Source organism: Azolla caroliniana, unplaced genomic scaffold (assembly GCF_043228905.1).
Source record: "Azolla caroliniana isolate FFs.n. ecotype wild unplaced genomic scaffold, voAzoCaro1.0.p SCAF_7, whole genome shotgun sequence".
NCBI lineage: Eukaryota > Viridiplantae > Streptophyta > Polypodiopsida > Salviniales > Salviniaceae > Azolla > Azolla caroliniana.
This window is the reverse complement of record NW_028230442.1, coordinates 4,378,187-4,449,294: the sequence shown is the minus strand read 5'-3', so window position 1 is coordinate 4,449,294 and position 71,108 is coordinate 4,378,187. Positions and strand designations below refer to the sequence as shown.

The following is a 71,108-nucleotide window of genomic DNA, read 5'->3' as shown; positions in this document are numbered from 1 at the left end:
TTTTACCACCTACCTCTATTGATGGCATTGTGACAGAAACATGCAAGTCCCGCCCTTCATTTGTTGACTCCATCATAGTGATACACTGAGAACTCTCCACATTTTGAGCAGGGTCTTGACCCGTTGCAATGAATATCGCAGAAACAATATTTGAAGCATGGGCATTAAAACCACCCACAGAACCCGCAAGAGCTGAGCCACCAAGATTCTTTACAGTATTAAGTTCTATTAGCTCAGATACAGATGTCTTGAGTACATTTTCAACAATCTCTTTGGAAATGACAGCCTCACAAACCACCGATTTCCCACGTCCATTGATCCAGTTTATAGCTGTTGCTTTCTTATCCGCACATAAATTGCCTGTGCTATACATCAAGAAAGTACCTATTACTTAATCAGGGAAAAAGAAAAGATAGTGTCCTGTTCATGTACATCAGTGTTCATGCCTTGACTATTTTACCAGAGATGCTCAAAGTTTCCATGTCAGGAAACTCATTCTGAAGATAATCAAGAACACTCTGAACGCCTTTCGAAACCATGTTCATTCCCATAGCATCCCCAGTTGAGGAACAGAACCGAATGTAGAGATTCCGACCAGCTAACGTGCACTGTATACTCTGTAGACGTGCAAACCTGCTTGTTCTGATTAAATGCACATAAACAATATGAATATGAAATCTTTATTCTGCAAAGTGAAGTTTCAGTTATGCAAATAGATTTGTTCTGACTGAATGCACATAAATGACCAAATAGAAATCTCTGTTACAGTCATAGAAGACATCATCTATTGTGTAATGCGAAAGTTGCATGCAAATCTATTTGTTTTGATTGAATGCATAAATGATAAAATAGAAACCTCTATTGTGATTATGAAATATCTATTGCATGAACCGCAAGAACAAAAGTGTTTGATCCATTAAATGCATGAACTGATAAATAGGTGATGCTCTATTATGAAGAATAGATGTACCTGTTAAAAAGCGTACTGAGAGTCTCATATTTACTAGAATCCTCAATATACAATTTTAACTCGGATGCACGTTTTGCTCGGTTGAAACGGACTACAGGTGCCCTTGTCATGCCATCTTTAAGGAGAATACTTGTACAACCTCCAGATAAAAAAATTGCTTTGCACCCCCGATTAGTACTTGCTACAAGACAACCTTCTGTAGTAGCCATAGGCACCATGTATTGACAACCATCAAGTAAGAGTGGTCCAGCTACACCCACAGGTAATTGAACATGTCCGATCACCATTTCACAACACTGCCCAACTACAGATGCATAATCAAAGCCACTAAGAGGAAGACATTCAAGCGATCGTCCAGTGATAATCTCCATTGCTCTTTTCCTTATAGAAGCTGCTCTATATGCATCTCCGAAACTTGCCTTCAATGAATATGAGGCTATAGAACCACAATTAACTGCTGATGCAATGTCTTCGTCATTGTTCTCACCCAAATTTGGAGCTTTCAGTTCTAATTGTGGCTGATATTTTGGTTTAGAACCAGGAGGTTTTAAGATTGCTTTAGTATCAGATGCCATTCTAACATTGTCTTCGTTTTCCTCACTGAATTCCCATAGCCCATCTGAGGTTTTACCGATGAAATTTTGAACATAGTCAATCCCGAAAAATCCGAGGAGATAAATAAGTGACCCAATAAGACCAACAAATGCAATAATATCTCCAAAACTTAAGATATGAAGTGGTGTAGGGTTCCTGAATTTCTTATCTCCCCATCTCTGGAGGAGGTAGTATGAAGCAGTAAAGAAGGTCAGGATGAAAATCCTATTGGTGAGCCACACTGGAAGAGGCAGGGCATCAGAAGCAAGCAGCTTGGAATTTTTGTTCCCTTTTTCAAGTTTTTCATCGAAAGAAACATGATCATACAGCTGAGTTCTCATTCCGTCACATAAGCAACACAAAACAGACGAACTCAAAAACTGTTACAGGAAAAATAAAGCCTGTTAATTTAAATTGTACCAGAAGAAAATTCAGGGTGATAAAAATACATGCAAGAATATGCAATAAGTATAAAAGAGCACTAACACCGTTAAGCTTCCTTCTTCCAAATTACATAACGAGAAAAGATAAAGATTATTTCCAGTCATGCATACTTTTCTAACTTCAAAATGTCAAAGAATTTCAGGAATCATAGGCCAACAAACATTCTATGATTGAACACACAATGGAAAGTAAATTGCATGCATGTCCATGCCTATGAATGTAATATGATTAAAAATAACCCAGTTCCTCTATAAAAAAATGGAAAGGAGACTTTATTTAGAATAGACATGTATTTTATGAGAATATCCAATCATCGGCTAATGAAGAATGATTCATTAACTCACGCTAAATAATGTGATCTTCATCATCCCGATGGAAAAACTAGGACCAATTAAAATTCTATAAAAATTGTAGTGTTCACAACATCCTAACCATCCCTTTATCTGACTCATCAACTCACGCTTAATAATGTGATCTTTGTCATCCCAATGTAAAAACTAGGTCCAATTATAATTCTATAAAAATCGTAGTGTTCAGAACATCCTAACCATCCATTTATCTACATCAGCCTCGGAGTTGGTTAGATAAACCCCACAATGTCTAAAATGTGTCAAATAATAGAGCAAACCATCAAACCTTAAAAGCACCATTTACATCAAACAAAGGTATAAAATAATTGATAGCTAGGCATAGCAGATAACAGGAACTACTTTCTGCCATTAATCTAGCAATCATCCTTTCAAATGGTTGCTGCATCAAAAACAACTTGATATACAAGCACATGCAGATAGAATACGCATCAATGGTTTCAAATTTACACAAATCATAAAGAAATTTTCTACTGTATAACATTTCAAAGTAATAAATCTTATAAACCAAGTAAAGGAATAATACCAATAAAAATCGTAATTTAGTGTTCTTGAGTTCAGAAAAGATGCTGCAAAAAATTGGAGCACAGGTTTTATTTGACAATATGTAACCAACTTCAAATCACTGGTGATCCAATTAGAACAACAATATTTCCTTTAACGTAAATATAAATAATCAACACAACCAAAGCATATATCAGCCACGTGCATGGCACGAGCGATATGCTGCCATCATATTTATCTTCCTGTCATTACATATACCTTCGTAAATAAAAGTTGCACCTTCATGAGTACATTCCCACTCACAACATCTATCTCTTTCTCTCATGATAGATCTCTATGTAGGCACCAAGGCAACCTTTAATAATATCTTGAGAAGGACACAATGGGTGAGAAATCATATAAGAATTTCAATGGCCTCCATTTTGTCTATCATTGCATACTACAAAGTGATGAGATTCATACTAATCAACTAAGCCAAAAGCAATGAACATGGATTTACCCGAGGTCCTAGATAACTTAGAAACGAGTTCCTCTAAGTGACAAAATCAAAGTTGATCTCCGGGTCTGAGATCTCATTACTACCACGTGATTCAAATCTAAACTCACATGTTGAGCAATTGAACATGCAAAATTCAAATGACTTCTTATTAGCAAGTTCCCTTCAAGTTTATTGCTCTGGTTAACCCCCTGGTTTGGTTTCATATCTATCCTTACTCTTCCATATATATAATTCCCCCTGTATCTATTCATATATGGTTCAATTCCACATTCTAGAAAAAAAGTGAAATGTACCTTAATATGGGAAGCACCACTACTCACTCACTTAACATGGAAGTTGGTTTGCATGTCCATGTCTCACTACAGATAATGCCACAATGGGAATAAAAATACACGCCAAGAAAGTGTTCCATTGGCAACATTTTGTTTCCATTTTATGCAGAATAATTGTGAATAAAATACCACAAGAAATAAATATTAATATCGACGTCTTGATATTATTCAATCATTTTGTGAATGAAAAAACTACAAAAAGTACATTATTTGCCAAAATTTTGATCATTCTACACACAAATGATGGGAGAAAAGACGCTAACAAGGAAACAATCCTACTCAACAACCTGATTACATTTGATGCACGAAAAGAACACGACAAGAAAGGCATTCTCGAAAACAATTTGATCTCATTCCATGCGCAAGAATAAGAAGAAAACATAATGACTACAATAAGCTTCTCGCCAGCATTCTAATCAGACAAATGCAAGGCGGAGCATCATATCCGGCTTGTTTCTTTCATAATTTTCTCCAGAAGCAGAAGAAAGACATATGTAAAAGTTTCATGAATGAATGCGTAAAATCCTAATCCTGCTCAAAAAAAAAACAGTTTGCACATACGTTAAGGGACGTGGAATTTCAGCAGGAGAAACGAAGAGATGAAAAGGAAGAAGAAGATAGAAGAAGACACGAGAAGGAAGAGAGTACCTGTGCAAAGCAAAAGCCCTAAAACAGGTTCTTTTTCAGCGCTTTCTCTTCGATCGAAAACGATACGATTGCAGAGACAGACAGACAGACAATTCCTTCACGAAATAAAACTGCTTCTAATCAAAACTCCATTCCATGCAATACATACATACTTTCATTGCTTCTTACTTTCTTTCTGTTTGCAGAGAGATCTCCGAAATAGCCCCCATATTTGCAGAAACCCCAAAAATAGCCTCCTCAAATCCATCTCATTCAAATTCTCAAGCAAAAAAAACAAAAAAAAAACCATTCATTCTTTTTGGTCCTACTCTATCAAGCATAGTATGAACCATACGTACCATACGTGTATTCGCGAATGTTTCAATCATTTTGAGTATGGTAAATACCATACTTTTGTATTCATTATTTATTATAAGATAATTTTCTTTTAAGGTACTAAGAAAGTTAAGGTAAAATGTGTAATAAAAAAAAACATAATAATGTTTTGATAACATACGCATTCGTTTTCATTCGTATGGGAACATAATGTTTTGCCAATGCATTCGAGTATATTACGTACTACGCTTTCAAGACAAAAATAATAATACCATTCCTTCATATGTAAAATGAGTCTCTGGTTTGGCCACACATGCCCCCATCTCAATTCTTAAGAACACTTTCAGTGCATTGTATTAGTTAGCAGCCTGTAATCCACACATGCGTTTTCCTCTCTTCTTGAGTACACAAATGGATCAAGGATATCCACTTTGAATCTTCTACATGATCAATGAATGGCACATTCGATAATTACGTTTGACTTATTTTCTGAGGGCTAACCTTTGGACAAATCCAATGCACCACCTAGAGTATGTCCTTTCTTAAGGTTTATGTCCCATACCATCGAGGGTTGAAAGAGTCATACCTTTGGGTTCTACAATGAACCGCACGTGTGTAGCTAACAAGAGCCATAACCGCATTGTCATAGTCTCAACATAAGTCAAGCCTCCCTCAAAAGAAGGTAGGTAGTCTCCTTATAATATAGGTTGAAACCCTAGGCCCTTGGGTTCAAAATCAACTACCTTATTTGAAGTGGTCAAGTGATAACATGCTTAATAGTTAATCCCACACTGTGGATTGAATATTACAATTCATGCCCTAGTTCCTTTCAAAATTTACCCACGCATACTCATCATAAGATTAGGGGAAACTATGAAAAACCTATCTCTTAATGAGTTATGGTTATGCACGTAAGAAACCTACTTCACCTTCTCTTGAACACCTCGAAGAATGCCTTCAGTTCACTAGCATTGCATCATGTACCACTCTATTCTCCATGAAATTCAAAAGGTTGAGTCTTCTTGGCACATGCATTGGTAACACTGATCATTTGCAAATCACATCACAAATCATGGGTGAAGTATACCCTATTGCATAGGGTACACACCTCCAAACTCGTTGGTTTGCATCATCTTTATGGCATCTAATAGCAATGTGTCATGATTCTTCATAATCATGCCACACAATGTCTCTTTTATCCCTTCTTGGTTTCAATGTGACTACGACTTGCAAATTCCACGTCTCTCTTACCAAATTCTCTACTCGTGATGCTACCACTGGTTGTGTAATAATGGGATATAACTCTAACATGAAAACTTAGTAGAGAAGAGAGACCATGACAATGGAGTCTTATCATTGTTTAGAAGCCAACAACATGAGCTGTGAAACTCAACCAACGAATAAATCTTACATGAAAGAATTCTCCTCCAACATATCAAAGGGCCCATTTGCTCAATGTTACAGAATACAAAGATGAGTTTCCTCTTATTGACCACGAAGAGAGAGGAGGCATTTATGGAATCCACACTCTGTATACTAAATAAAGGTGTGCATGTGTATAACTTTTGAAGAGGGAGACGTAGGTTTTGGATAGTGCTTGAGGTGCAATCATTAGCTTTTGAGACTTTGATGTATTTAAATTCCAACACCCTGAGGTGTTTTCTTTATGATGGTATTGGCCAAACATAATAAACTTAACACCCTAACATTCATGAAACAAAATCTCCCTTTGTGGGGACATATTTAAAAAAGAGCCAAATAGTGTGAGAAAATTGAAATGGAAAGGCCCATGTGGGCACATTCATGAATGAAGTAAAATTGTTAACTCTTGTTGGAAGTTGGTGGGGTGGTTTTGGATTAATGATATCTCATCATTGGGACTTACCTTATCCCAAAGAATCCAAATTCTCACCCGAAACCTCTCTGCAAGAACTAATTAAAACAATCCACTTTTCCCAATCATGGTAATGTTACAAAGAGATCGGCCACCCCCTTCATTCTTCCATGATTCACCATTCATTCTTCCACGCTCTCTCGTGCATAAAGAATGCACAGAGAAGTCATGGGAAGTTATTTAACTTTTTCTTTTCTTTTTTGAACTATGGCATTAATTTTTTGATTTACAAGACACTCATCGTCCACCTTTTTTCCACATATTAATCATAATCATTTTCCTACTTTATCTACCTATTCTCTTTTCACATTCATTTGATCTCCACACCCAATTCTCACATTTTAAGCATTTGATTGAGGCGACCATTATTAGGATATTCCTTGCTTAATCCCCACACTTGTGAATCTACCCATATTTTTAGATGAAATATCCACCACAAACACCTTGCATGAAAGAGTCTATGTGAAGGTTGACTGCTACTCTTGTGAGAATCACTCATAACTTATTCAACATTGTTATGACCTACAAATCAAGTTTGACTTGAATTAACTATTTGTTTGCAACATTAAATACTAGTGGCACATTCCCAACGAATCATAAGTGTTTTGTGATGATAACATTATCCATTGTGAATGTATTAATACAAAGACGAATCCAATGTTTTAGGAGGAAATTATTGACATTGGGAGTTATTTGGGCCATATTATTGTTGAGAGAGGTGAGTTGAAGCAAATGAAGTCAACTGCTATTTGGCCCATATTATTGTAGTCATGGATGAATGAAACACATAAAGTCAATTGTTTTGAAATTTCATATAACATATGGTTGCATTGTTGGACTTCATGAAGTAAAAGTGGTTTATTAGAGTGGCATGATTAATTTAATATCATGACTTCCCGAGCTTTCTAATAACATAATCATTTACCTTTATATCATCGAGATCTCCATAACATCCTCACACATATATTTCCTTTCTTTATTTTAAATGAATATTAAGTTAACAATAAGCCAACAACATGTTTTTTTTCCAAGTATGCGTTCCTTTATGCATTCATAATAAGTGAACAAGTTTGCGTTCAACAATAAATGAAATATGCACATACAACAAACATGTTGGTATCTTGTGCAATGTGCAATGCATAATAGATGGAATAATGCGAGACACATTAATTGAGGAGAAGGACATAGTCAGTAAGTTGGATTCTCAAACTTTAAGATCTACCATGTGTCTTCTTGAATTTTATCTTGTAACCTTTTCTAATTATATGTGTAACACGGTAAAAAACCTGCGTACTTCGTCCTTTGGATGTATAAAGTCTTGTTGGTCATCTTTAAAACAATGGAGGAGAAGTCTCGTTTTAAATCAAAGAATGAAATTATGATACACAATAAAGTAGCTCCAGTAGTAACTCGGGCTTAACGTTGCTGCATGTGATTGAACATTTGGTTACCTAGTTGGGATATGATGCCCAAATGCTCAACTATGTTGGTGTGCTTTTGCATCAATGACGATGCTCAATCTCAAACCTTAATCTTCATTCCTCGTATTTTGAAACTCGAATTCGATTCCTGCATAAGCTTGATTCTGTATGATACATATAAAAAACAGCAATTGAAGACTTGCATTGCGTGTTGTTTTAGAAAAAGGTTATGCTCGATTCATGTGTAAGCACTAAAAATTCACCATGTGGTTTTTTCCTCACGGTTGTTGTCAAAGTTTCATCTAATCGATAAACACTCAATTTCTATACGTTTAACCCATAAACAATTTATTTAATACCAAACATATATTATATACTAGTTTGCTTATATATACTATAGTTACATGACGTAGCCTATTGTTTTCATTATACACATAAATTATGATTCAAGGACACACATCTTGTCACATTACAATTCTATTGACATTGATTTAAATCTCCTCGTGTTGCCGTTGGTGAGCTGAAATTTGCTTTCCCATTCCATTTAAATAAATTTCTTTTGTGTGCACATCAATGGACATTTTTAAGGCATCGTAGAATTGAACTACAATCAAATCCTAACGTTGCAAGTCATGACTATTTCGATCAAATTTGCCCCACATACTATAGATTCAATGTTTATAAAACAATAAATGATTCCTATGCTAGTGTTGGGATACTTGTACAAGTAACCAACACTTAAACGACAATGGCCATATATATGGGTGTCCTACTAATGAAATGCTCGCATTGATGTCCAATGTCCAAAATAACAGTAACTCGATATTTATATTACACGCCTTACAAACATATACTTTTAAAGATTGTTGGAAGAATTATCACTACATCAAAAAAAACTACCAAAGATTGTGATCTTCAATTGAAAAGGACTTCATTCAGTAGTCAATTTTGATTAATCATCATGCAATGGATTCTGATAAGCCAAAATTATTTGCACGGTATTATGATGTGCGAATAAGACACATGTAGGGTTATCTATTCTACTCATAATTTTGCTCGAAATGAAACACGTCAAAGGTGTGTTCAAGGACTCGTGAGGATCATTAAACTAGTGGCATTACTGGGGAGTCATGATGTGTCACAAGATAATTTATTATTGTACCTTATGAATGCCATGAAGTATCATGGAATGTTGCCCTAGTTTCCATGATAATGGTGGTCCAAAGTTATTTTGGCACGTTGAAGGTATAATACATTTATATAGTGTCAGACCCCTAAGGCCTAAGCTTTTATCTATGTAATAGAGTGACTTTATCTTGACAAGAAGTGGCAAAGTAGACATGGAAGCAAAGGTTGATTTGAACCATCCCTAAAGCAAGGATGTGACACTCATTCCCAAGGAATGGCCACAAGGGGTGGATGTCGAATACTATATCTATACATTATTGAGTTTCAAAATGTGTATACATCTTGATAGCATTTCCATGTAAAAGGAATGGCATTTTGACAAATCTTCCTTCTTGCTACCTTTCCTTTCTATACAGTGCTACCAAAAGGAATTAAGGAATTCAATATATATATATAGGAGAAGTTTGTGAAATTATCCAATGTGGAAAAACTTTTTAAACTACCCCCCCCCCCCCCCCCCCCCCAAAACTTTTTGCAGGTTGTAGTACATTGTTCAATGTAATGAGCTTTTGTAGGCGAGGCAAGACTCCATGTACCCTAACTAGGTGTGCTAAGTTAGGTTATCTTGCACACTTCATAAGATTGATGGTTTCTTATGCTTTATTCTTCTTCTAAATTTTGTGATGCTTTGTCATGAATCTTTGATCGTGTTTTGAACCTTAGCCTTTCCTCTAGTGGGAATAATAAACCACATTCGGTCATGTTTCCTTAAAGTGTTCAAAACATTTTGGTGTGACATGCTTTCTATGAGAAAGGTTGCGTATTTGTAGTGATGTCATTGTTAAAGCACATTATGCATTTTTGAAAGCGAGGAGGAGAGAGTACGTCCCTCGATACAATGCTCAACATGTCATGAGCTCATGTAGGCAAGGCAAAGGATCCATAAGTTTAGGTGCAATGTTCAGCTACAAAGCTTCTTGCGAGCAAGGCTCCATTTACATACATGCAAACATTTTGTGAACCGCTCAACACAGTAGTACGAGCTATCATAGGCAAGGCGGAGTGTCACAGGGTAGCGAACAACAGGAAACGAGATATTTGAGAAAAAGCCAGGTCTACAATGGTTAAGCCTACAAGGGGACCATGTGATGACCCTCACTCGGGTGGGGTAGGGTAGAAGCTCATAAAGTTGTGTCCTTATGTGCGATTTGTGAGGTGAAGGGGACACAATGAGGATAGGTTTGAAAGGCTATGGCGGATTGAAGGACGATCGAGAGGGTTCAGACAAGACAAGCGAACCATAACTCAAGGGGAAGGAAGAAACTAAGGACAAGAGGTAGGTGTATTGAAGGATGACCGAGAGGGCTCGGACAAGACAAGTGAACCATAACTGAAGTCCCCCGAGGGAAAGGAAGAAACGAAGGACAAGGGGTGTCACTCAGACACTAGGAACTCTTGAGTCTCTACCCGAGCTGAAGCTTCGGGATGGATCGATGGATGGATCAATGGTATACACTTAACTATAGTGATGGTGTGAAAGCTGTCGAAGGAAACAAAATAGATTTATTTACATATGTATATGTGTTATATGAATTAAAGCACAACAAAAGATGGGAGAGGTTGTGGGTTCAAATCTGAGTTTTGTCCCATCAAAAGAGTTTTTTCACCATTTCTAGAAAAGAAAAGAAACATAGAAAAGAGAAGAGAAAAAAATACAGAAGAAGAAGAAGAAGAAGAAGAAGAAGAAGAAGAAAAGAACCCAATTCATTCACTCTTAGGAATCAATCCATCCATTACATGGCTATGGCTATGGCTATGGCTATGGCGATCTTCTTCCCCATTTCTTCTTCTTCCTCTTCTCCTCTAGTTCTGCTCTTCACTCTGTCTCTCTTGCTTTCCTCTTCATCATCATCATCATCATCAGCTTCTTCTTCTTCTACTTCTCTATCAGCCTCAGAGCAGAAAGCTCTGTTCGAGCTCAAAGAAATGCTTGAGTATCCCATAGCTCTATCATCATGGACCGAGCAAACGGATTTCTGCAACCTTCCTTCCTCTCCAACGCTCACGCTATCTTGTGATTATGAAGAAGACAACACCGTCTTTTTGACGCACTTAGAGATTATAGGAGACAGAGGATCGAGCTTCAATGAGGGTGCTAATGGCAGCAGCCCATTATCGCAAGACTTCTCTTCCGAGTCCTTGTTCCTTCACTTAACAAATTTCACAAAGATGAAGACCCTACATCTCTCTGCATTAGGGCTATGGGGGCCATTATCGAGCAAACTAGGTCGATTAACCTACTTAGAAACCCTAAACCTAACGTCGAACTTTTTCCAAGGGGTTCTACCTAATAGGCTCACATCCCTACAGAGCTTAAGAGTGCTGTGTCTTGATGGTAACATGCTCAATGGGACTCTTCCTCAGAAGTTGAGCTCTTTAGGAAGTCTTTCTGTCCTAACCCTAGCTAACAACAAGATGTATGGAGCCATCCCTAACTCTGTCTCTGTTCTGACTCACCTGCAAGAGCTTGATTTGTCCTCAAATCTCTTCTCTTCTCTCCCTCCTCCTTCTCTCTTCTCCTTGCCTAACCTCACTTCCCTAAATGTGGCTAAGAACCAGTTCACAGGTGTCTTGCCCAGCAATCTTACATTCTCCCCCACTCTAACCTCTCTGGATCTCTCCTTCAACCTATTCACCGGTGCCTTACCCAGTGCGATCCAGAGCCTCTCCATTCTCCACGCGGCGCAGCCAGCGGTTCAGGTCAATTTCCAGTGGAATTGCTTCTCAACAGATTTGCAGCCCCAGAATCCATTCTCACACTGTGCCGATGCTGCATTAGCATCTGGATTGGGCCCAGATTTGGGTGCCTATCCATCGCCACTGCATGCGAAACATGTGAAGTCACGGATGGTTCTCATGGGCTTGATCGGAGGCGCGATCGCCTTGATGTTGATCTTTGTTTTCATACTGATAGGGTTATTTGTTATGTGGCGCCGGTGCCAGCGCAAGCACCAGCCCCACACAGAGATTCTTAAACCAATTGTCGGAGGCGGTGGTGGCAGTAATCGGCCCTGTATGGGCCAAAAATCGGTGGCTATCTCCTCAGAGATTTTGTCTAGTGCAAGTAAGCCTTCTGCATTCTTTTCTTTTCTTTCCTTTCTTTCTTTTTGGATGGGGTATGAAAGTTTTTGGTATGTTTTTTGGTGTATATGTGGCCATTATGCTCAATGTGTCTTTTTATACCATTTCCTGTTAAAATAATAGTTCGATGTCATCTTCCACTGTGTATATGTTCAAAAAGAAATTTCAGCTAATCGGATTGCTGTAAAACAATTAGCAAAGCAACTTGTTCATTAGTTAGTGAACATGATCTCTCAAAACTAAAACTGTTGTATGTGATTTCTTTTGTAAAGAGCATAAGCATCAAATCTCCATTGCTCGAGACATTCGAGTCCACCTATACCGAATGGTATTGCAAGGTCAAGCTTTGTCTTGTGTATGTATGTATAGATTATATAAGTGATAATGAGAATAAGTGGGAATGGTCTAAAATCTGCGGTTGGAAGAAAAAACAATGCTTTTGCACTGTGATTACTGCAGAAATGTGTGTAAATGTGCTTATTATATGTATGTGGGTGGTGATTATAGGGTACATTTCTCGGAACATGAAGCTCGGAGGCATGGGTTTTCCTCAATTCCGAGTCTTCTCCATGGATGAGCTTTACAAGGCAACTGATTACTTCCATGATTCCACTCTTATTGGTGAAGGTAGCCATGGGAAGGTATGAAGTTTCAATTGCCAATTGCCATAATTTCTTACAATGGATCATAATCCAATCAACATTCTTATCCAAACTAGAGAACCTTGTTGTGCACTATCAAAAGCAAAGTTACAACAGCTCCCTTGCATTTGCTCAAGTTTCAAACCTGTCTTCTTGGAATTAGGTTTACAAAGGGCAGTTGGATGATGGTACTTTGGTTGCTATCAAGAGACTGAAGAAGGAGCCAGAGTCCCGAGCAAAGATGTTAAAGATGCGCGTCGAGCATGTTGGCAAGTTTCGGCATAAACATCTTGTTACACTGCTTGGTTACAACATGGTGGAAGAAGGTGATGGGCCGAGCCAAGGAATCCAAATGTGCTTGGTCTACGAGTATGTGAGCAGTAGGACATTACGGACGGGGCTTTCCGGTATGCCCCTACTCTATGATGCACATTTGTTAATGTTATTTTGCTAGCCATGCCCCTACTCTAACAAAGTAAGAATGCATGTCTTGATTAACTAGTTCCATGTTGGAAGGTCCAACCTTTATCTTTTTGATGGTGAAATGAAATCAGGTAAAGGATTGGAAGGATTTGGGTGGCTCCACCGTCTTGTGATTATCATTGGAACAGCCAAAGGCATTCACTTCCTTCACTTTGGCTTAGTCCCCGGTATCTTCGACAACAATATCTCAACGACCAATGTTCTCTTGGATCAAAATCTGGTTCCTAAGCTGAGTGACTTTGGGCTCTCTATTCAATATGGCAAGGGCCAAATTGAAGTAAGTTATCATGATTATATTTGGTGTTTTAATTGAAGTTGGATTCCATGATTGGCTAACCCAAGAAGTAACGAGGTATATGTTCTGATACAATTACTTCCAGGGAAAATCTCAAGCTTCTAAAGGGTTGTCTCAAGTGGAGAAGAAGAATAGGTTTGTGTGATTTGGAAGATGGGTCCTTCTTTTTGGGCTTTAAATGCATTATAAAAATATCAATCTGGGGCCCATTTCCTTTTAACTTTTCTTTCAGGAAAGAGAGTGAAGATAAAAGTGATGTGTACAACTTTGGCCTTATATTACTGGAGGTTTTGATGGGTAAAATGCCCTCCATGGGGCCTCACGGACCCAAGGAACTGGTAACTAAAACTATGCATATAATGCTCACATATACAAATTACTCTCTTTTTGTCCTAAGTTTACAAGCATGTTTTTCTTTTCTTTTTGTGTGTGCTATGGAGGTATAAATTTCTTGCTTTTCTTTGTTTTGTTTTTGGTGTGTGCACGTGGTTGGATCCTTTTTAACGAGCAGGAATCTCTGTTGGGAGAACAAGGGTCGAGATTGGAGTGCATAGATCCGAGGATTTTGGGTACATGCACGATGGAATCATTGGAGACGGTGATGGACATAACGATAAAGTGTTTATGCGAGGAGCCCATGGGAAGACCATCCATGGAAGACGTGGTTTGGAATCTTCAGTATGCATTGCAAGTCCAAAAGTCATCGATCGGAGGAGGTTGTTCACAAGATGATTTCGTCGATGGGTCCTCTCTCTACTATGGTGATCACCCATCTAAAGGAGAACCTCTCTTTACGAGAGGGAGAAGGAAAAGCATGGGCAATGTCGGAAATATGTCTTACCAAGAGATGGGCAAACCTTCCTCCGCCAATTCGGAGTTCTTTAGGTAGATTGATGGAAGAAAAACTTTAGTTAAGGTTCACAAACATATGTTAGTCTTTTTTTGCCCTCTTTGCTTCTTCGTTCTCTCTTTACAACCAAAACAGTGGAAGTGAATTGAAAAATGGAAGACAACAAAGCAAAGGAGGCTATGTAAACTAAGAAACCCACTTTTCTAACATATCTTGTGTCACCATTGAATGTCCGAGCATGAATTATCTCAAAAAGTGAAAAAAAATGGTAGCACAATACGAAGAGGCGACATTGTAAAACATTCACTTTTCTAAAGTTTCTCAAATTGCCGGTGGTTGTCGTAGCATTAACTCTATTAGGCACTCGTGACACCAACGATTTGATTGATACTCGAGTGACCTGCTCCATAGAACCTTTGGTTCATGTGAATTGGGCCGATTGGGGATACTTACAAATGTTTTGTTACTCAAATTGTGATAGTTCTTCAATTGGGACATGTGATCAAGTGTATGACATAGGATAGAATAGCTATGCAATGTTAAATATTCAAACACATGCACTTCTATCTATATCTTAGTTCGGTTTGAATGCATTTAGAATAATAATTGGTGCATTTGTGGATTGGGCATACTAGACTTGCACAATAGAACCTTTGGCAAGTTAATTGACACATGTTTAAATGTTGGAGAAACTTTAGTAAGAGGAATTGGATGTAGAATATTATGTGTGGAGCTAATTGTTGGGAACACTTGGGATAGGTATAGATCAAGCGTGAGAGATTGTACATGATAGAATCTTAAGTGCACATGAATGAGGCTTAAGAGACATTATAGAATCTTTGGCGATTGTAAGGTTGGGTCAAATAGACACATACTTTATAATTGGGTCCTATTGGGTGGTTAGAACTTCTAACCAATCACAACAAAAAACAACACAAGCAACATGTTATAGCCTATAAGATTAGGAAGTTTGTTTAAAGCTTTTAAGTAAACTATATTAATGATCACCACAACACTTATTGAGAGTCAATCCAAGTATTTAATGAAGGCTTTAGGACACCACAGTGTAGCAAGGGCTTGTCTTTAAGAGATTTGAGTGAAAAATAAAAGAGGGTGAATGAATGTCAGGTGAAAAGTTGGTGGGTTCCACATGGACTGCATACATATAAATTTAGTGGCATTGATGTTATCACAACTTAAAAGCGTACATTGAGAGAGAGAGAGGGAGAAAGAGAGAGTAGACCAATGTATTTGTAACTCCTATTCAAGTGTGTATGTAAGTTATGTCTCATTACTACGACTAAGCACATCAAGTCAATATAAGATGGACGAGATGAGAAATCTTTATAACTTCATCTTTAATTGTGTCAAAAAAATTCGAGTTCAAGAAATTGCTAGGGGCCTTGATTGACTTTCATTTCTACAATATCTACAAAATAATAGGAAATTAATGCCAACTTTTATAGAGCTTTGCAAGTTTGTACAAATTTCCGATAACGAAATTCAATCATTTCAATAGTCTTTTGGTGAGATGATCATTTACTGTGTGGTTTGTAAGAATTTATAAATTCATGTTGTGCCGAGGGCCAAGTTCTTGAGGACCTTCATTACGATGTGATGTGAGCATTTTGTTTGGAGTTCTGAAATATGAACTTTGAGTTTGAATGTTGAGGGTGCAATAATGATAGAGAGCCCTTTGCTCTTTCGATTTTCTTTGTAGCTACGAAGGCTCATTTCTCCTGATTGATCGTGTCCACACATTAGACCAAATTAACATGGCAAGGACATTGCCATATAAGCTACTTCATTGATGTCGTGAGAGCTAACTTGCATCACATACGCATAAATTTAATACATGAACATGAGGGTAAGGGATGTAACATGGTGGTTGCAATGCAAATGAAAGACTGAGGCTTTATATCTTGGTGCATTCCTCGATGTGCATAAAGTTTTCTCACGCCGTGTGATGAAACTTTTGGAACATACTCATCTCCTTTTATTGGGTTTTCCCTTTCGAATGCGTATGAAGGGGGGAATCCCAAGCCCAATAGTCTACGATAGGACTTTCATCTTAGCAATAAGTATTTGCAAGGTCATATCATGCCAAGTTCAAGTGATGGGATCCTTCAAAAGCATTATTTCTTTCAATCACAATCGCTAAAGAATTTGAAAGTTAACTTAACCTTGAATTTTTTATCAAATGAAAGAATGCAATCCCCCTCACCCTCGGGCCTCATCCCCCCAAAAAAACAAATCATGGCCCAACTACTTAAATGTGATTTGAAATACTCCTAATGAATAAGAAGATGTGGTGTGAAAACATGCTAACCAATTTACTATGGTCAATGTGCCATCATTATATATGTACATTATACATATATACCTTCACTAGATAATAAGTCACTCTTGAATTGATCTGATGTGGTGTGAAAAAGTATAGAAAAATTTAACCAAAAGAATAACACTTGTTGTTGTTCCTCGTATTTTCAACCAATCAATGCCCATTGGAATTAATGTTATAAATCCACTAAAGAGAGACAAAAAAACTATTGTAAACAATTGAATATGATCAATGGGAACATATACATATACATGGGATGGGTTCTATCACATTTCCAAATCCATGTTTTGATCGTTGTACTCATAGTTTGTGGTATTCTTTAGGTGGATGTGTCTATATGCGTAAAGAAATTCTTATTTAAAAGATTGTGATGCCCTACACTCTGGCTAGCCATTGGGAGAACTAGCCAGTTATTGGCTCATCAATTTCAACTTCTTCAAAATACCCTCCACTTCATCACTTCACCAAATGACCTTGATTTTTTGTTGTTTCCCTAGATGTCCTAGATCAATGCCCTTAAGGTGTGGTAGCTCAATAAGTGTGTATGGTGAGTTATAACTTAACTTTTTACTTCTCTCTTTAGTGGCATCAACCAATAACATTTGAATTTTTGGGAAATAAAGAAAATGCATTCGTGGAAATAAAAGGAAAATCTGATGGGCGTTGTCTAGTTTTGAGAGAGAGAGATCTTATTATCATCTTTGAGGTCGAATATGACTTATGAGACAAAAATATAGCATTAGCATGTAATATATGTGAAAGAGATGATAGACAACGAGATAGAGTCTGACATGTATTGATGTGTGCAATTTTCCCCTTTAGTGAAGAATATAGTTTTATAGTTAGTTGGAACGTATGTAGTATTTTTCCAATGTCGTGATTCATTAGCATCGCAAAAATGCCTCATTCATTGAGGAATCTATTGATGCACCATGATGCAAGTGTGTTGCATCCCATCTTTCAAACCATTTTTCACATCTTGCATACAACTAGAACACAAAAGTTTTGCTTTTATGTGTCTTTTGGATATTTTTGCTTGCTTCCCACATGATTCTAGGAAGTTGATGTGAAGGGCTTTTTTGAACCTTAAGCATGTATTTGACAACCCTTTTTGATACCATCTCAAGAAGTAGGAGTGTGTATGGTGTTCGTTTCTTGATTTGAAGAAACTTGATAAGAAAGTGCTTTAACATTTTCAAACTCTTTCTAAGTGAACTTTGCTAGTGTCACTAGAGAGAGAGCCTAGATGTATGTAGCTTAGTTGGTAAGGTTTACACTAAAATGTAGTGTAAATAATCTAACAACTTACTACTAGGTGAGCTAATTATGATAGAGAGAGAGAGAGAGAGAGAGGGTGCGCGCGAATGAGAGTGTCACGTGTGTACTAATATCTTGTACCATTGCTCTATTAAGTGATTGATGGGTGATTACCATCTAAGTCAAATAATTGATGGTGGAAGATCTTACATTCATATTTCTATATAAGTCCATTATTTGGAAAGTGGTGGTTGTAGAAGGTTTAGCGATGCTTTGGTTAAGCTTTAGATTGATAAAAGAAAACTCGTAAATATTTTTGTAGTAGAGCTATTTTGGTTAACCTCTTCAAAATATGTCTTTTGGCACAATGTTTAGTGATGAGCTTTTTCAAAGATTTCGATTGAGATGAGCATACTTATCTTTTTCTAGTCCTTGGGTTGTTTGTTCCATCTTATAATCAAAATTGAGAATCAAATTACCTCTGTGGCAAGTTATGAAACTATGAACATGTCTTGGATCCAAATCCCAATCACGTGTGTTTGTTCCCTCACCCCCTCCTGCCTCATTGATGACAATTATCCTTGGAGACACTATAGACATATTTGTTACAATTTATATTGCTTCCTTTGAATTAAATGCAAACGCATAATCTCCAAAATATTGACACCTTTCTCGTCTCTCATTTTCACCTTTCACCTTTTTTTCCTCTCCAAATAGTTGACACAACCATCTTTATCTCTTTTCACTTTTCACTTTCTTTGCTCTGTTTCAACTCTTTTTTAATCCATAAACCACCCCATGTATATAGGAGTATACAATCTTTAAACAATTCGAATCTAGGATTGTCTTGAAAAAGAGATGTTTCACGGACTTTTATTACTTTGTTTCATAATTATTAATAGTTTCTACCTAGGGAGACTAAAGATATACATATCTTAGCTTCTTTCTTTGAAAACATTGAGAGTTCTACTAGGAACTTGTGTCTACAAGGGTCATGTTGAGTGATATTTATTGACAAAACATCGTTTCCATGTATAACCATTGAATATATGAATATTGTTATTTGACTTGTTACCCACACCTATTAGTCCATTGCGAAAAATGTTGATAGGGCTAATACTTCACCTCTTTGCATAAAGTCTTCTTTGATTAAATTATTAGTTCTTAAATTCATGAAAATCCTTTAGATAATCAGGTTTTGCATTAATATATTTCACATTGTAAAGATTTATCTTTCGCATTCAGTAACTCTACAAAAATATGGCATTTAATAACTCAATATTCATGTGAATGAATCATTCTTGAGTGATCTTATTTAAGACCCCAAAGGGGATATCCTAATTGGTTACGGATGATGCCCATGGATCCAAGATACTGTATTTGAATCATTAGGTGTATGGTGGGGGTCCTCTTGTAGAAAATGAGGATATGCTTGTGTTTGCATGCAAATGAGCTTGTATGCGTAGTCACCCTTTTGGCATCAACACATGACCAAATTGTTCTCTTATGAAGTTTGCACGCTCAAGTTGGTGCCATAAAACTAGTCCACATTTACGATCAAGATTGCAATCTTCAACGCTTAAAATTGATGATCAACTGACAATGAACATGAATTAATGGGGACAAGCCAAGCAAACACCTTATATCGTGTAAAAGCATGTGGTTGTTGTTGGTCCAAGGTAAATATCAATGTTGAAGATAAGATGTGAATGGTTGACCTAGAATAAAGAGGCCAATGGGTGGGAAGGGGATCCAATTTGCCATGCTATGCATTGGAGTTTCTAAATATTCAAGGCAAGGCAATTGTCCCCTAGGACGAAGGAATTATCCACGAGGTTACTAGTGAAAGCAATGTCCACTAAGAAAACAGGTCCTAATGGTTCACCTAGAATTAAGAAGTCATGCCATATACTAGTTGGTTATTTACTCAAATGGGAACCTTTTCAGTAGATAACATAAAGTAATGCACTAAATGAAATCAAGAGGTCATGTAGTAGTGATAAATAATAGGTGAAATTACCTAACTACCCCTATGAATAATTTGGAAATTTGCTAGAATACATGAAAGGATTCAAAATTTACTAGATACTCCTACATAAATATTATGGTAAATAACCAAACCAATTGACATTGCAATGCTATTGTAATAACATTTGATGATTGAAAATTTAGGGACAATTTAAATACTTGGTGTCCAAGTTTTTATGGTCAAAGAAATTGAAATGCCATTTTGAATTGACATAATTGTATGGATGGGCATTGACATATTTTTCTAGTTGAACAAAATGCACTCTTATTATCTCATGAGTGAGTATTGCTTGCATTCAAGCCATCCAAACTAAGAACTTGAAAACAATGAAGTTCCATTTTTGAATTGTAACATCAAAGTTAGCACCTCAAAACCCATCAATTCAATCAAATTTTGTAATGCTTGATAAGAGTGTCAGTCTGCCCTATATTGAATGAGACATGTAGCTTATGTGAAATCTTGGTTATGATCCATCCTGAAAATACTTCAGAAATCAAAATTTTAAATTTATGACCTTGCAATTAAATCCATTCTATACTTCAGTTTTCGCATACTAAAGTAGTAGTAGTTGGCTACTCCACCACATTGCGAAAATACTATGCTTTTCTTGAATTGAGAATGTTCATAGGCTACAACAATGTTCATAAAAGTAATCAACATGCAAAGGCTATGGGAAGCAACATTTTACATTCATTTTCCATCTTCAAGACATGGCAAGTGAAGAGAAAATTTGGTTGGACACGTTTCACATGTATATCATCTTGCATGTGTGAGGATTTCTTCAAGACAACTTTTCGCTTCTCCTACATTAGACACAATAGAACCAATCAAAATAATATTGACTAGAGCAAGGTATATGAATGCAAATGATTATGCCATCATATGTTGATAAGACAAAGGCATAAAATATTGCAATATTCTAATAAAATCTCACAAGATAGATTGTGGTAGAAATCATGATATATGTGAGATATCATCTGATTGTTAGTTAGAAAGAAGGAAACAAGGTACATATGTATTCAAGTGAGTTTCAACAGCAAATATGTGTCGGATTTTTTAGAGCAAAATGAATAGGGGAATGGATTTGTCAAAAAATGCAAGCATCACACACGTGACAAAATATGGGTATTAAATGATTGCTTTTATTTTTATACCTATATACATTTGATCTTTTGCTTTTTTACACTAGATTCATTTGCATTTCTAGCTAGTGCTGTGCTTCAACGTGATCAATGGTGATGACATTGGTATGGCTCACTCCACTGCATTGACTTCTTCAGGATGACAATACAGTTGACACATGTCATAATCACCACTTGGCTAACAAGGCATAACCACCTCCTATTTGATCCACATAATCCCCCTCAATTGTGGTGGTGATGTCATCACCCGCCATTATACTATACTCTCTCCCTATGACCTATTTCTAACAATAGTACTACCCAAATAGAACAATGATTTTTACAAAACCATGCAGTCTATAGTAGTGACTTGAGCCATTATGCACATCAAGTCATCAAGATGGTGGGTGCAATCTTGCAATGAAGTCGAAGAAAAGGTGAGAATAAAATCAGAATTTGAGGAATTTCCACCTTTTCCTCAACTTTTCCTCAACAAGTCCATGGAAGCTGCAGTCAATTGAAGGGTGAGTCACTTCCAAGGCTGTGGACCAACTCTATTTACTTGATAATTAAAACTTGTAATATAGACCTTAGCTCATAACAAAACATATAAGAGTGGGCATCAACTCTTCCAAATATTTGAGGTTGCATTACCATCTCAATGATATTCCTCATCTATAAATTTGCCAACTTGGCTCCAAAATACGCTTAGACATGAGCATAGTGGTATATCTAAGTTTTAACCAAAGCATCGTACCCCAACAAAGAAATTGCGAATGATGGCATGAGCATGAAAGCAGCTGCCTAATGGAACACAAAATGCTTTGCACAATCAAACTCTCATTTAATGCCCCTAATTCTCTCCTTAACATAGAATTGTCAAAATGTTCCCTAAACACCCTATAAGCATGAAGCAGTATAATTGTGTCTTAAAGAAAGCATTGTACCCGAACAAAATGACATGAGCATAAAGAAGCTGACTAACTCCTCACAATGACATGAACAGTCAAACAAACTCAATAGTGTCCCTATTCCTCTCCTTGAAGTAGAATCACCAAACTATTGCCGTCATGCCCACATGAGCATAATTATATAAGCCTATATGCTTGAGCTCCACATCCAATCTATTTTCTGACTTCAGGAAATAGTATAGTATAATGCATTCAACAGCACATACATAGGCCACCTATTAGAACCTAAATTCTAAATGTATTTCTGCAAACATTCTAGTCAAAAGTTAAGATTAGACAGACATGCATCTATCTATCTATATATATATATCTATATATATATGTATGTATGTATGTATGTATGGAAACGAACCAAGTGTATGCACCATCCATGAGTGATAAGCATCAAGATACCATTAATTTATCTATACATTAGTACAAGGAGTTCCTCGCATCACAGAATAACTGTATAGAGGAACGAAAATAAAACCAAGATGTTGCCTAATGGTCAGTTAGCATGCTACTCATTTATGTAATCTTTGCTTTATGACCCCTCTTTGGATGTATTATTACCATCACAACCAAATCCTATTTGGGTCTCACCTGACGCTCCTTTTGTTAGCATATCATCAAGAGAGCGCTTCTTAGGAGCATTTTCTTTATTTCCTTGCCCATTTATAGCACTTGCCACAGATGTAGTAGGAGTAGATCTCTTCACTCCTCGACCAACTATTCCTAGATCGGTTACTTCAGCAGTCATTGATGCTGATCCAGAAGGTGTGTCGAATGATGAAGTCTGACCTGGTAAAGAAACAAACTGTGCGGTTGCATTGAATACTTGCTTGATGCTATCTACAGCTCCAGGATTTGTTTCGTTTAATGATTCCAAAAGAGAAGGACCAGAAGCCATTCCTTCTAGCTCCAAAACCTATATGCCACAAATTATGTGTTAAAAATGTATTTCAGAGTTATTCCCAATTTGTCAAAAGGTACTTTTTATAACCCCCAAATTTGCAGGCATCGAGGACTTTACAATTTCAAAAACATTTCAAAGGTATAATGTAAAGCTCCAAATTACACTAGACTAGAGGTTTTGTTTCTTCAAAATTTGAAACATACCTTCTCTCTTAAATCTTCAAGCAGCTGCTCAATCTCTTTGATCTCATCTTCCTCTTTACTAGTCTGAGATCCTGTTTCTGTTGGTACCGTTTCAACCTTCACTTCTCCCAGAGATTTCTGACTTTGTTTACCATTGTCATCTTCAATTATTGACTTACCTTTAATATCCACAGTCCCATTAGAAATTGCTGCTTGATTTCTTAAACGTTTCAGCCTAGTTTCACATACTCTCACTGCTTGTTGGCAATACCTAAGGGCCTCTCTTGGTTTGTAACCAAGCTGATGAGCCAAGCTAAGTTTAAAATATCTACAAACTGAAAGTCAAGGCAAAACCTATGCATAATGCATTGAATGACCTTTCTAGAGTAACAAACTAAGCCAGAAATTTAGTAGAGAATTGTTTGTAAGGCTTTCAATATGTAGCAGAGTTTCATTTCACTAGAGTGAAAAGACTGAATTCCACTCAACAATAAGGATACATTTCAGCGATTCCTCTATGATCAGATTCAACGAGCCCTTCCATGATTTCCAATGCCTTCATGTAATCCTGAAAGCACATCTCAAAATCCTCTGTATGCAAGGCAAGCAAAAGTTGTACCTTCATGAGACTAAACCATAAACCAAAACCTTGAACTTGTATTTCTAAGAAAAAAAAAGGAGAGCTCACAAAAAGAGGAGGACAAAAGGGAAAAGAATATTTTACAGTAGGGATGGTCAAAAAGAAAATAGTCAAACTAAGTATGCATTAAGAAGAGCTGGATTACATCCTATATCTAGTGATAAAAAAGAATAAACTTAATAGTGTGCCAAAGCTTTACAATTATGTAATGAAAATATAATCAGAAATAGCTGGATAAAATAAATGGTATGAAATTAGGTTTTAAAATATAATCAATACCTCTCTCGAGACTAACGTCAGCCAAAGCAGTGATGACATCGACTTCTTCGATTGAATGGGATTGTTGTTTCTCATATATAACCCTAGCAATATCGAGCATTTTCCATGCCATGTCTAAGTCTGACTCTTCTTCTTCTTCCAGATCTTCCTCTGTGGCTTCATCTTTAGTGGGTTCGCCTAGTGAATGAGGTATGTTTGATTAGCTTTCATAGTTCTCCATATTCATGCACTAATATCAACTGGGAAGATTAATGGATAAAACTAAGATAAATAAAAACAATCACAACACTTTAGAATAAGCACTACACGGAAAACAGAAAGTATATTTGTAGTTCCAATTCCTATATGTTTATTGGCTCTCCATAATCATGTATTAAATATAATAAACAGAGGGAAATAGTGAGCAATATCAAGATAATTAGAATCACATAACTCAATCCCGAGTAAAAGCATTAGAAGAAAAGAAAAAATATGCATATGTCAAGCTTTATTTCCTCCAACAGAAGTGCAACTATCACAACATTCAGATGTTCTCATCACATTATGTTTCAACAAACACATGTTAACATAGAAGAACGGAAAAAACCAACACACCAGGTCTGCCAGATGCAGTAGAAGGTTCACTGACTTCATTTACTTCACCCAATGGATCTGACTCGCTCTGTGCTTTATAAAGAAGAGCACACCCATACTTATAGTAGGTAGATGCACATTCAATTGCAAGTTCTCCATAGTGGAGAGCCCTGAAAACCCAAAGCAGAAGAAATTCCAAACAATAAATAGCAACAAAAACCCTAAATCACATCTACCAGAATCCGTAAAGAAAGCTAAAATTTCAAAGCAACTTCAAAGACTAAACAATAAAGGACTTGAAAACCCTAAATTTCATACATACGAATTGGAGAGAACCCAAAAATAGCATCTACCACAAGCTTCAAAAACCTTAAATTCCAAATATATTGCAAAAAGAGAGATACTAAGAAATGCCATAGATACAGCTTTGAGACACAAAACCACCCTAACTTTGAGCACACAAAACCCTAAAGCTCCCAACAAACAGCTACAGAAGCATGAAAAGTAGAAGTAATAATCAACCTTTCCAAGAAAGACTAGACTTTGAAATCCTAAAAATTGTGTCTATGACTCGACTTTCAAATGGGAGAGAGAGAGAGAGAGAGAGAGAGAACTCAAACAAGAACAACACAAGTTTCCATTGACACACTAAACCTGACGAATATTGCATTATCGTTCACGCACACAACCTCCCAATAATTATAATGGCACGAAAGAAAAAGAGAAAAACACAAAGCACTGACTTAAAGCTTAGCAGAACAGTATGAAGGTAAAAGATGGAATAAGAACAAAATCTTCCAAAAATTAATGTGGAAAGGAGGAAGAAGTTTCAGAAAACAATTGCGTAAGCGAGAACAAGAGCACAGAACAAGAACTTCCAGAACAATATGAAAGCCAAGAAGAGGGTAAAGCACGGACCTGATTTCCAGACAACGACTAAAGAGGTCTGCAGCTCTGTCGAAGTCATGAAGGAGAGCATCACGCCCCTCATCGTACAGCCTCTGCGCATCCTCCAAGGTTCCTCCTTCCACAGGAAATCCTTCCTCGGCTTCGATGGAAGCTTCGACTTCGTCTTCAAATTCATCTGCGTCAGCATAACCATCATTCTCATTCTCATTCTCATCCTCATCTTCATTTTCATTTTCATTTTCATCTCCGTCTTCATCTCCATCATTATCTTCAGCAGGAACTTCCGATGGAGATGGATCAGGAGCCGAGGAAGCTGCTAAGCTGTGGCCTTCATCAGCCACGGATAGGTCCGCAGAAGGAGGAGGCAGATCGTCGACGGAAGGCATGACGATGAATGAAAATGAGCACAGAAACACACAGAGAGGAGGAGGAGAATGAAGACCTGAATGTGTGTGTGTGTGTGTGTGTATGTGCGGAATTAGGGTTTCTGAGAGTAGGCGACTGTGCGTGCGGGTGCGTCTGCGGAATTAGGGTTTCTGAGAGTACGCGACTGTGTGAGTGTGAGTGTGTCTGCGGAATTAGGGTTTCTCAGAGTACGCGACTGTGTGTGTGGGTGGGTGTTCGTTCCACTGTTAATAAATTAATTATGTAATTAGTCAATTAATTAGTAATTAATGAGTTAATGTTCTAGTACACACAATTATGTACTTATGTAAGTGATTAGTAATTGTGTGTAGAATTAAGCAAATTTAGTTCGTTGAATAATTAATTATTGTCCTAGCTTCTTCTTTTTGTGACTTGAGAAGCCGAAGTGTGGGACAAATGTGTAGCCAGGCATGCGCGGTGGCACACAACCTTCACCTAATCTAATTAATTGAAGTAAAAATCCAATGACGGTATTTCCTAGGAATCGGCAACAGCTTGGCTCAAACATGAACCGAACCGTTCAACTGTTTTAAACGGTTTGACGGTTCGGTTCGGGTTAGGCTTGAGCTTGATTTGCGATGGCTCAAGCCGAACCGAAAGAATTTGGGCCAAATCGGTTTCCAAAGTGATCAAGACTTAATCAACTTGGTTATACCGGTTTAGGCTTAAACGGTTTGGCCAAACTGGTTAGCCATGACTAGTTTAGGAACCGGTTCGGGTCCGAACCGGTTAATCTGAAACCAAACCATTGTCGATGTGACCATGGACACCACACAAATCGATGACGGACAACAAGAGAATATAATGACTCGAGACTGAAGAGGGGGAGGTGCACATATTCACGAGCAACCGCTCATTGGCAGGCCCTGTGCTCTAGAGGCAACAATTGCATTCACGAACACATCATCAATCTCCGCAAGTCGAATTGGGATGTAGTTAACCCTACCCATCGATAAATACTTTGGTTCGTTGTTTAGATTCAAAGAAGTATCAGGGTATTGGCTTCTGGGATTTCGATTGATTCAGCTTTAAAAAAAAGAATTGAAGCATTAGTTAACGTTAAAGTGAAGCTTTTGGGAAACAAACGAAGTTTATTGAAGGAAACATGCATATGAAATGAAAGTCAAAATTACATGCATATGGAGGACTAGAGTGATGGGACAACCTAAGGAAAATTGACTTAAGGTGCTCCAATATTGGCCCCCATAACATTGAGGAGCACATAAACGATAGAAGATGAACATAGAGAAGCAAGAACGAATACTTCATCAAATAATTTTCAATGGAACTATTTGGACAAAAGCACATTGTAACCATACATAAGGTTTTTTTATCAAGAGGACCCTGAAGAACATTGTCTCCACGTTCCTTCGCACATGGAATGCAAGTCATTTTATGAAAAGGATTGAAGACTTAGAGAATTACAAGCATCAGAAGTTGAAGAGTTTTTAAGTGTCATTGTTAGGGCAAGTGACAAATTCGGCCTAGACCATTTTGTATCGTTTTTTGGCTGAAGAACGAAAAAACAAACTCTACATTAAAGCAAGTAAAAATATAAGCTAACACAAAACGCAAAGCGTTGACTCCTTAGATGGATGAAAAATGTGAAGATCTACTTTTGTAACATGGTGCATTGTGCTTGCTTCATGATCCCTCAAGAATTTCTAAATAAATGGGCAATATGGGAGAGATCTTGAGGCTCATGCTTCTTCTTACACTATGTTACATATATTGTATTAAACTACCAAAACATCTTATTTTCCAACAATAGAAATCACTCACTTCTAGATTTTATAGGCATAACCTTAGGCACTAGTTGTTCCCTTTATATAGCTCAACACCTAAGGCTCCCAGACCACCATGTGTCACATGAGTCATAGGTCCATATGGGTTAGACTTAGTTCTAAGGTTAACCAAATTCCCGATTGTCTTTCCCTTAGCCATTAAAATTAGCTATATAATTGGTATGTAAGGTTATGCCTACAACATTAGAGCCCTTCACCTTGTCTACAATCTCTCAACCATTGCCTCTATATTGGAAGGCTCACATTCTCTTATATGTGAAATGTGGTGTTGGTGCTCATGCAAGAAGATTCATTGATCATGCATGTTATGCCCCCTACAAGCTTGCAAATCTAAGTATCATGGGACTCTACTGCATGTTTCTCTAGATGACTCTAGGGAGCAGGATGATTGAGCCTAAGACCTTGTATCAAGGATTATTTACCGGTGGGACAAGTAGGACAAGTGGGACAAGCGTGAAACCTAGCAAAAGTAGTTGAGCACTAACAACCGAATAAGGAAGCCGAATATCAAGGAACAAGTGGGTGGGAAACGCCGAGCAGAAGGGAAGCTATATATATTGAGGAGTAAAGAACACACAACAGGGAGGAATTAGAGCAGACTAAGCCTAAGTCTAGACTAGAACAAGTGAGTGAGTGTTTACTGAGTCTACTCGGTACTTGTATCTATAATTGTATGCTATAGTAATCGAATATACATATATACTTTGTGGGCAAATTCTATGTCTGTCTCATCTAGATATATCTTTCTCTACCTAACGTCCGGTCGGTGTAAGACATAATTACGAATCGGTTGTAGCTGATTTCGTAGCATGTCTATCATATTCTCTATAAATGATTTGAGTAGTGCTCGTTAGTACGCAGTGACCCAGTCTCTTACGCACCATGATTCCTTGACCCGATTACTTAGGAGGAGTAATCGAAGGTGTTCTCTAAGAGGGAGTACCAAGGATCATTCTTTATCAACCATATTCTCTCTCTCTCTCTCTCTCTCTCTCTCTCTTATTATCGTAATTACCTTACCCTAGTGTAGTTGTTAGCACTACAAGCACTGCGTTGTGGGTTCGAAACCCAACTTCTTCACCTCTCTATTGTATACTTCTTATATATTCTCTCTCTCTCTCACACACACACACACATGAAATTTCCTCAAATCAAGCTACAATTCCATTCACAATTTACCACATAACATTGGATAATGTCCTATTGAGATCATGGCCATGGAAAGGGTCAATGTAAATCTTCAAATTGACTTCCACAAATTGTATAGGAACTTAGGAAGTAAGTAGAATTACTTGAAAAGCACATAAAACTTAACTTTTAGTTTTTGGATGGATGTCATGTATGAATATTTGGGTTGGAAAATGAGATACATTGCATTTATTTCACAGGGCATCAATAAATTCCTACGTCAATGATGGTTTGTTTCCATTACCCATGTATCACATACATGGAAAGATGTGGACACACATGTTTCACGGATTATATTCCTTATGTTTCACCAACTTCGTCCTTGAGGAACAACAAAACCGCATTCACTGATACATGCTAGGCCCCATCCCTTTGTATATCATCCATACCATTGCTTTCATACAACTTAAGCACACATTGCCTTTGATACAACACTACCTTTCATCACATTCGAGTTTGTTGTTCACACATTGTTATTACAATCCGCTCTCTACATACTCTTTTATACAATGTGCACTCTTCATTGCAATGTTCATAAGTAAAATTCTTGAACATTTGAGAGAAACTACTATGTCAAAATGTTTCATTTTTGGTACATGACATATTTGACTTTTCGAGGATACTCACTCACTCTGTCTGTATCGTTATTTGTGTACACATTTATATTAGAAGTACTACAATGATACCACACCATACTAGGGCGATTCCACGAGTGCCAATAAGCAAGATGCAATATTTCTCAATAGCATGCATACAAATACTTATTTTGTATGTGGTATATGATCACTACATCATGAAAGTTTGTAACTTTCCAAGCTTTTTTTGTCTTGCACAATTCAAGATAAAAGAGTGTGAAATGTGTTCCCATTGAAGCTATCATATATATTTGAAGATTGTCACAAATGATTGAAAAGAATATTATGATTCTTTAATGTCATCCATCACCTATGAGGTATATACTTTCTGACATATTCAATCAAAGCATTGACTATTCTCATAATAAGGATAATGTAAATCCATTGATCTCTACCTACAATTGAAGAAGATTTCTCCAAGATGAGAGAAATCTCATGAAATGAACAAGCGAACATAATTATAGAACTTATGGCATCTCCATTTGAAGAAAAATAGAATAAATTTACGAAAAAAGATGCCCATAAGCAATGTGGCCCACACCCTTATACTTTATGCATGGAATCGGAGACATTTGTACCACATCCAAATACTAGAAACACAATGTTTATGTCTACCAAGTCGCAATACATTACCATTAACTTAGGCATTGATAGAACATGATAAGCTCCACAATACAAAACAATCCAAACTTTTATGAAGAATTTCATGACAGAGATTATCGTACCTTTAGTACTTCTAGCCATTCCTCAACAATCCCAAAATTGTGTTAATAGGTCCATGAAAGCTTCTTGAATATAATCATGATGGTTAGGAGAGTTATGAAGAAGCAACCAACAAAACATGTCCACCATGTCTTGGAGATTTACAAGGGTGTTAATCCCTATTATCATCTCTATCATGGATGTATAGAAATCTACACATGGTTCACGTGAGTAAATCACCACAAGGTCACTCTCTACAAGCCATGATGTCGTCAAATTAGGCGTGCTATCATCACCAATATTGAGATCACAATATTTCCCTTGCATTTTATCTATCTTAACAGTTGGGGATTGTTTATCCCGGGGTAACCGAGAGGTTTCAAAAGTGCCAAAACCATATCCATGGGGTCGATGTCGCCGTTGTTGATCATTTCGAGTTGAAGTAGTTAGAGACGAAGTACTTATATTAGAAGAAATTCCATATGATTCTTGTTGGCTATCTTTAGCGCAATGAGTTTGTCGACAAGCAATAGACACAATGTTAGCCACACATGTACTTGAGACAAATTCTTCACAAGGATAATAACCAACATTAGAAGTTCGATGACTAGTTGACTTAGTTGTACATCGAATTACACTAGAGAGACGTGTCCGGTCATGGAATTTTGCACCTTGACATGAAGAAGACGAGTTGACTTTCTTCAATATGCGGACGGTGCTAGCCACAAGACTCGAAGGGGCCTTGATGAAATCACATGATGAGCTAGCCATTAGATTACAAGAGTTATTCAAAGGTCTATGGTGATGGGATTTACAAGGTTTAGACATCATATGAGTATAGCCATTGACTAATAGGTGTTTCTTTGGACGATTAAGGGGATGACCATCTTGACCATCTTGACTAGATGGACTATTAGCATGACTATGTTGATGATGAGAACTAGATTTAAATGGGTTTTTGGTATTACTACTAACCTTCATGGTGATGGGCGATTTATGGATATGGACATGGTCATCTACACATCGGCAACCATTGAAGAGCATTAATCTAGAGAAAGAAGAAGAAGAAGCTTTCTTAGTGACAATATTGTTATTGTTATTATTGCTATTCCTTTCAGAGTGGAGGACAGCCATGGAAACTCAGAATCAATAAAGAAATTCTATATTTATATGTAATGAAAAAATGATGCAAAGTAGAGATGAGCTTTTATATATATGGGCAGCCTCTCTAAATATAAGCTTGAAAAGAAATGAAGAAGAAAAGGGTTTCTTTGTACTCAATTTCTATGTATATGTGTGTGTGTGTATATATATATATAAATAAGAATAAGAGGTTGATGGAGATTTCAAAGGAACAAATTGCGGCTCCTCTCTCTCTCTCTCTCTCTCTCTCTCTCTCTCACACACACACACACACACACATGGTGTGCCTATTTGGCTACAACATATAGAAACCGAAAGATATATTTGGTCGACACTCGCTCTCCAAGAAAGCCTTGCACCGATGCCAAGGATGGACATAATTGATTTGTGATGATACATAGGGATGAAAATCTATGAGAAGAATCAACACTGCTCGTTCAAATAGACAAATAATGTATCAGAATCCATGCATATCAATTTAACTATGGGCAAGATTGTTCATACATACTTTCTTGAAAATCCTAGACCAATAACATACCTTTAAATAATTCGCTTCGAAAATTTACCACACATATATGAACTATAAGCACACAGGTATTTCTCTAACCCAAAAATACAATTGAGGAAGATAAACAACTATATATGAGCGACGATCTTGAATGTATGAACACATTCCAATCATATTAGTGTTAAAGTTACCATCATCGCATAAAAAACCCTTTTGCCTACCTTTGGCCAACTATGATGTAATGCTTATAATTCTCCACCTAGTTGCCTTCTAACTAAAATGCATCTCATGGTCACGCTTAAAATATAGCTAGTGGGCTCCTCTTCCATGTCTCTGCCACTTTTTATAAGTGCATCCAATGACCTCTTTACCTTATATGAGCATAAATGTATAAACTCCTAACATGAGATGTACCAATACAAGGCTTGCTAGTCGGATTGAGAAACCATGTCCTCTCCCCCAAGTGCTCAACGACCTCATTCCATTTTGCCTCCAATGAAGGTCCCTGTCCTTGAAAACTTTGTTGTAAAATTATTACTCAAAATTTTAAGGCCAATGTATACTTTTTCTAAATGGATTCCATGTTGATCCACTGTACAAGAGTGCCTCCCATTCACTAATTTATTTTATTGGAAACCCAATATCCCTTCTACTACTTGTAAACCTTCTTGCGTAGGTTCTTGCTCAAATTAATGTCATATAATAACAAAATTTAACCAAAGGTAATAAACATATACTTTCTACGGTAGTAGTTCTAATTCTTTCTTTTCAACATAATGGAAACATGAAAATGTTATGCTAAGTTTCTGACAAAACTATGGGTAGCTCGATTGACTCACGTCTAAAGTGAAGATTACTTCGTCCTCTTATGCACGAATACATATATAATGATTAAAGGTCACAAATGTACATTGTGAAATATTTGAACATTCATATGTTTTTGTAGCAATCATCAATCATATACATTCAAATCTTTCCATGTCAATAGTTTCAATTGCTTCCCTTTTACCGATGGCTTGCTTGCAAAGTTGCACACGCTCAAGGATTCACGCCACTACTCAAAAATGAAAACTCCATATCTGAATTTTGATCGACACTCTTTTGATGAGCATAAATATGTACTTGAAGCTCCGATACAAATGCCTAAAGATTATGTGCCTAACATTTCTCAATGATGTAAAGATTTGAAGATTATGTCTTCCTTTCCATATACAAACTTACTAAGTTGATTATTATGTCTGAAGTCTATCAACCACGCACTCATTCCACCATGCACAAACATACATACATGTACCACTCTACTCTCTAGCAACACACATCCATGCAGATAAACCTTTCAAGTAGTGAAGAATAGATATGTTGAATTTGTTGCTTTTATATCATAGCCCTTCATGTGTATATATAGAGAAATGGTGAAGTAAAAATTTGTTCTCTTACACACACAAGCAAATAGAATTCATTAGTTTTAAAATTACATGAATCCAAGTTTACGCATGAGATAAATGATGTGGTAAACTTGTTCTTGAATATGTGTAGGATATGGGATAAAAATTAATGGTTGTTTCTTCAAACTACACAATCAACAATAACATTTTGTTTAACAATTGAATGGTCATCATTTTCATTTTGTCGAGCTAGGAAGTTATCATCATCATTCAATCGAACTATTAAAGGATCATCATAGATTGGATAGTGTTCTTGCATCTTGTGAGAGGGCCCGAATCTCGATATTAAGTACCCAAAAGCCGGAACAGAAGCCACGTAGAGAACACAAATGCAAATGGGAGCAAAAACACACCAACCAATTACCTGAATAATAAGATATTTTCTATTACTAATAATTATAATTAATTAAATTCTTAATTAGTCCGTTATTGGCAAAATATCCTCACCTAGTTTGTCATTTACCAAAGTACCCAAAGTTTCCAAAAAACACTAGACTACCTATATATAGTAGTAAGTTTGGTACTTTGGGTATTCAAGTAAACACTTAAAAACTTCGGGGTATTCTGGTTGATGTTCCACAAGGTAGGGTTTATTTTGACATTTTTTTGCTCAAAACAAGATCAAAGAAGCTAACTTATAGAAACTAAACCTCACTATTCATTTTTCAATGAAACAACTCCAAAACACCCCCAAGTTTTTTTCATATCCCCTAATGCCCTTGGTCAACCCCGAAAGAGTAATTAGTTGGTCAATTTATCCCCTTTTTCTCAATTATATGTCCTATTAGAGCAAATGTATTGTCACTTCACCCCCTTTTCTCTTTTTGGGGTTGACCAAGGGCATCTTGAGAAATAATAGAAAATCAAGGGTATTTACGGAAAAATTAATAATGAAATTAGCTTCTTTAATCGTTTATTTTTTGGAAGCAAAAAAACACCAAAAGTAACTTGTTAACTTGTTGGGTATTTAGCCGGAAGCCTATATCTAGTACAAAACATCTGCTATTCCAGTAGATACCCCCGACAAGTTTTGGCCCTGATCTTCCAGTCAAACAAAATAGCAAAATCTCTCCTTAACCTCATTGGATAGTCACCATACCTCCCTCTCATTAATAAAACATTTCAAAAGCTTAAGAGGGCATTCTGGTAAATATCCAAAACAAGTTTGGGAGTATATTTTGGTAATTTGTTTTCCTTAAGAAAAAGGAAGGAAGATCAAAAGCACCTATATGGCCCAAGATAAAGTCATGATTAAATATATAATAAACTTTGTATGAGTCCTCTTACTGCATGCAATACACCGAACATGAGATCACGCGAGTGACGACCCTTTAAAGCTTCCCAGAGTCCACCGGGAGAGAATTCGAAATGGTTCCCACCCGTCAGCACCTCACCGACACGCACAAACGGCACCAACATCCTTTTAAAATGTATATTTTCATTCTCTAATTCAGCAAAACATTACGTAATTGAGTAACGAAAGACAATTTTCTCACCATCTTTTTGCTTCTATCATGATGCTTTGTCACACTGATCGTATGTTTTAAAATCCTTTAACAAGGAATGCCACACACCCTAGCTCAACTCAAGTCCATTGAAAAAAGTTTAACACCATATCTTCGATGAAATTATGTGATGAGACAATTATGACAAATCCTAGATTCACTTCTATTTATGAGGCATCACTATATCCATGAATCTATATCTCTATATATAGCCTTCCAACTATATTTTTTCAAATCACGAAGCATCATGGCACATTGTTTCTTTTTCAAAATCTATTCATGAACTATCCTTGCACATTACCCATTGAAATGGCATAGCCTCGTTCGAATTTATTGAGATAATACACCTGTATATTTGAATCTATCACAGCATATCATCAAACCTAACAATCTTACCATGAATCAAATCCTCTCACTGCTTGAATCCAAAATCCATTTACACACCATTTAATGCTACCTCAAGTCCAAATATAATGAGACACCCTAGATTCTATTCTATCACAAGATGTCACGAGACACTTATTGCATTTCAAAAATCCATTAAATAGTGACATAATGTAGCCTCTATTCTATCATAAATCATATAGACACGTCATTTAAAAATCCACTAGAAATCACTCACCCGAGCTCACACGGTGCCACCACAAAATTTGCGAGCATAAGTGTCGGAACGTGACAATTTGACTGTAATATCATCGCGGAAATCAGACAGAAAACAAGTGCTGCTCCTGGAGATGATGAGAGAAGAATGCAGTATTAGCATACATGAGATCATTGGCATAAAAAATGATAATGAGATGAAGATACAACACAAAGATAGAGCTTTTAAGATTCCGTCACAGATTAATCCAAAGGAAACTTTGTAAACCATATTTATGTTAGGCTGTAATTCCTATATAATGTTGCATCATATGGCCCACCTCACCACAATATGCCACTTTTGATTAATCTAGCTCTATGCTCTATCAATATTTACGTCTTGTTTCACTTGATCTCATTGTTTATGTTATTGATCAATTTCATTAGTGGGTTATTACTACTCTTTACCATGAATTTCTCGATGGCATAACCCCTGCTGAAGCGAACAGGAATTAATGGCATCGATATTTAGCATTGAATCAAAGGTCAATCAAAAGTAAACATATCCAATGGATCATTACTTCTATAGTTAAAAATTCTCATTTTGGACTCAAATTTGGCCTCATAAAATGTCATGCCATCAATATACTTCCACATCAGGAGATGGTACAGGACCCGATTGTATGGCCTGTCATTATGGAAAGATCTCAGAAAGAGGAATCCAGAACACTAAGGAGTGTTCGATTTGGAATTGTGTGAAAGTTCTGAACTTTTCTCCAAAAAGTAACTACAAAAGTTCCCCAATGTAAGTCTCTTTCTTGTTGGATGAGAGAGAATCATCCGAGAATATTCCAAATGCTTAGAAGGCAAAGATTGAGTCCAAAATTTGCCTCTGAACAATCTGGCTAGTTTATGTTGATGCATTCTACTGAGCATGCCATTTCAGTAGGGTTCTTCATTTGCTTATTAATGCTACATTCATTAATCCTTTGTAGGAAATGTACCAAATATGATGAAGTGCATACCCAAAACAGATATCTCAAAAGAACACTGTAAAATTGTAGTAGCACTATCATCTTTAAACAATAGACTATGAATCCAAGATCGACATTTTTGATGGGATATTACTCTTTTAAGAGTGAATGCAATCCTTTATTTAGTTGTGAGATTCATATTAGAAGAAAATAAGTGCATGTAAGGTCACAGGAGCTCTACCAAAACGGATGAAAATAATCTTGCCCCTATATTCCACATCTACTCTCTCAAAAAATGAAATGAAATACCATTCTTTTATGAGAGAATATAATGATACTTTAAAGCTAATATAAAGATAAATAAGATAAATGGGCTTACCCCATATGGGAAACAACCCAAAAGTGATGCCTAATGCCATTGAGAATGAAAGAAGCTTTGGTTCAAGGCCTCTGTAAAAGAAAAACATTGAAGAATCTATCATTAACAACTTTTATTAAGTTGAAGAGACAAATAGCCACGGAACTAAAATAAAAGCTTATCCTTTGGAAAACTCTGTCATGACCAATTTGCCATTACATTGAAGAGAAAATACTCATGGAATTTAAAAACAATTTAAAGTTTTTCCATTGAAAAACTCTATCGTCACAAAATTTGCCTTAAAAAAACCATGGAACCAATTTGCCTTTAAATTGAGGAAATGACTGTGGAAGTAAGCTTATCCGTCAATAAAATCTATCATCAGCAAGTTTGTCCTTTAAATTGAAGAGAAAGTACTGTAGCCATGGAAGCAAACAAACAATCTTATCCATTGAGAAAACTCTTTATCATTGCCAGTATCTCATCAAATTGAAGAGAAAAAACATGGAATGAAAGTAAAGAAATATATCTTATTTCTTGAAAAAAACTCTACTATCAGTACCATTAATATCACCTGTAAGTCGAAGAAAGTTAAAGAGAAAAATAGCTGTGGAACTAAACATTGAATAGCTCTATACATTATAAAAGTTTCCTATAAAATTAAGAGCTAATATGCATGGAAATCAGTTTTAAAGTAAATCGAAGAAATTAAAACATTGAAATCAAATATTCATTGACTTAAATCTTTAAGAAAAAAACAAAATGAGGAGAGTATCGCCTGCTAAGAATGATGAAGAAAGGATCTACAACTTTCGAATGGCCCCATCTAACAATCCAAGTTTTTTCCCATCCACCTGGGCTTTCTTGCGTTCTCTTTGTCATCGATGTCTTCTTCTTGACAAGGACAATGTCATGTTTGAGCTTCACCGAGAGCTGAGGGAGTAAAAATTTCTCTGTTTCGTTGCTGTTGTTGTGGTTGAAGTTGAAATTGAGGCCGTGTTCGTCATCATCATGATTTCCTGTTAGAAGGGGTTCTGAAGAAGCCATAGCTAAACCTTCTTCATAAAAACTTATCCAATTGATAAAAATCTCACATTCAGATCTTAGCTATCAAATTCGTTGACAGAAATTTGCCATGGAATTGCAGAACAGTTTCTATAAATGATTGGAAGAAAAAGGATGTACAAAAACACATACACATATACATCCAGAGACTTTTGCTCTGTTTACTGGATCAGAGCAGAGTGGTTTTGTGAAATCACAAGAAATACCCTTCCAGATATTTTTCTTAAAATAACAAAACTAACCCCCTCTCTCTCTCTCTCCTTGGTAAAAGCACACAATTATATTTAGCAATGGGCACGGTTTTGGCTCGAACCGTTAAGCCATGGTTTATTGGTTCCAAAAATTTTTAATGGTTTGGTTTGGTTTGGATTTTTGATAAACACTTCGGTTCGGTTCTAAAACTCGGGTTTATAGGTTTTTGGTTAACTTTTTTTTTACCTTAGTAGTTTATTGATTTAATGGTTTAATTAATGGTTATTTATTTAATCAATTAATTTAACTTACAGTTCGGTTCGGTTCTAAAACTTGGGTTTATAGGTTTTTGGTTAACTTTTCTTTACCTTAATAGTTTATTGATTTAATGGTTTAATTAATTAATTAATTAAACTTACAATTCAGTTCGGTTCTAAAACTCGGGTTTATAGGTTTTTGGTTAACTTTTTTTTACCTTAATAGTTTATTGATTTAATGGTTTAATTAATGGTAAAAGCACACAATTATATTTAGCAATGGGCACGGTTTTGGCTCGAACCGTTAAGCCATGGTTTATTGGTTCCAAAAAATTTTAATGGTTTGGTTTGGTTTGGATTTTTGATAAACGCTTCGGTTCGGTTCTAAAACTCGGGTTTATAGGTTTTTGGTTAACTTTTTTTTTACCTTAGTAGTTTATTGATTTAATGGTTTAATTAATGGTTATTTATTTAATTAATTAATTTAACTTACAGTTCGGTTCGGTTCTAAAACTTGGGTTTATAGGTTTTTGGTTAACTTTTCTTTACCTTAATAGTTTATTGATTTAATGGTTTAATTAATGGTTAATTAATTAATTAATTAATTAAACTTACAATTCAGTTCGGTTCTAAAACTCGGGTTTATAGGTTTTTGGTTAACTTTTTTTTACCTTAATAGTTTATTGATTTAATGGTTTAATTAATGGTAAAAGCACACAATTATATTTAGCAATGGGCACGGTTTTGGCTCGAACCGTTAAGCCATGGTTTATTGGTTCCAAAAAATTTTAATGGTTTGGTTTGGTTTGGATTTTTGATAAACGCTTCGGTTCGGTTCTAAAACTCGGGTTTATAGGTTTTTGGTTAACTTTTTTTTTACCTTAGTAGTTTATTGATTTAATGGTTTAATTAATGGTTATTTATTTATTTAATTAATTTAACTTACAGTTCAGTTCGGTTCTAAAACTTGGGTTTATAGGTTTTTGGTTAACTTTTCTTTACCTTAATAGTTTATTGATTTAATGGTTTAATTAATGGTTATTTATTTATTTAATTAATTTAACTTACAGTTCAGTTCGGTTCTAAAACTTGGGTTTATAGGTTTTTGGTTAACTTTTCTTTACCTTAATAGTTTATTGATTTAATGGTTTAATTAATGGTTATTTATTTAATTAATTAATTTAACTTACGGTTCGGTTCAGTTCTAAAACTCGAGTTTATAGCTTTGGTTTGAAAGTTTATAGGTTTTTGGTTAAATTTTTTTTACCTCAATAATTTATTGATTTAATGGTTTAATTAATGGTTATTTATTTATTTATTTAAACTTAAATGTTTGTTTTATTTAATGGTTCAATTAAAGTTTCTTTTATTGATTTAATAAATTTAACTTAAATGCTTATTTAATTTAATGTATTTTTATTTAATTAATTTGATTTAAGTGATTAGGTTTAAATTTTTTATTAAACAGTTTGGTTTGGTTTTAACTTTTCCCTAAACGGTTTGGTTTTAAATGGTTTGGTTTGAATATTGAGAGTTCATAAATGGTTTGGTTTGGTTTTTGTTTTAAATAAACGATTTGGTTTTGGTTTGCTTTGGTTTCTTTGCCTTGAAACCGAACTAAACCGCGCCCATCGCTAATTATATTAATTGTATGTAAAATTTACTTAGTTACGACACTTGTAGTCTCCTCTACTTATCATATGCCTATGTTGTAGGGAGAGGGACGCTCTGTAATGCTATTAAAAAACTGAATATGCATTTGAGGAAATGATCCCCACATGCTCTAACATCCAAAATTTCCACATGAGAATACCTTTCAGCTTCTTCATATAGGCTTTCACCCCATGTCTATTGTCAAACATGAAAGCATTATGCATATTCCAATTGTGTTGTAGACCCCAATAACGTAAAAGTTGGAATAATATCTCCATCTCATCATTTGAACCATTTTGAACATATTGAGAAAAAACCCCATTGCTGAGGTCTCAAACAACAACGGGTTAAAACTTGCCAAATGTCCGATAAGTACTTCCAAATGGTACACGCTATAAAACATTTAATGAACCTATGTGTACTATCCTCCAATGGAACAATTCAAAAGAAAAAAGTGTCGGACCCTAGTCCTTGTCTCTTTAAGGCCGAACCTAATGGGAGACCACCAATCATGACTCTTCATATGAATACCTTTGCACGAAATGGTAGATGGGAATGCCCACCACGTTGTAATATTTTCCACCACCCTGCATCTGACTTACATACATTCCACAACTTCGTTGCTTTAGGAGATCAAGATAATGATGCCATCGCATGATGATACAATATATTTGTAGTGACCTGTAACAAGCGTGTACTATCTTGTAACTGCCAATCCACCCAAGCTGCAAACTTTGTTTTCACTGGCAAAGATCCTTACAACAATGGTATATCTTGTAATTTCTCCCAAATAAATCCATAATTTGGGGGAATACATAACCATCGCTTGGCATCTTCAAAATCCGACAACCTTTGAGATCCATTATCAACCACATCTTCCAAATGTACAATCCCCAATCGAAATAAACGATTGAATTGAGATCTCAACTTCTCTTTCCCATGCCAAAACAACACTCGAAAAGAAACAAGCAATTCATTTTGTAATGAATTACAATATTCTCGATCACTTGATGGTCCCTATTCAAAAAGAGATAATGCATCTTGCCACGATCTTACCAAATGTTGTCCACATACAAAATTTTGAATCTTTAGAGGAATACTTCCTTTGAGTAATGACCACTAGGATGCTTGAATCTTTGTTTTCCCGTGCACCAATCCTTCATGCTCAATAAAATATTGCATCATAGATATCCACGGTTAATCTTGTTGACATATATCTCATAATAGTGCAAATCTATGAGCCATCAAATGCCTTTTTCTTTTTCTTCTTCTTCTTCTTATTGTGCCATCTTGTTAGATGAAGATTGTTGCCAACTTGATGCTTGTTTATTCCTCTAGTGATATCTAGGGAGGTTGTACCCACTTGTAAACTGAGTTATAATGCAAGTTCTGGTACCCTAAGGGTCTCGTGGTTTTTCCCTAATTGGGGTTTTCACGTAAAAAAAAGACTTATGAATTCAGTTGCTAATATTTATTTTTTGTGGCATTGGCTATTACTTCCTATCAACTTGCCCATCCAATCTTGGAGAGTCAAATAAGATTATTCAACAAGCATTGAAACTGTCCAAATCTCTTCAAAATATCCTCATCTCTCTCTCTCTCTCTCTCTCTCTCTCTCTCTCTCTATATATATATATATATATATATTTCAATGTGTCTCTCATACCCTTACAAGTAGCAAGAATGTAGTCCAATAAAAAGCTAACAATAAATTCACTATTTTGTTGGAAGTATCGAGAAACATACCCCTCCTACTATTGCATTATGAAAAAACAATATCAATAAGAACCTCGAGTTAAAGCAAAATTCGGAAGTTGACATCCAGAGAGAGCCTAGATGGATAAAAGTAAGGTAACAACTTACCACTATGGTAAGCTAATTATGATAAAAGTTTAACAATTTACCACTAGGGTAAGGTAATTATGATAAAAAGAGAGAGAGACAATGCTTGTAGAGTAAGGTTGTGCAATGGAGGGCGAAAGGTCGTGGGTTTCAACCCCCTACGATCCATAGTAGCATCTAATGAATTAAGAGATATGTATGAAGTAATAGAGAGGAGACAAAATTAGGGTACATAGTGCTTGTAGTGTAATAAGCTACCACTAGGGTAAGCTAATTACAATTAAAAAAGAGAGACACGGTGCTTGTGGTGCAGCAATTTGCCACTAGGGCAAGCTAATTACGATAGAGAGATAAATAGATAGATTATATTATCATCTTCGGAGGTCAAATATGAGGTGAGAAAATTAGGGTACGTAGTGCTTGTAGTGTAACAAGTTACACTAGGTTACACTAGGGTAAGCTAATTACAATAAAAAGAGAGAGATACAATGCATGTTGTGTAACAATTTATCACTAGATTAAGCTAATTATGAAATAGATATAGATATAGATATAGATATAGATAGATAGATAGATAGATTGAGAGAGAGCTTAGATAGATGTAGCTCAATTGATAAGGTTGCCTAATGGAGACCAAAAGGTTGTTGGTTTAACCCTTACATTCCACAATGGCATCTAGTAAATTAAGAGATATCCCTAGAGTAATAGAGAGGTGAGAAAACTAGGTTTCAAACCCAAGACCTAGTACTATTTATGCAACAACATACCACTAAGGTTTCGATCTTTTTAAACGTTCAAGGGAGAGACCGATTGCGATCTATGGGACATGAGAGAGAGAGAGAGAGAGAGAGAGAGAGAGAGAGAGTGTGTGTGTGTGTGTGTGTGTGTGACTGAGACTTAGTTCTCCAGCTTTTCACCTTGGACAATTGACTCGTTCACCCCGTCGGTGGTCACAGTACATTCGTTACTGTAAAAATCATGAGTTGAATGATCATCAGATAAGTTAAGTTGCTCAACATAAAATCCATTGATTATGGCCTCCGCATTCTAAGATCGAACAATATATCACACCCTGCTCGAAAACCTTGATATGCATTACCGAAACATGGTTCGATAGTGCAATAGTGTTAATAGGGTATTGTATTACATCCCCCCCCCCCCCCCCATTTTAAAAAAAAACAACTTTGTTCGCCCAATGGGTACATTTGATACTTCAAAAATGAGTAAGCACTTTCAAGATTTCAAGTTTTGGAGAGGTATTTTGGAGATTTACCCTAGACAATGTATTTGTTCTACATGTAATGTAACAAACCATATTAATACATAGATCTATATACTTAGATAAACATCCATATTTATGGTTGATTGGAGTACCTCGAACATATAAGCAATATGCGCCACATAGGCTCAAGCCCATAAAGACCAAATCAATTGGCCATATTGGAAGGGATTATTTTTTCCTTTCTTTAAACCCACTAACATACATTGCACGCATATACTTACATAATGTGTCATATGTGGAACAATGATACACGTTATGATCACAACTTACTAGTGTCTAGGCACACCATGGGACATTGCAACAATCGCAATATTCATGAACGAATAGCCAAATTTAAAAATAAATAAATGTACGAACACATCATAGTTTAGTTGTATACCTTGGGCTTTGCAACCTAATATCATGGGTGGTGACTTAATCAATGAGTTCATGTTGCATGTCGTATGAAAAACCACATCATGTTTTCAATTTGGGTCATACACATAAATTGTTTTCTCTTAAAAAGGCTTTACATGTGCACTCGCCAAAACAAAGAATCTTTATGTTTTTTAAGTTTGAGATCGTGCACAGTAACCAATTTCTCCCAACCAAGTGGCTTTACAAATCTACTTTCTAAGGTTGAAAACAATGTGCTTGCTAATAAGAACATGATAGTACGTGTATGAAAGAGACTATAGACAACCCCTGTGGCTTTATCGAACTCCTAAATTTCAATATATCTATATGTATAATATACCATCGCGTATAAATTTAAATCAACAAGCTCCAACCTTTAACATTTTAGAAAGACAGTAGTTGTTAACATGTTGTCGGGATCATTTCATCATGACACATACTAGGTTCCATAAAAGATTTGCTCCTTCAACAACTTGCTTACTATAAAGATGTATATGCTAAATAAGAATATGTAAACTAAACACAATACACATTGAAACTTCATACTTATCGTCACACTTTGGCCATCAATGTTTCGAAAGATTAAACAAGGATGTCTTGCTACAACAAGATGATTTAGATTTTCATAATTCCATAAAACTTTGGTGTTCAATGATTTTAAGGGTGTTGTTGCAAGAATTCCCATGTGCGTGTGAAATGTAGAATGAGACTATTGAGGACCTAAACCAAGGAAGATGGCTTTGTGAATATAACATATAGGGTTACAAGAGTGAATAGATGCATCAACGCTCCTTCATGCTTCGTTAAATCACACTTTTTGTCTTGATTTGAGTTAGATCACTTATAAGCATGCTTCTTGTTTTGATTTGAGTTGGATCACTTATAAACATGCACTCTCTGTGGGGGATAATGTGTTTGTCTTTGATGATTGAGTGTGCTAGATAATGTAACTGTACATAAGTTCTATGAGAGCAATCATACACCTACATCAAATTGAATTGGTGCAATGGTTGTGAATGTGTGCAAATGTCTATGTCCCTTTGATGATTGAGTGTTCTAGATAATGTAACTGTACATAAGTTCTATGACAGCAATCATATACCTACATGAAATTGAAGTGGTGCAATGATTGTGAATGTGTGCAAATGTCTATGTCCCTTTGTTATAAACAGGAATGTGAAGTTGTATATGTGGGCTCTTGTGGATACATAAGTTCTATGAGAGCAATCATATACCTACATGAAATTGAAGTGGTGCAATGGTTGTGAATGTGTGCAAATGTCTATGTCCCTTTGTTATAAACAGGAATGTGAAGTTGTATATGTGGGCTCTTGTGGATATAATTGAGTGTGAGTGCACATGCAAATGTGCATTAACCGTATGTTTCTATGTATGTGTAAATGTGCAAGTATTATCGATGTGCTTATGTGCATGAAACAAGTTGTATATGTGAAGGGGCAACAAAGGTATGTGTGTAATTATTTATTTATTACACTGAATCAGGACAAATCCTAAATATGAACACCTAACTAACAAGATACTTTGGCACTCAATGATTACATACAAGTTTTGACCCTTAACATTTCGAAAATATTCTTCATTTTTAGGAGGCAGCATATCTAGTATTACCTCCACTTTAGCTTCACCCATTCAAATGCCTTCTTTCAAGTTTCAACACTGCATATCCAAGGATCAGATCATGTTTAACCCCCCAAAAAACATTGAAGTGGGTTGAACTAAAGTCTAAGCATTTCATGAAGAAGTTTATACTTGTATATCATTTATTAGAATGGATAGAATAAAGGCTTCAAATTCCTCAACCTTCAACATTTGCAACATTGCTAAAATATGAGCATGTAATAAAGCGTTGATCACTTAGACAGAAGATACTTAGTCCATCAGAATAGATACAATATCAGAATAAATCTGATGGCAAAATATCTTATATGATTTAGATTAGCCATGCTTACAAAGTCTATACAATCTTTAAGCTTCAACATTTTGAATGTCAAAGCTTTCAATCATCCAAACAAAATACTTCAACCATTAGAACTAATGGATTGCCAACTATATTATAGTTTATGATTTAACACATAACTCCAAAGTCACCCTACCCCACATGCTCAAGAGATGAGATTGATGAACGATGGCCATAACATAAACAGGCCCTTAATTCACACTGCTTTTTCTGTTTTTGATTTCGACACCTGAAGTTGTTTTCCATCAGAGCATATTTTCATTGACGATTTGTTCTTTGATAAAGCTTGATAACAATCAAAACACATATCTCAAAGACGAGGTTGCCATTTCAACTCTAGCTCTACTTGACCCCTCTCCACATTCTTTAGTTTGAGACATACTTCTTGCACAACATGGCCATTTTTTACCTTAATCACACTATCTTTCACAAAACCATTTTCCTTTGTTGCAACGATCTTGCGAATGTTCATTCCTTCATGCGACCCTTGCAAGTCTTTCTTTAGCTTCACAGCAGCTATCAACGGACGGAGATCTACTATACCATCTCCCATGTTATCATCGGCTGTGAACATATCCTTGTCAAATACAAACTGCAAGTGTAGAGAAATCCATGAAGTAAGATTCCAAACTACAAAGGATGGAGAAATCAAGACATATTGAGTAATACCCACGTTATAAGTAAGAAACAAGGAGTTGAAACCTATGTTTAAGTTCAAGTGGTACATACATTGTAATAATCAAGCCACTGAAGAATTGTGGACATAAAAAAATGATCCTATTAAACACCTTTGAGACAAAACAAGCGAGAGAGTTGACTGAATAATATAAATTTTGTACATATAAAAAAAAATGCCACTTACAAGCTTTAGAGGCACTGGAGGATCTGGAACAGCTAGAGTGAGCTCTTCATTCCAATTTGGATTCAGATCATTTTTTATCACTCGCGTCTTCACTTCCTACATACAATAAGACACAAGATAAAGAAGACAATACCACCAACATACCATCAACACATCCTCAATCAACATTATGCCCCCCCATTCACAGAGTTTTTCATTGTTCCTTAATCGAGAGCGGAGATCCAAGATGAGATTTACTTTTTGGTGCGTATGAAGACTGTAAATCCACATATGAAGATAGAAACCATATGTCTTGAGAAGTTTCAAGAAAATCACAATTAATTCATTGATCGAAACAAAGTTCGAAGCAATCAATTCAAAACCACCAATCAGGCAAGATTTTGTATGCCAATTCATCCAAGCAAGCAAACAAACAGTGGAGCGAATCAAAACAATTCTTTTTAAGCTGATCTCTTTCATATTTCAAACAGGACACTATATTTAGACGGATCAAATAGTTAGCTAGACAAAACCTCTCAAGAGATCCAAAACCATAGATTCTTAGTAGGACGGACGAAAGAAGAAGGAGACGCGAGAATTTACATGTTCACCGACGTGGAGCTTGACATAGGGATCGCTGGTGAAGAGATCTCGAACGGCAAGATCCACGCCTTTGATCACCCGCACTTTGAGAACGCCTTGGAAATCCATGCCCATGGCCGGTGGTGTCCTTTGGTGCCTTCTCCTCCTCGGCAGATGAAAGCTATGGAGGCGGAGGCGATAGATGCAGGAGGAGGAGGAAATGGCGGCCAGATTCGACAGAGAAAGAAGAAGATGGAGAAGAAGGAGAAGGAGAAGGAGAAGGAATTTCAGCAGGAACTTGGGATCGAGAAAGGAATGAAGAGAAAGCAGAGTTTTTAAAAAAAAACCACAAAAAAAAAGGAGAAGACTGGGATTCGAACCCGCGTCGATGTGACTCTCTCTTCTTTCTTTTTTGACTCCTTCATTTGATTTCCTTTTAGAATTTCGCGGTCTTCAGAGTTCCGAAAGACCACCGAAAAAACAAAGACAAATAAAAAAACAGAAACAAAACAAATAAATTATAAGTTATAACCAAACAAGTAGTACATCATATTTTGTCATTCAATTCAATAAAACCAACACATACACATACACACACATAGCGATTAGCAATGGTTCCGCTTGAGCCCAACCGAACCGCATAAACCTGTGGTTTAAAAACTTCAACAGTTCTGAGTTCGGTTCGGTGTGGTTAGGTTCGGTTCGGTTCATGTTTGAATATTCATAAATGGTTTGGTTTGGGGTTTCAACGGTGGTGTGATTCGATTCGATTCGATTTGGTCCAAGTTTGAATCTTTGTAAACGGTTCGGTTTGGGAGTTTAGCCATTTGAGCCTTTATCGGCTTACCCGTTTGCAGTTTCGATGCTTGTAAACCACGGTTTAAACGATTTAACAATTTAACGCTATGACACTTCACTTTCGTGAATATTAAATTATAATGTCTTGAACATTTTCGTATAAGGATTGTGTGTAGGATTCGATATAGGATACTATATGGAAATTTATTGGCAGATCGATGATTGTATATTAAATTATTCAAAGCTACGTTTTTGTATTAACAAGCACTTAATTCTAGCACTACTGGTTTACACTGAAATCGAAACCAAAGTGCAAAACTATGGCTTAACCTCTTCGTGGTTTGTAAATTTCTAGAATCCTTTAGTTTGACATTGAGAAATTCCTATAATGGACCAGTTTGAACGGTTTCATGGTTTGATTTGATTCACTTTAAGTTTCTAATATTATAATTTATAAGTAGTTTGAGTCTCCCAAACCGAACCAAATTGTTGTTGAGTGTCACACACACAAACACAACCAATGTTGTCATTGTCCAAGAAGTAGGTGTTGTATGGGTCCTACCATTGTGCTTCGTGTTCTTTTCTGTAATCCCATGGGCCTTCCTCTCATGATGATTGTGTGATGCCCAACTAAGCTATGCACTCAATTAGTCTCAATGGAATTGTTTTCCAAACATTAAGCTCTTTGCCTGTTCAAATCGTCACTTGCACACTTCATTTGTTACATCACAAAAGCACATACCCAAACTCATGGGCTATCTCATAGATCACAATCAGTCTCCTATGAAAGAATGTAAAAACATTATCTATTTATGCTCCCCAACTTGATTTCTATCTCAAAAGTATCCCCTATATTTGTTGAATGGCCGTCACTTTATATGTCTCTTTGTTGAATTGTCAACATTCCCTACCATGCCATCACATCACTCAATTTGAAGTTCAATTCATTATCTATATCATTGTGTGAGAAATGCAAGGTTTGATCGAGCCCACATTCCTCCAACATCGTCATGTTCTCATCATTGTGCTTTTACTTTTGTCTCATTTTCAACCATTTTTGTTGTGTGGAAATTGTGTCTTCTTATCAATCTCCAAAAGATTAAAAATTACATTTGGTGACTAGGACTTTCCTTTCAAAATGGACTATTGATGTTGTCAATCTACTCGTTTTGTTAAGGAAATCTTTGAGAAAAAAACTAATCTTCAAAAGGATGCACATTGTTGACATCATTAATATACTATTATTCGGTTGGCATCATTAATGTTATGTTCAAGTGGGATTCATTAATATTGGGAAAATGTCCTAAATGCACAGATGCACTCATTAGCATGACATGGTTTCAAATCTTGTACATTCACACAACTTTGGTACACCATATATCAATTCTTCTAAATCTCATACCATAGTGTTTGTTGTATCAAACTATTGACCTCGTAGTATATAGGCAATAGACATGACCCGATTAACTCTATTTGTCTCAAAAAAAAATTAAATAACAGCTCCCTTGATAGTCTCTCTATAGGTCAAAAATTGACCTCCTCATGGATGATAAAACATGTATTCTATTGCACTCTATCCTCTCTAATGTTGGATGATGCATGTACATTGAAAGGAGCCATTGGATTGATGACGTTAGTTTCCATTATGTATGTTGACTTGCCACTTTGAGGACCCTATGGTTTCCAAGTCATGAACACACAATAACTACATGGCAAAGACAATTATTCTATTCAAGCGATACGATGTTGTTGCTTTAGAGGAAGGTAAAGTTCAGTTGACATCATTCTATCTAAATCTTCATGCTTTGAATTCTTACTCATACTTCTTTGAGCGTTCCCTACACAAGACCAAAACTTGAGTTAATGGTTGTGCTCACTAAGTTACAATCATCTTCTATTACTCAAAAGGAAGTGAAAATAAATTATGATACTCAATTAATTAGATTTGATGGCACATTAATTAAAAATATAGTATGGGCCAAATAGAATAAAATAATGTACAATGATAAGAAGAAGGAAATCATAACAAAATAGAACAACAATGTTTAGAGAAAATCTATGCAGGAAGCTCAACTTAGATTACATATATCTCAACTATTTTGTTGTTACCCAAATGACCACCATTATGACATGCCCATAAGATAATGAATTCTATGCACAAACCCAAGGTAGGTGTTACATGCATGACCATATAATATCTCGTGGTAAGATTGAACCGTAGTATTCTATACATGTGGATTTACAGGTATAACCATATAATATCCCGTGGTAAGATTGTACCGTAGTATTCTATACACATGGATAAAGTATGCTCATGCCCGTAACCATATAACGTAATAAACGTGTTCGTGGAAGCATTCGAACGTTTGGAAACAAACACATTTGAAAAGGGCAAAATGCGTGTTCCTTTTTTTTACTTTAATTTCAAGACTCTCTCCTCATGAATCTTCTTCTGCTCTGCTACTTCTTATCAGTACATGATCAATAACACTACTCATCCCCCATATCTTGGTGGCCATGATTTCTCCAGCCATTCTGTTGTGCTTCTTGATCCTCCTTCTTTCCACTTGGTCTACAGCTATAGTTATGGCGATCTTATTTACCATGATTTTGCCGCCAAACCATGGATGCAATGCTCCATGGCTTTTGCTACATCTCAACCTCCTCATCATAATTCATGGAGAAGACAAAGAAGAAGCATGCATGAATGAATCAAAAGAGAAGTAACGGAGGAACGATGGGAAGCTCTAGGCAATAGGCGTGGCTCATTATTGTGGAAAGGATGAGGGAGGAGATCCTTAGAGCCAGGGACATGCACATAGCCAACATTAATCTCAAGAACACCATGATGATGAGCAAAAAGAGCAGAAGCTTGATCCATCATGTCAACGAGAATCAAATGCCAAAATTAGATGAATCATAGTCATGGTGATCCTCATAATCAGAATCAGAGTCATCACGATGATGGCGATGATTTGAACAACAGGAAGAATATGAGGAGGACGAAGAGAAGGAAGGTGAATGGTCCTGGGAATACTGCCATAGAAGCTGAAGCTTTAGCTCATAACACCTCTCGCCACTCTCTCTCTCTCTCTCTTTCTAATGTTTAGTACTTTAATAATTCATAAGTATTGAAACTTGATGACATGTGATTCAATCAATACCATTCTTATATATCCAATCCAACGTTGAGATGATTTACCATGCACATTTTATTGAATCATTCTCGAATGCAAATGCACGTATGATATATATGGTTCATTATATGCGTGTAACAGTAGGAATGAAGGGGTAGAGCTCAATGATTGAGGGGATGACTATCTTTTGTAGTTGTGTCCAACATTTAGTGGAGTGTTGGTGGGCTAAATGCTAGGTGTAGTATGATGGATTTTAGGGGTAAAAACAAAGATTGTTTCATTGGTCATGGGTGGAATAGGAATGAGTGCAAAAGGGGCATATACTATATATATTTTGGTTCCACCTAGACATAGGATGACAAACTTCATAGGTCATGTCAACCACAAGCTTGTAATGTCCTTTTAAGGGTTGTCCCAATTCCTAGGATTAAAAGTAATCCTCTTTTCTTCACACTCTCGATTAACCCTCACAATTTTATCCTTGTTACTATATATGAAACGCTACATGTGAACAAAAAAAGGAGCATGCAAATATGTTTTGACTATGTTGAACGAGGATAGAAGAAGAGTTGGGTAGGAGATAACATTTGCAATGTCAATCAGTCTTGCAACAAACCTCGCTTATTATTACAAGTCACTTTGTGAACGTGATTTGAGTCCCTGAGCCTCAACAATGAAGTCATTCCTCTTCCCCAAAGCTAGGCTAGATGCCACCAAACCCAAGTTCTATTCCTCTTTCTTTTATCCTCCTTATTCATCTATTAGTGCACACCCCTAAAATGATCATATTCTCAAACTACCCTTCCCTTACAAAAATCAATAAATATCAAAATACCCTCCCCTTATTTCTTTACCCACCCTTGCTTTTCTAAAGTTTTACCCTTTAATTTGTAATGTTTTCTTTGGTGAAGTCTAAACTAATCCATATCCTTAACCTATGAACGTATAATTTGACATAGGGATCGGCAACGGCTCGGCTCAAGCCTAAACCGTTTGGCTTAGCCGGCTTGAAAACGGCTTAGCGGCTCGGCTCGGCTCGGTTTAGGCTTGAACTTGCCTTAACGGTTTGAGCTCGGCTCGGCTTGGCTTGAGCCTCGCCAAACCGGCTCAAGCCGGCTAAGCCGGATAAACCGTTTAAGCCGTTTATAAACTTTAGAGAGGGGGAGAGAGACAACAGACAAGGGGAAAGAGAGAGAGAGAGTAAGGGAGGGAGAACTACATAGACGAGGAGAGAGAGAGAGAGGGAGGGAGACAACATATAAGGAGAGAGAGAGAGAGAGAGAGAGAGAGAGAGAGGAACTACATAGAGGGGAGAGACAAAGAGACTACACAGAGGGGAGAGAGAGAGAGAGAGAGAGAGAGAGAGGAACTACATAGAGGGGAGAGACAGAGAGACTACACAGAGGGGAGAGAGAGAGAGAGAGAGAGAGAGAGAGAGAGGAACTACATAGAGGGGAGAGACAAAGAGACTACACAGAGGGGAGAGAGAGAGAGAGAGAGAGAGAGAGAGGAACTACATAGAGGGGAGAGAGAGAGAGACTACACAGAGGGGAGAGAGAGAGAGAGAGAGAGAGAGAGAGAGAGAGAGGAACTACATAGAGGGGAGAGACAGAGAGACTACACAGAGGGGAGAGAGAGAGAGAGAGAGAGAGAGAGAGGAACTACATAGAGGGGAGAGACAGAGAGACTACACAGAGGGGAGAGAGAGAGAGAGAGAGAGAGAGAGAGAGGAACTACATAGAGGGGAGAGAGAGAGAGACTACACAGAGGGGAGAGAGAGAGAGAGAGAGAGAGAGAGGAACTACATAGAGGGGAGAGAGAGAGAGACTACACAGAGGGGAGAGAGAGAGAGAGAGAGACTACACAGAGGGGAGAGAGAGAGAGAGAGAGGAACTACATAGAGGGGAGAGAGAGAGAGACTACATAGAGGGGAGAGAGAGAGAGAGGGAGGGAGAGTCGAGACCATAGACGTGAGAGAGAGAGAGAGAGAGAGGAACTACATAGAGGGGAGAGAGAGAGGATTTACATAGAGGGGAGAGAGGGAGAGGGAGAGAGAGTCGAGACCACAGAAGTGAGAGAGAGTGGGAGGGATCATCTGAGAGAGAGAGAGGGAGGTAGGGAGAGAGAGAGAGAGAGAGAGACGGAGGTTTCTAAACCGGTTTCCAAGCCGGTTTGGAGACCGGTTTACAAGCCGTTTACCAAGCCGGTTCACAAACCGGTTTAGCATAAACCGGTTTAGCCTAAACCGGTTTGTGAACCGGCTCGGCTCGGCTCGGCTCAGGTTTGAGATCCTGTAAACGGTTTAGGCTTAGCCGGTTTGGCTTGGATCAGGCCAAACCGGCTAAGCCTAAACCGAACCGTTGCCGATCCCTAATTTGACATATACACTTGCACATACATATGCCCAATTTTACGTACATTCATTTGTACTTATACACATACAAGCAATCACAAACTTTACATACAAAATTATGCATATACAAGAGCACATGAACAATCAAATTCACGTATACTTTTTTTTTTAGTAACACTTTTATTATAAAGTGAGGTGAAAACCCACAAAGAATAAAGAAAAAATACAAGTGTCGATTCGACAGTAAAGAGCTTAAAAGCACTGAACGTAAAGATTGTAAATTTGGAGTGTGATGTCTCTACGTTGCAGACAATCAAATAGAGATTGCCTGAGGGATTGCTTAAAGAAACTAACTTCATGCAGTTGGTTTCGATCAAATACCTTATTATTGCGGGCTGTCCAAATTGTCAAGAGTGCCCAAAATCATGTCCATTAGAGAAAATAGGCATTGTTGGATAGGGCGCACGGAATTTGTCCAAATATCCAAAAGTGTTTATCAAACCTTCAGCCAAGAAATCTATGATAAAGAGATGCACTTAGTCTTTGTACAAATGTTGTAGTGAATGAGCAAGTCCATAATAAGTGTGGGACCATTTTCAATCGTCCACCATATCTTGCACAATGCGGCGAGGCTATTTATCTCTTTTGAAGATTCAACACAGTTGCGAGCACACCCAATAGGCATCTCCATAGGAATACCCATTGTTTGAGTGGAAGACTAGAGCTCTATAAGCTTGTAAACCTGTTTTTCCACCAGGACTGCGTTTTGTGTAGGTTCCATAATGCATTTGCATGTTTGTGAAACCATGGGACAAGTTGCAACAACATATACACTGAATGTGTTGTAATGTTATGCATTGGAATATAACAATGTTCCCTTTTTGTAACATCCAATCCTGAATCTTGCGATCTCCATTTAGAGGTGGCATAGGTACTAAAGAAAGTACCAACTCTGTGACTTGATTCCAGATAACGCGATGATGTGGCCCAAGACTATAACTACATGTCATGTCATTGAAGTGTGTAGTAAGTGACCTTTGTCATTTACCACATCTACAAATGATTTCAACCCCTTCTTTGCTAAAAAGTATGCTTTCATAGGCTCTTGTTCAGCTAGTGACTATGGCCATATAACACTCGAGTGTAAACTTTCGAGGTGTAAACCCCTGATTCTGAATTCTACCTCTTCATTTTATGCGGTGCAATACTTCCTTCCAGTACTTTAGAAGCTTTGAGCTAAACAGACAACCTTTGATGCGCCGGTCAAGCTTTCCAAACACTACATCCCAATGGTTAGTATCCCAATGACTTGGTTTTCAAATGATCAAACATATCACATAGCAATCTTGCCCAAGGCAATGGTTTTTCAACAAATTTTGGAAAGTAGCTTTTCTAACTAGCATATGCAAAAAAAATTAAGAATATCTAGCCCTCCACTCAATTGTGGAGTGCATATCTTCTCTAGTGATAGGAGTCATATACCTCTACAAAACTAAAATACTCGTTCACTCATAAAATTTCACACACTCATCTACACAATTATACTTTTACTTTCAAAACACATATGTATACCTTTATGCATACACATACACATTCATTCGCACATCCACACACACATTTACATATAGAAACACTTGCTCACTCACTCATAATTATATACATTCAATTAACACGAATATATTTTTCATACAAACATACATACAAATATAAAAAATCAGGTACCAATTTACTTTCATATATGAGCATATATAATTGCATACATATACATCCACACAATCCAACTAAATAATACTTCACATGTCCACTATCACACATGAGCATAACAACACATGCATTTAGGAACATATTTTTATGTTTCTTGCACAACCAAATTCCGTGCATATTGTGCACTGTAAAACATCAAAACCAACTCCCCTAGTCCAAGACTCCTTGTGGTTTTGCTCAAGCTTTCACACCCTTCTCTTGATTTATTGCAACATTGTGCAAAATGGGCTACTTGCCTCATGAAAGAAACATGTCTAATTGAGCATGTGTTGGAAAGCCACACAATGTGTATCAAAGTGGGTGATCATCAAAGGCAAGCTTGAACCCCTTCAAATATCAACGATATTATAGTGTTGGTTCAAAAGGTTGATGTCCCATAGTAAGAGGAATTTCGTAATGTGGTCCTCGACATTGTTACTTCACAAAACTTGTGATATGACATCTCAAGATCTAATGGGCAAACAAAACAAGGGGAAGTCATGAGGAGTGTGTGGAAGTTGGAGTTGGGCTATTGGGTGAGTTGTTCAAATCAACTAAGGCAAAATCGATGTCAAGAAGTAAGTCCATACTTAAATATTTTCTCTATGTTAGGAGGTAGACTTTGTAGACCATCCTCAAAAGTTGAATTTGAATCATGGACACTATTTGAAACCAAATGGAGTTGTGCAATTACCATTGCCTCAAACATGTTGGAGAACTTAGTGAACATGCCCAATTATTTATAAGAATAATTATTGTATGATACACACATGTTGGAAAATCGAGTGAACATGCCAAGAAGTCATAAGCATCATTATTAGATCACACCCCCACCCATCCACCCATGCACTCGTGGGGTATATACATATTGATAATGTGTTGCTCAATGCATATAGGGGCCAAAACAAGCTTGGGTGATTCCTATTCATGAAGCTAACCTTAGCTAGAAATAATTGTAAGGTTGTGTGTTGGTGTGTATGTGAAGGTTTGTGGGCCATAAGTAATGATCTTGCATTGCTAGATAATATATGGAACCCCATACAAAGTTGGTAAATGCATACACTTGGTGAAATGACTCCAAACCTACTTGCAGATGTTGACATCTCATAGAAATCTCAATAAGGATGCCTTATGATTCTTTTGTAACGAATGATCCAAGAGACAATTAATTATTGAGGGAGCATGGATCCAAGTGACAAGCCACCTATGTTTAAAGTCGTTGATGGGAGCTATGTTTTTAATAAAGGGAAGATTCACAAGGTTCCTGCTACAGATGTAGTAGCATTGAAGTCTCCCCTCATGGGTCTATTTGAGTTTGACTTGGGAGATGCAAGTTATTTAAGATATATGGGATTGCAAGTAGCTTGGAATGTGGCTATAGAATAACTTTTAGATTAGTTGACTAGTTTTCTCTACTTTGGAGTACATAAATTGCTTTCCTCAAACCATCATCTTATAAAGATGAGTTGGGAAAAATATTTTGTATGTTGTTATGACTTTTCTAAAAACTAATGGAAGGATATGTTCTTTTGAAAAAAAATAATAATTATTGAGAGAGAATGGAGCAATATTATTCTAGAAAAAAAACCATGTACAACATGATAATCTAGTAAAATTTGGGTAAAAAGCTTATAAAATTGTTTACGATTTCACTATCATCATGAGTCATGACCATCAACATTGATTCACCATCGCCATGTAAACATCATCAACGTCAATATTAACACCATCATTGACACCATTCAAGAAAGATTTGAACTATGGTTGTGGTTGAGTTAGTAAAAGTGGAATAATATGAATTACTTTTGCCTTATACATATGTTAGATTGTTGTGTTGTGTTGGAGATTATCTTCCAATTGTTAACCTTTCTTCTTCTTTTCAATCTGGAGTTAAGGGGAATACATGCGTATATATTCGATGTAGATCGAGCCCACAACTTTAGGTTAGGACTTAGAAGAGGTGATGCCTAGTTCTCTTAGCCCCCCTAAAAGCCTTGCAACTCGAAAGGTAAAATGCATTTCTCACGAGGGTACCCCATCACTCCATCCTCCAAGGGTAGGTAACACACAACAACCATTGTCCCATGAGAGACAATGGCCTCACTTCAACCTTCCAATGACATAGAGCATGTCAAAAGGTAGCATTATGACACTTGGTTGAGCTGCCTCATGGAGTCCAACAAATTATTGGATGGAGCTTGGTGCCCTCGACCCACGACATAGGCACATTTGCTAACCCTTCGGATTGTATCACTCTATCAAATAAAACCCTTTTGGATTGTGCCACTCTGTAAGACAAAACCCCTTCTGATCGTACCACTCAAACTATTGGATAAATCCCTTTCGGATCATATCGCTCTAACTATGGGATAAAACCTTTTTTCGGATCGTACCACTCTAACTTTCGGTAAAACCTTGTCGGATCATACCGCTCTAGCTATCGGATAAAAACCGTTTTCGGATCGTACCACTCTAACTATCCGACAAAACCTTGTCGGATCTTGTGACTCTTAACAATCGGAGAAAACCCTTTCGGATCGAACGATCGAAGACATAATATACATACATACATATACATACACACACAAACACACCCCAGAAGTAATGTCAAGAGGAAGGAAGAAGACTTTCTTTTCTTGGTAACGGGTTAATTTTGATTGAAGGAGATGATATGATCACACAGTCTTTAATCTAAGCTTTCATGGGGTTCAGAACCAGACCCCCCCCTCCTCCTCCTCTCCATCACCATCTCCTCTGCTCCAGAACGTGCTCCTCTCCTCGGATCAAGCGAGAAGATCATTCTCTCCTTCCTCATCACGACAGCCTCTTCTCGGAGTGGAAGGTTAGTCGTTACTTCTCTTCTTTTTTTATGCGGATTATTCGAATACCACGAGAAATGAAGAAAGGGACAGATACATGTTGTCTGATGACATTGTATATAGAGATGAGATCCTTGTTTACTATCCATTTTTATTTTCATATTCTGTTTTATAGAGATGGATTGAAATGTTTTAGCTACATGTACATCATTTATATTCGATCCACATTTCTTGCCTACATTTTTCTCTTTTGTTTCTGTTTTTTGTTGATCTACTACTCTGATATACTTCTGTTTAGTATCTATTACATGTAATTTTACAAGATCTGAGCTTTTAAGTGCCTCTTTATCTCACACATGTTTGAAGGATATTTTGTATTATAATTGTGAACGTTATTACTCTTTTCTTGGCATTGCTAACAGTTGTTACATTACCCTTTTTTTTATATTAGAACTAATTTTACTACACTAAATCTTTAATTCCATTTTGATATCACCAAATTGAATGTTGTTTTTGATTTCTTGAAGTTGCTGGAGGTTGTCAAATTATATTTGGTTCTCTTTTCTTTTGTTTAATTTTTCTTCTGCTTTTCTTCTTCTCTTTAGATTCTGGTCGGACCCACAGATTGGCAGAAGTATTTTTCTGGCACTGAAGGATCAGAGCGATATCGAACACACAATGTGAAAGGAGCTCCATTTTGCCCAGGTGTCTATGAACTTGCTCTATGCTCAACTGAATTCACAAAAACCAATGGCACAAGATCCTCAGCCCAATTCAAGAAGGACACACTTGTTGTTGTTTATGTCGGGCAAGCTGAAAATTTGTATTCTAGGCTTCAAGAATATGGTCGCACTGGATCTCACTTAGAAACTGGTGGCGGGGGTGATTATAAGTGTGGGAAGTCATGGAAACCTTCTGGGAACACAACTTCAAGTGAGAGAAACTTAAATGATTTCGCATGTCAACAAGTAGCTTGTGATTGTCCACGCTTATTCACGAGGGCATTCACTCATGGATACCCAATTGCATTTCGATGGACTCAGGTATGTTACGTTTAAACATCTCTCTTGCCATTTTACCTTTTTAGACTATTCATCGCATGCCATTCATTTCCTTATTTGCTGTGTTGTGAATCCCGCAGACAACCACAATGCCATTCTTTCATTGATATGTGATGCCATGCTTCAAATCCCTCACACCTTTTTTAACTATTTTAAACTACCATGCTTTAAATCCAAACTCTTTCACATGCTGATTAGCAATGTGTGATTGGTCATACTTGTTCACAAAGCATTCTTAACTGGAAGAGGGTATTAAACTATAAAGTTGTGGGGCACGTTTGTGAATAAAGATTTATGAAGTACCAGGAGTGGAATGTACTGTAAAAGCTGGATACAAAATACACAATAAGAAGCTCAATTGAGCTGTGATCCTGCAATATGAAGCATGTGCATAATCACATGATCCTGCAACTTGCAGCAAAGGAGTTTAAAATTTTTCAATAAAGTTATGGGTAAAACTCAGTGCAAATGCGTAGCAATGGGCAAAATTCACAAGAGAATTTTTTTAAAAGTTCTTATGAAGGTTCGTGTTCACAAGAGAGCTAAGGGACTGCATAGAAGACATGGTCAATGAATACAAGACATGAATAATGAACTTTTGAAATCTCTGTTTTCCAGAAGCGATCAGATGCACAGGGTATCATGTTGATAGGCTCATGAAGATTCTTGTAAAGGTGGTTAAGAGTATTAGTGAAGAGAGGAGTGATTGGAAACGTGATTTTGCATATCATTAGTATCCACAACTTGTTTTGAGCTATCCGCTCGCGTTCATTCATAAGCTCTACTAACTGTCTGATTACAATACCACAAGCATGTAATGAGATCCTAACTTTGCCACTGTAATAGAATCATAACTTTAGATAGTCAATAAAAGGCAATGCACTCTTGCAATTTTTTCAATGTTTGGGCTGTTTATTAATATGGTAACTTCATGGAATTGATGTGATGACGTTTTCTCTCAAAATAAGCTTTAAGAGGGATATTATTAGGCCATTGTGATATTATATGTTAGAATATCCTAGAACTTCGGTGTACTTTTTCCAGTCTCAAAAACCTTAACATCTTTTTCATTCTGATCACATTGGTCTCTCCTTTTCCACATTTATTATCCTCCTCATTGCTTCCCTTGCCATTCACATTTCTCTCCTTATGTTGTCTTCTTGATGTTTGATCTCTATGGTGAGATTTTGGAAATTGGTTTCAGCTTGCCATTTAGAGGAGACAATCTACTCCTTTGTTTGCATTATTTGACCTGTCACAGCAAAGGGAGGATAACTGTACTTAACCAATATATTTCTGATATACCCTTGGTACAATAGTAGCAACCTTTTTTGGATTGATTCCATTACTTCTGCTAGACATATGTGTAACTGTAGACCTGTTCCTCTAAAATCCACAATTTCTTTTTTGACCAAAATCCTCAATTTCATTGTTACCCCATATGTCCTTGATCAGTCTCCTCGAGCAATTATTTTGCTATCTGAGCAATTATTAGGATAATCCCTGCTTTTCTCTCTTCGATATTGTTGAGTCTATGTTGTTAGGGAATATGAGAAAAAGCATACGTGACATATTTCATACTAAAAAACAGCATAGCAATTACTTGGTGTTTGCAAATGCTTTCTGTGTAGAATGAGAGTGGTAATGATATTTGCAAAGACGTTTTTTATAATGCTATGCTGAATAAATATCATAACAAAATCAAATTGGAGAAGATGCATCAAATTGTTAAGCTAAGTGTTTCATAAACAAACTTCTTAAGAAACATTCATGAGATCTAGAGAGCACCAGAATAATGTTTACCTTATAGAAGAACTTACAGCTTGGGATCAAACTATTTTAGCTTATAGTCAATAAGCTGATTCTTCTTTCTTTCAATTCTTCATGTTTCATTGTGCTATTTCATAAATATAAAAGATATTATTATTTAATATAAGGGTTGCCTTCGCACTAGAATAATGTTTAACCTATAGAAGAACTTACAGCTTGGGATCAAATTATTTTAGCTTATAGTCAATAAGCTTATTCTTCTTTCTTTGAATTCTTCACGTTTCATTGTGCTATTTCATAAATATAAAAGATATTATTATTTAATATAAGGGTTGCCTTCGCAAATTCAGTGTGGTAAAGTCATACACTGAGACTTCTTGATGATGGTGGATAATGAAAGCAGTGAGACAAATACAATTACATCTCTAAGTGAATTTTCCCATTTTGAAAGCCAACAATACCGTAATTACCCATTTCAGGTTTTGAGACAAGTATGATTACAAATATGGGGGACATCAGGTTATCCATACTGAAACAAAAATAAAAGGTCAAGGTTTCTGAAAGATCCATGACAATAATCTTAATGCACTAGCTGGCTTTACAATTGGTGATGCTTCTGGTGAATGATCTCCATGGTCTGGTGCTGATATGGCCCATGTGCCTTGTATCCTGGTTCCCGTTGTTGCCATTCCTTTACTTTCTCAGTCATGACTCCACATACCTATGCATCCGAATCTCAAGCAAGCCATACCTAAAGTGATGCAGGTCAGCCTTCTTCATCATTTATCGAAGAGTGTACTCCGCAAAGAGTGTATACTGCTTCAGTTGGCCCCAGGTGTGCAAAATGCTTGTCTTGCTTCAATCTCTAGCTTGTGGAGAGTTGGCCTATTACTTTGTGAGCACTATGGGGCATGTAGGCATCCATTGAGAGAGAGTGTGTGTGTTATGAAAAGAGGAAGAGAGAGTGTGCTAATCATCTTCTCTATTTCAGACTAAGTGTAGGACTGATGCACTGGTTATAGAAGCAGGACTACTAAAATGTTTCGACTATGCTTGGAATAGAGGAAGCAATAAAGAAAGGAGGCCCAATGACGCTTTTATGAAGCTTCAGCAGAAGACTGGGAAGTTGAAAATGAAGTCTGTTATTAAAGCTTTCAGCAAAAAGCTCTGGAAGTCAAATAAGGTTAATAAGGACTTTCCAGGTGATGAGAGGAGCAACTTGTTAGATGCATTACCCTGGCAATTCCATGCAATGAAGAAGGAAACAATATCATGTACTTTGGAGTGCGCAAATTCTAAATCCAACAAGAAGACAAATCCATCTGAACCTACTGGAACAGCTACCTATAGATCATCGAATGGAGCAAAAATAGTAATTACATCTCTCCCTTGGGAACCACCTGAGAAGGGTGATATATGTGGAGTAATTGATGGTAATGGTATGGTCTGCAAAGAAGCGCCCGTTTATGGGAGAAAAAGATGTAGTAAACATAAAGGGATGAGAATTCAGTCAACTTCAAGAGTTTCATTTATGCAATGGAAATATGGAATGCAGAAAGAAGAATCATTTGTTAAATCTATGGCATCTGAGGAATACTCACAATCTAAGGCAGGGGTCATGATTTGTGGAGTACTTGATGCTAATGGCATTGTTTGCAATGAAGCACCTGTCCTTGGAAGAAAGAGGTGTGATGCTCATAAAGGAATGAGAACAAAGTTGGGTTCAACTAAGTCTTTGCAAAATATATGTGGCATTATTGATGCTAATAATGGATTTCCTTGCAAAGAAAGGCCGCTTTCTGGTAGAAAGAGATGTGAAGTGCACAAAGGCATGAAATTATGCTCTAATTTAAGCTTGTGATATATTTATAAGCATTCAATGATTGCGGGAATTTACCTATTTCTATTGTGTATGATTCATCTGCAAGCGAAGACAAATCATATTGTAGCAAATTCACCAGCAGAGACCAATCATACTGTAGCAGCGTACCGACCATTCTATGAATGAACTAGTAGTGAATAGTAGATTAAGGGGTTCTTGTTAATTCAATTGTCCCAAATGGGCATTTGTTCTGTACAATCCAAAAACGATAAAAACATCAAAGATTTACCCAGCTATCAGTGCTAATAGTGATTTTAGCTTTTGGATTCCTCTATTATCAGCACATACCTCAAAATTGTCATGTTCATTTTCTCTTGTGGCAACTTATATGGCATGACTAAGTGTAAGCATAAGTGTCATTGGTTAAATTAAAAGGATCAGATAAATGATAGTTAGAAATTTACATCATCAATGAACATTGTCATATTATATTTAATAACTTGGTTTCAACTTTCAACCAATATCTTGACAAGACCAGCTTAACCAGTTAATTGGTGTCATGTATTATTTTAATTCACTTGAGAAGACTTAAGTCAAAAACAGAATGGGATTGATTTTTCAAGAATTGACTTGCATGGTAGTTGCACTCACTAATTCAAGAAATATATGAAATCAGAACTCTTGAAGGAGAGAAACTGAACTCAAATAAAAGATAAACTAAATAAAATGGAGTGCAGTGAATTGTCTAAACCGATACATTTCCTTTTTCAGCAACTAAAGAGAACAATGGATTGTATAAAGCAGAATATATCATGAATAAAAATTAGGCTGGGGGGATGACAATGGTATCAAGTAACCATATTTGTGGTGTGCGTTGTTTTAGTATGGATCTGCTAACTAGATTCAGGCACATATTTATCCATTTCTTGTATGTGTCCAATTCTTATATTATACAATCTTCAGTAATGCCTGTATTAGAATTGACAGTATATTCCATTGATAGATTAAAAATTGTTCCAGAAAAATATGGATCATATTAGTCATCATTTGCTTCCTCTCAGCTTCAAATATCTTCTATGAGTTACTTTCTTCAAGTCTCTTTTGATGAGCTAGTTTCTGTTCAGTCTCGTTAAGCCCCATTTGCCCCCTGCAACAAGGAAACACACAAATAAGTGACCAAAGAAATGGAATTGTGTGAACTTCTGAAATCTTCAACCAATAAAGTTAGCAAATAATACACCAAACATTATATTGATTTTTACATATGAAACACATGATCATGTTGGTAGTCAATTCACCCTATAGATATTTAATTATAAGGAAATAAGTTTCTTTCGTCGCTACAAAAAATTCTTGATTCAAATCGTTCCTTAAATCTTCAAGCATAATCTTGTCTTATATTCTTCATATACTGTATGAAATGTCATGGCATTCATAAAAGAAGAGGAATGGATATCAACCTCCAAAGCTTCTCAATTATTTTCCTTTTTCCAATATGCTCATCCAATAGCACAGCGACATCATTAGGAGTGACATAACCATACCTAATACAAATTACTGATAAAAAAATTAATACAAGGCTAGCACAATAAAATCCATTCCATCAATTAGAAGAAAAACTACCACTACCAAAACATGTATGACCTCTTTAAGGATTCTGCAAAGTTTTAAAAATCTACTGCATAGACTCACAAAAATTTAAGTAACCTCACCAATGGCCTGAGATTTCACCGGAAGCATCAGGGCTGAAGATGATCACATTTCCCGCATACTTATGGCCACCAACATGTGAGCAAGACTGAACAAAAATATCATTTGCCAGTGATCGTTCCCTGATTTCTTTATTGAAGGTTTCAACTAGGGGGGGTCCACATGTACCACAACGGCGATCACGAGTACCATGGGCACATACAAAGACATAAGATCCCATGAGCTTTTCTGGACTCATCTGTGACCAATCCTTCTCCTTTACCACAACCTCTTCCACAAACTGTTCAATGTTGGAAACTGCGAGGCCCCTGTACAAGATGGAATCATTTTCTTTTTTCAATCTTGGTACACCTGCATCTATATGATAATCACGTCATTCGTTTATGGAAATCATGTTTTTCATGTATACATATATAACTCCTTGTATAATATAATCGTGCTCGTTGTGCATACATGTCATGTATAACAATAATCATGCTAGTTGAATATATATATATATATATATATATATATATATATATATATATATATATATATATATATATATTGTGTATGTCATCATAATGTTACTTGTGATCAGTCTTAATTTGTTGTGCATACACTAATGGTACTAGCTGTGGAAGTATGTAAAACTAAGTCAACAAATAGATTGGAAAGAAAAACACTTGCTTGTATTTGAGCATGTCAGGAAATATGAGGAGATCACCATCCGAACCAGTGGCTTCATAAATTGTAAGGCGTGTCTGTGTGAAGGGAGGAAACAAAAATGCCCAACCATATTTAAATAATGTGATAATCAATAGAAATGAAAATGAAATTTTAAAGAAATTCTGAAGTTTGGTAGTTAAGAGAGACTTGAACATTGAGCAAAAACTAATCATGCAAAGAAGGAATACATGTAAAGAACAAATTCAGTGTCATTGTTTGATCAAAGCTTGGAAAAAACTGTGACGTCCAGAAATAAAAAGGGAAAACTATGAAACATTCTTAAACTGGAACTGAGCAGGCAAAACAAAAGGGAAACCAATGAAACATGATTATTATTCATTTAAAACAGGTTAGACCCTTGAATGAAAAGGAAGACTGCAAATAGTGAACTCAACGTGTCACCTTAAAAGTGGAAACAATGTTTAATGTCTGCATATAGCTGCCAATCTAATAGGCATTAGACATTTGTGTCTAAGAGAGCAACAATTATATGGAGACTTTCTTCTATCTGTCTGTGTTACAAGGTCTTGTTGGCAAGAGACATAAGGCAGGCAATCCATATACCAACTTTGGTTGTTGTTCCAATAGGCATTGAACAAACAAAATTCTGAGTTCTTTACGTCTAGAATAGCATCCATGAGACCGGCCTAAGAAGCTTTCAGAAGGTGGTGAAACCCCAAGCAAACCGGCCATTTTTGGTTTATTTCACAACCGGAAACTTCTGTAAAAAGAAAAAAAGAAAAGATCTTGACTCGAGATTTTGTACACATTGCACTTAATTTCACATTCAGGTCCTGAACAAAGGATACAACACCCGGTTTTCGTCACAGTTGGCAACCCTTTCAATACTACTTTTATTGATGATTAATAAAGACAATCCAACAAGATAAAGCCCAAATGCTAGAACCAGAGCCATCAATTTTAGCATATTTCAGCACCAAAACCGATATATATATATAGAACCTCCGAAGCATTCCCTACTGAACATAGTATCAAAGAGAACAATTCAGTTATGATTGCTGCAGAAATTTCTCTCCAGAACCCAAATTCGAGTTTTCATGAAAAGAGAGGCTTGTTTGAATAAGGCAGTTCTTTTCCATGTTGCCAATATCACATCTTTAGACACAATATCGTAGCCCTCCCTCTTAACTTATGCAGTCATTAAAAACCTTCGAGTGAGTTTACGTACAGTCAATTTAAGTGAGAGGCGTCAAAGCAAGGAATAATGGAACCAAGAGAAAGACTGCAGAAGAACCAGTCTCAGAAAAGGAAGAAGGCAGATAAAAAAATCAAATCGAAGCAGAAGAACTAACCTCCTTAGGAGATACAGAAGAAGAAGAATCCGAAGAAGAACAAGAAGCATTGCGAGATTTGATGAGTGAGACTGAGAGAGAACGAGGAAGCAGGTCGTTTTCTGAGGCTTCGAGCTGAGGAGGCCAACTCAGAGGATCCTTGTAAGACAAGAAGAAATGGCGATGGTAAAGCTTCACAGTTCCAGTCAGCTCGTCTCTTCTGGGCATGGCAGAGGGGGTATGGAGATCCTTATCATGAAGGGAAGCCATAGATCGGAGGGAAATCATCGAATTCCGAGGGATGGAGAGAAGATGGAGAAGAGGAAGAGAACAGAATCGATCAGACCTGATCGTTCTGAGCGACATTTTTCTGATCATCATCATCTTCTTCTTCTTCTTCTTCACTTCTTTCTTTCTACGTCTGTCTGTTTCCTTCTGTGGGGGGAGGGGTACTCAGTGTAAATAACCAAAACTTAGAGGAGGGGCTCTTCATGTTCTATATATTAAATAAATAGAAATAGAAATAGAAATAGAAATAGAAATAGATATTTTGATTTAGTTATTTAGTTATTTATTGGGAAAAGTATGAGGATACCCCTGGACGTTCGTCTATTTACCAGAATGCCCCTGGAAGTTCCAAATTTACCAAACTACCCCTATGCCCCAAAAAATACACTCTTTAAAATAATTATACACTCAAATCTACAAGCCCTATTTACCATAATACCCTTAAAACACAAATTTCTTTACTTAAGAGATTCTTTGGGTCCTTTGTACTTACTTTATAAAGTGTATTTTTTTGGACATAGGGGTGGTTTGGTAAATTTGGAACTTCCAGGGGCATTCTGGTAAATAGGCGAACTTCCTTGGGTATCTGGGTACTTTTCCCTTATTTATTTATTATGTAGAACACGCTCAACACTATAGCTATGGCCTTGGTTTCGGCTCAAACTGAACCGAACTGTTTAGCCATGGTTTAACGGGTTTATCGGTTCCAATATAATTAAGCATGTTGGTTTGGTTCAATTATTATTAAATGGTTTGGCTTTAGTTTGGTTTGGTTCTAAGACTCTTCTTTATTGGTTTATAGGTTTACATGGTTTGGTTTATTGGTTTTTTGTTAACTTTTTTCTATTTCTTGAATTATTTAATTAATGTTTTTTATTTATTGATTTAATTAATTTAAATTGTTCGGGTTTGGTTTCAACTTTTCTCTAAACAGTTTGGTGTACATTTTTCTTAAGTGGTTTGCTTTAAGTGGCTTGGGAGTTCATGAACGGTTTTTGTTTTCTATAAATGGTTTGGTTTAAAGGCAAAGAAACCAAACCCATGATATTATATATTTTGTAGTTGCTATTATGAACTAAGAAGGCTTTGCATTCCGTTTGACATCCAAGAGGGATAAGATAGGGATCACATTGTCGTTATGTAGGAAATGCATAGGAGGAATTAAGTTAAACTAGGATTATTAAAAAGGTTGAATGATAGATTGAGGGTGTAGTAAGAAAGAAATGTCATAAGTTATAGTTGAATACAACAAAAAGGCTTAGCTTAATTGGTAAAAGTGTGTCCTACGAGTTGGAGACCAGAGGTTCGGAAGTGTTGTTGAAATATGAAGTGAGAGAGCTAGGGTTTCGAATCAAGAGGATTCAACAACGACAAAAGGCATCATGGTCGTCATTCGTTGAGACATCGTTGCCAAAACTTGAGGATATCCCCTTGAAGCTCTACTCGTGATCTTATCTTCTTCGTTAACTCCTATAGATCTTCTTCTTCTTCAGTCTTCTCAACATATTTGAGATTTTAGGGTTTCCTTCTTTATCATCTTCATGAGAGTTTCGGTTTATTTCCTCTTTGTGTTGTACTTAATCACTTCAAACATTTTGTAGACCATACTTTATAAAGGGATTTTTAAAAAAAATCTATTGCCTTTGCCCTAAAAAAGACCCATTTGATCTCATCCTTGTGCTAAAACTCTTCATAATCTCATGTTCCTTATGTGAATACCCTATTTTGATCCTAACCATGCACATTAAGTGTCGTTCAACTCGTCACTTCCTTTGACTCTAACGACCCTTCAACTCTAAGGAGCCTTTGATTTTGAAGACCTTTCAACTTTCGAGGGCCTTTAAGTTCCGTGGTCTTTCGACTTCCATGAGCCTTCGAGTCTCCAAATATTCCCGCCATCTTAGTCCTTGCATCCTCCTAGTCAACCAATCCTTTCCTATTCAAGTCCTTGGTGGTCCCATTTAGATTTCACATGTACGTGCGTAACATTGCGACAACATGGGTAGTGTGGAACAATCTAACAACCCCCAAGTGCTTAGAGGGAGTTGCAAAACTAGTCTTATTAGTTATATACCCATATGATGGCTCACAAGTCTTTGTTATTTGAAGACACGTGTTCACACTCATAACTGTGGACATTTATTGCTCAATATTTTATTGAGAAAGAGGGTGTAACCCATGGGAGGACAATGATTAGGACATCATAGTGGCACTTACTTAAATGGAAACATTCCTCTTAAAATTCCTCGTTTTTCATGTGCTCAACTCTTTGTCGTCTTGTGGCACAAAGTATTGTCTTTCTTTTCATGGCAACTTCATATATTAGAGAGCATTCTAATTCCTTTGTAAAAGGAGTTATTAGTGTCTTCTTGGTTGTTATATTGGCATGCAAAGGAGAAATTGTGCTCTTCTTGTTATATCTTGTTTTTTGACGGGATCAAAGAGGTGGGAGATGTAGTCAAGGTTCACTATCAAATATTTTTGGATTTTTTGGATGTGTGATGATTATTACATTTCCCCCCCAATTATAGGTTTATTTGGAAGTAATTATAGACTATAAGAATGGTGCATGGTCTTTTACCTACACAAATTGAAGAGCAACTATGGGTTGATTGGCATGCATAAGGTTAGATTTAACTTTTTCAAGTGAGTACTAGTGTCTTATACCATTGGTCCATTGAGTCTCTTTGATAGCTATAATTTAAGGCTGAAGAATAATGAAAGCTTGTATGTAGCTCTGAACCTACGTCCATTAGAAGCAATGGTTCACATAATGTTATAATTGGGGATAATGTCATGACTCATAATTCAAATGCACATAATTTTGTATTCGATGACAAGCATGGAGATAGAGCCTCTCTATAAAATTGCAAGGAGTATTGATGTGGCAATTTTGTATATTGATGAGGGAACATCTCATGGGTTAGAGCGAGATTCTAAAGTTCATGGTCACGTCGAAGGTGTTGGGGAGGATAATGAAGTATGTACTGGTGTAGAACTAGATGTTGAAGATTAAGAGTGGCATCAAGTGAAGCATAAGATAAAAAGGAAGGGTGTTGCCATGCAAAAGGACACAAAAGTACTAATAGTCAGGCATTACTAAAAGATAATTTCAAAATAAATGAGGGCTTTAAGAAAAATTCTTGGTAGAAAAAAGTGAGATATCAAAGATTGTCTAACCAGTAATAATTCAATTCTTTAATAAGGGTGGTGCAACCTCAATTTAATCAACGACTTTATACTTGTGGGGCTAGACAACAAAACTTTATGATTGGTGGAGGGGATGTGGTACACATTAGGGATCGGCAACAGCTCGGCTCAAGCTTAAACCGATTTTTAATGGCTTGGCGGCTTGGCGGCTCGGCTCGGGTTGAGCCTGGCCAAACCGGTTAAGCCGCTTAAAAACTTGAGAGAGTACACAGATGAGAGAGTTAGAGTGTGTGTGTGTGTGTGTGTGAGGGAAACTACACAGACGAGGAGAGAGAGAGACAAAGTTCACAGATGAGAGAGTTATAGAGTGTGCGTGTGTGAGGGAGACTACACGGACGAGGAGAGAGAGAGTACACAAATGAGAGAGTCGGAGAGTGTGTGAGAGAGAGGGAAACTACACAAACGAGGAGAGAGAGAGAGAGAGAGTACACAGTAGAGAGTATGTGTGTGTGTGTGTGTGTGTGTGAGAGGGAAACTACACAGACGAGGAGAGAGAGAGAGAGTACACAGATGAGAGAGTCAGAGAGAGTGTGTGTGAGAGGGAAACTACACAGACGAGGAGAGAGAGAGAGAGAGAGTACACAGATGAGAGAGTCAGAGAGTGTGTGTGTGTGAGAGAGGGAAACTACACAGACGAGGAGAGAGAGAGAGAGAGAGTACACAGATGAGAGAGTCAGAGAGTGTGTGTGTGTGAGAGAGGGAAACTACACAGACGAGGAGAGAGAGAGAGAGACTACACAGATGAGAGAGTCAGAGTGTGTGTGTGAGAGAGGGAAACTACATAGACGAGGAGAGAGAGAGAGAGAGAGAGAGAGAGAGAGAGGGAGACTACACAGAGGAGAAAGACAGAGTGTGTGTGTGTGTGAGGGAGACTACACAGAGGAGGAGAGAGAGAGAGAGGGAGACTACACAGATGAGGAGAGAGAGAGAGGTTTCCAAACCGGTTTAGGGATCAGTTTGGTTTTGGTTTGAGAACCCCAAAACAGTTTAGGCTTAACCGGTTTGGTTGGCGAAGCCTAAACTGAATCGTTGCCGATCCCTAGTACACACAAATCCTTAATGTAGCTCTTTAACAAGTAGTTAGTACATTTATGTGTATAGTAGTTAGTGCATTTATGTATACACTTGCTCATAAAGAGAAAATTCTTAAGGAAAAGTACATTTATGCATACACTTGATTGGTGTTAAATGAAAGTGCTATCATGGAATGTGTGAGGGGCATCTTCTCCTCATAAGCAATATATATTACGAAAAACTTTATTTGAAGGAATGTGATGTTTTATGTGTGGTTGAACATAAGTGTCATGATTTAGCAGG

At 36.7% G+C, this 71,108-nt stretch overlaps 7 protein-coding genes across 9 annotated transcripts in view; 2 read left to right on the top strand and 5 right to left on the bottom strand.

Annotated features, from left to right (window-relative positions):
- Positions 1 to 2,628, bottom strand: part of LOC147861622 (3-hydroxy-3-methylglutaryl-coenzyme A reductase 1-like) — a 3,384-nt gene extending 756 nt beyond the window's left edge. Inside the window, exons 1-4 of the mRNA XM_087322798.1 lie at positions 2,353 to 2,628; positions 971 to 1,944; positions 461 to 642; positions 14 to 360 (exon numbers count right to left, since the gene is read on the bottom strand). Of these exons, the coding sequence (XP_087178924.1) occupies positions 14 to 360; positions 461 to 642; positions 971 to 1,944; positions 2,353 to 2,460 (1,611 nt within the window). The 5' untranslated portion in view covers positions 2,461 to 2,628. The remainder of the gene's footprint in view (positions 1 to 13; positions 361 to 460; positions 643 to 970; positions 1,945 to 2,352) is intronic.
- An 8,217-nt stretch (positions 2,629 to 10,845) lies between these two features.
- LOC147861621 (uncharacterized) lies at positions 10,846 to 14,736 on the top strand. The gene is made up of 7 exons (XM_087322496.1): positions 10,846 to 12,241; positions 12,766 to 12,899; positions 13,063 to 13,306; positions 13,454 to 13,659; positions 13,763 to 13,812; positions 13,910 to 14,015; positions 14,189 to 14,736. The coding sequence occupies exons 1-7, from the start codon at positions 10,915 to 10,917 to the stop codon at positions 14,564 to 14,566; spliced, it is 2,445 nt and encodes an 814-aa protein (XP_087178622.1). The 5' UTR covers positions 10,846 to 10,914; the 3' UTR covers positions 14,567 to 14,736.
- A 7,881-nt stretch (positions 14,737 to 22,617) lies between these two features.
- On the bottom strand, positions 22,618 to 26,299 carry LOC147861620 (Tetratricopeptide repeat (TPR)-like superfamily protein). 2 transcript variants are annotated; one of them, XM_087322535.1, is made up of 6 exons: positions 25,734 to 26,299; positions 24,837 to 24,985; positions 24,243 to 24,419; positions 23,824 to 23,914; positions 23,345 to 23,651; positions 22,618 to 23,153 (listed from the first exon to the last, which is right to left on the bottom strand). In XM_087322535.1, exons 1-6 carry the CDS (start codon positions 26,108 to 26,110, stop codon positions 22,770 to 22,772), a joined length of 1,485 nt encoding a protein of 494 aa, XP_087178661.1. In that variant the 5' UTR covers positions 26,111 to 26,299; the 3' UTR covers positions 22,618 to 22,769. The 2 variants fall into 2 exon arrangements, with proteins under 2 accessions (XP_087178661.1, XP_087178660.1); XM_087322534.1 differs by having other exon boundaries at positions 24,243 to 24,422; positions 24,840 to 24,985.
- A 7,245-nt stretch (positions 26,300 to 33,544) lies between these two features.
- On the bottom strand, positions 33,545 to 38,198 carry LOC147861619 (uncharacterized). Its single transcript, XM_087322716.1, has 5 exons — positions 37,771 to 38,198; positions 37,014 to 37,084; positions 35,704 to 35,809; positions 34,864 to 34,996; positions 33,545 to 33,940 (listed from the first exon to the last, which is right to left on the bottom strand). Exons 1-5 carry the CDS (start codon positions 38,037 to 38,039, stop codon positions 33,698 to 33,700), a joined length of 822 nt encoding a protein of 273 aa, XP_087178842.1. The 5' UTR covers positions 38,040 to 38,198; the 3' UTR covers positions 33,545 to 33,697.
- A 7,660-nt stretch (positions 38,199 to 45,858) lies between these two features.
- LOC147861618 (GTPase activating protein 1-like) lies at positions 45,859 to 47,369 on the bottom strand. Its single transcript, XM_087323028.1, has 3 exons — positions 47,102 to 47,369; positions 46,520 to 46,615; positions 45,859 to 46,249 (listed from the first exon to the last, which is right to left on the bottom strand). The coding sequence occupies exons 1-3, from the start codon at positions 47,213 to 47,215 to the stop codon at positions 45,968 to 45,970; spliced, it is 492 nt and encodes a 163-aa protein (XP_087179154.1). The 5' UTR covers positions 47,216 to 47,369; the 3' UTR covers positions 45,859 to 45,967.
- Positions 47,370 to 57,776: 10,407 nt separating this feature from the next.
- On the top strand, positions 57,777 to 62,917 carry LOC147861617 (protein EFFECTOR OF TRANSCRIPTION 2-like). Its single transcript, XM_087321988.1, has 3 exons — positions 57,777 to 57,953; positions 58,536 to 58,973; positions 61,753 to 62,917. The coding sequence occupies exons 1-3, from the start codon at positions 57,813 to 57,815 to the stop codon at positions 62,620 to 62,622; spliced, it is 1,449 nt and encodes a 482-aa protein (XP_087178114.1). The 5' UTR covers positions 57,777 to 57,812; the 3' UTR covers positions 62,623 to 62,917.
- Positions 62,918 to 63,269: 352 nt separating this feature from the next.
- LOC147861616 (altered inheritance of mitochondria protein 32-like) lies at positions 63,270 to 66,724 on the bottom strand. Of its 2 annotated transcripts, none has more exons than XM_087321989.1 (5): positions 66,315 to 66,724; positions 64,963 to 65,036; positions 64,296 to 64,650; positions 64,044 to 64,127; positions 63,270 to 63,730 (listed from the first exon to the last, which is right to left on the bottom strand). In XM_087321989.1, the coding sequence occupies exons 1-5, from the start codon at positions 66,362 to 66,364 to the stop codon at positions 63,658 to 63,660; spliced, it is 636 nt and encodes a 211-aa protein (XP_087178115.1). In that variant the 5' UTR covers positions 66,365 to 66,724; the 3' UTR covers positions 63,270 to 63,657. The 2 variants fall into 2 exon arrangements, with proteins under 2 accessions (XP_087178115.1, XP_087178116.1); XM_087321990.1 differs by having other exon boundaries at positions 64,296 to 64,601.
- Positions 66,725 to 71,108: the final 4,384 nt, after the last annotated feature.

Coding starts and splice junctions, on each gene's coding strand:
- LOC147861621 (XM_087322496.1), top strand. CDS start 10,915: ATGGCTATGGCTATGGCTATGGCTATGGCGATCTTCTTCCCCATTTCT. Junction 13,660..13,762: donor ATGGCAAGGGCCAAATTGAA/GTAAGTTATCAT, acceptor AATTACTTCCAG/GGAAAATCTCAAGCTTCTAA. Junction 13,813..13,909: donor CAAGTGGAGAAGAAGAATAG/GTTTGTGTGATT, acceptor CTTTTCTTTCAG/GAAAGAGAGTGAAGATAAAA.
- LOC147861620 (XM_087322535.1), bottom strand. CDS start 26,110: ATGCCTTCCGTCGACGATCTGCCTCCTCCTTCTGCGGACCTATCCGTG. Junction 23,915..24,242: donor TGACGTTAGTCTCGAGAGAG/GTATTGATTATA, acceptor CCTTGCATACAG/AGGATTTTGAGATGTGCTTT. Junction 23,154..23,344: donor TTGAAGATTTAAGAGAGAAG/GTATGTTTCAAA, acceptor TGTGGCATATAG/GTTTTGGAGCTAGAAGGAAT.
- LOC147861619 (XM_087322716.1), bottom strand. CDS start 38,039: ATGGCTTCTTCAGAACCCCTTCTAACAGGAAATCATGATGATGACGAA. Junction 37,085..37,770: donor TTCTTCATCATTCTTAGCAG/GCGATACTCTCC, acceptor TTTCTTTTACAG/AGGCCTTGAACCAAAGCTTC. Junction 35,810..37,013: donor TGGGTTGTTTCCCATATGGG/GTAAGCCCATTT, acceptor CATCATCTCCAG/GAGCAGCACTTGTTTTCTGT.
- LOC147861618 (XM_087323028.1), bottom strand. CDS start 47,215: ATGGGCATGGATTTCCAAGGCGTTCTCAAAGTGCGGGTGATCAAAGGC. Junction 46,616..47,101: donor AGCTCCACGTCGGTGAACAT/GTAAATTCTCGC, acceptor TATTGTATGTAG/GAAGTGAAGACGCGAGTGAT. Junction 46,250..46,519: donor CTCCAGTGCCTCTAAAGCTT/GTAAGTGGCATT, acceptor CTACACTTGCAG/TTTGTATTTGACAAGGATAT.
- LOC147861617 (XM_087321988.1), top strand. CDS start 57,813: ATGGGGTTCAGAACCAGACCCCCCCCTCCTCCTCCTCTCCATCACCAT. Junction 57,954..58,535: donor GCCTCTTCTCGGAGTGGAAG/GTTAGTCGTTAC, acceptor TCTTCTCTTTAG/ATTCTGGTCGGACCCACAGA. Junction 58,974..61,752: donor TTGCATTTCGATGGACTCAG/GTATGTTACGTT, acceptor TCTCTATTTCAG/ACTAAGTGTAGGACTGATGC.
- LOC147861616 (XM_087321990.1), bottom strand. CDS start 66,677: ATGATGATGATCAGAAAAATGTCGCTCAGAACGATCAGGTCTGATCGA. Junction 65,037..66,314: donor CTTCTGTATCTCCTAAGGAG/GTTAGTTCTTCT, acceptor CCCTTCACACAG/ACACGCCTTACAATTTATGA. Junction 64,602..64,962: donor CCTGACATGCTCAAATACAA/GCAAGTGTTTTT, acceptor CATCTTGTACAG/GGGCCTCGCAGTTTCCAACA.